The sequence below is a fragment of the Cupressus sempervirens genome, chromosome 7 (genome assembly GCF_028749045.1).
Source record: "Cupressus sempervirens isolate cs-2001-9-10 chromosome 7, ASM2874904v1, whole genome shotgun sequence".
NCBI lineage: Eukaryota > Viridiplantae > Streptophyta > Pinopsida > Cupressales > Cupressaceae > Cupressus > Cupressus sempervirens.
Window position 1 is genome coordinate 338,732,247 of NC_143124.1, and position 72,089 is coordinate 338,804,335.

Genomic DNA, 72,089 nt, shown 5'->3' on the forward strand with positions numbered 1-72,089 from the left:
AGTGTCCATTCCCTCTTTCAATATTTCAAATCATAACATATATATTGACACATTTTATAAATGAGAGTTTAGACATCTCTATTTAATTTAGGAGCATCTTGGGTGTAAGAGCAATCTTGCATCACCCAAAAATATTTTATTTTCAATCTTTTATATTTTAATAAGGACTAGTAGATAGGGTGGTTACTATTTATAGTAACTTACTATTTTTAGTAAGTTTTTCATATGAGCTTAGAATGTTCTCATTTTCTATAGGAAGGTTCATTTTAGAGTTGTACGCATTAGTATCAGAGAATTTATTACGGATTTTTGGTGAAAAATTTTGTAGAAAAAACTTTAGGATCACCATCGGAGGCCTTAGAGTGCTTGGATGAGGTCCAAAAACTTGAAAAAAGGGCACTCACATGATTCAAAGCCTATAGACTAGGAGTTGGCAATTCTAAAAAGTGGTTATAATAGCCAATTAAAGCAATGACTTATGAGTTATAGCCTTTGGAGGTTGGGCTACAAAAATTTATAAAATAATTTATCAAAGATGTATTTTTTTGACTCTATGTGTATTGTTAGGGTCTATTAGCCCTAGGTATTAAGTTTGAGCATCTAGAACCTTCCTGGGTGGCATAAAACTACCTATTTAAGAAAGGCCCAAACATTGTCTAGGACAACTCTAGGTGATAGTTCATAGCTTGTCTTGTAGATTATTGTAATGAAGGGGCCTCTTTGGAAAACCATGTAATATCACCACTTCTCTAAAAAATAGCTCTGCTACATGAACAACATCACTAGTCTTCTTGCAAGGAATAAAATGTGTCATCTTTGAAAACCTGTCAAGCACCACAAAAATAGAATCATACCCATACTATGTCCTAGGTAATCCAAGAACAAAATCCATGTTAATATTCTCCCATGATTTCTCTGGTATATGGAATGGCTGATACAACCTTGTATTCTACTTCACTCCTTTTGCCATCTGACATACTCAACAACTTTGTACAAATTTTGTTGCATCTCACTATAACTATGGCCAGTAATAATTTTCATCAACCAAGGCTATAGTTTTATCTCTAAAAAAATATCTAGCCAATCCTCCATTATGTTTCTCCTTGATGTGATTCTCTCTCATTGAACTTTTGGGAATGCACAATTGACTTCCTTTGAACAATACATCATCCCAGATCATATAAGAAGTTATTGTATATTTTCGGTGGAAAAAATTGCAGAAAATTCTTCAGGCTCACTGTTGGAGGCCTTAGAGTGCCAATATGAGGTTCAAAAACTTGACAAAAGGGCCCTAGCACAGTTTTGAGCATGTAGATCAAGAGTTGGCATTTCTAAAAAGTTGTTATGATAGTTAATTGGAGCAACAGTTCATGAGTTATGGCCTTCGAAAGTTGGGCTACTAAAATCTCTAAAATAATTTGTCAAAGATGTGTTTGACTGACTCTATGAGCATTGTTAGGGTATGCCATCCCTAGGTATTAAGTCTGAGCATCTAAAACCTTCTCAGGCAGCATATAATTGCTTATTTAAGAAAGGCAGGAGCATTGTCAAGGACAACTCTGAGTGATATTTCATAGCTTGTCTTGCAGATTATTGTAATGAAGGTGCCCATGTGGGTTAGTGTATTGTACTTGAGAATTTTTTAATTTTGCATTTTTGGTGCAAATAAGAAGTCCATATTTTGTTCTTGCATTGGCTATTATTTCTTTGTTTCTATTTTGAGTTTATGATTTTAAGGGGAACACCCTACATCAAGTGGTATCAGAGCTAGAGTTCCTGAGTGTGTGGATAGATCACTGACTATGAGGCAGTTTCCACCAAGACCATGATTTGGGCTGTGTGTAGACAAATCACTGATTGTGAGGTAGTTTGCACTAGGGTTTTAGCAGAAGCATGAAAATGCCTCCACAAAAAAAAAAAAGGCAGAAGATCTATAGGTGTTACACCTAAGGGTTTTCAAGCCCTCCAAATACAGATACAAGCGTTGGAAGAAAAAAGGCACAGAGGAATAAATTTTCCCATAATAGATGAAAGTGAGGATGAGGATGAAGTAGAAGAAAATGTCAAAGAAAAGGCAGATCTAAATCTAGAGGAAGAGAGGCTTTTTAGGGCCATCTCCAAGATTGGAAAAAGACCTAAGTTTGAGAATCCAACATTTTTCAGGAAATCTTAACCCAGAGGAGCTAATCAATTGGATCAATGAACTAGAGGAGTACTTTGAGTATGAAGATACTAAGGATCTAGATAGGGTCAATTTTACAAAGGAAAAATTGAAGGGACATGCAAAGATCTAGTGGCAAGAGGTTTAGTTGGAGAAAAATAGAAAGGGAAAGGATAAAATTACTAGATGGGATCAGATGATAGCTAAAATGAAGCGATAATTCATTCCTATGGATTATGAGCTTGATCTATTGAAGAAGATGCAAGGAATGAAGTAAGAAGGAAAATCTATTCAAGAGTATACTGAAGAGTTCTACCGAGTTCTCATTAGAACTAGCCATGCAGAAGCTGATAAGAAGAAAGTGGCCCTTTATCTTAATGGGTTAAGGTCAAGCATTCAAGTTGAGTTGAGTCTAGTTTGAATCAATAGTATTGAGGAGGCATACCAATTTACCCTAAGAGTTGAGGAGAAACTGAGCAAGAAGTTGTACAATAAGGATAGTGGAAGAGGTCATGGTGGAAGATCTAGTGGACAATCTTATGGAGGCCATAATGATGATCAGAAGAACAAGGATGAGTCTAGAAGTGGAAATCTAAACCAAAGGGGAAACAATTCCAATCATTTCCATGATCAGATTAATAAAGATTAGAGAGGAAGAGGCCGAGGACAAGGATCTAGAAGAGGATGCTTCCATGGAAAATGTTTTCACTACGAAGAAGAAGGGCATAGAACATTTGAATGTAACTAGTGCCAAGGAAGGATAGATTGAAGAATAGAAGGTCAGGCAAGAGTTTCACTTGCTGATGAAGATGTCAGATCCTCACATTCTAAAGATGCTGAAAGAGGAGAAGTCCTACTTAACATAAGAGTCCTACTGAGTAGTGAGAATGAACCTGATCAATGAAGAAGTTCATTTTGCACGAGGGGAAGATGTGAAGATAAGTGTTGTGATCTGATCATTGATGGTGGAAGTACTAACAATATGCTATAAAAAAATTATGGTCACCAAGTTGAAGTTGAAGAGACAGAAACACCTATGACCATACTGTATTGCTTAGGTGCAATATGACCACAAGGTTATGGTCAATGAGTAGTGCTCAAAGAAGTTCAAGATTGGAAGCTACTAGGATGAGGTACTATGTGATATCATACCTATGGACAAATGTCATATGTTTTTGGGTAGGTTGTGGTAGTTTAACAGGCATGTTGTACATGATGGGCAAGAAAATACCTACACTCTAACTAAGGATGGATTGAAACATAAGCTAAAGTCATTGAAGGATAAAGAAGAAAAGGTATGTAGTGCTGCCATAATATGTTTTTTTGATGGAAAAGAGTTTCTTAAAGGTATGAAACATGAGCATATGTGTTTTTCTATAATTTCTAGAGATAATAAATAATAAGTAGAGGAGGTACTTGCAGAAGTTGTAGATATGTTGGAAGATTTTTTTGATATTGTATTAGATAATGTACTTGATAGATTGCCCCAAATGAGGAAGATTAGTCACCAGATGAATTTGGTTCTAGAAGCCAAATTTTCAAACAAGGCAGGGTGTAGAATGACACCAACAGAAAGTGAAGAGATGAACATGCAAGTTCATGATTTTTTGCAGAAGGGGTTCATTCGAGAGATTCTGAGTCCATGTGTTGCACTAGTAGTATTAGCAGCAAAGAAAAATGGAGAATGGTAGATGTGCATAGATTCTCATTCTATCAACAAGATCATAATAAAGTATAGATTTCCATTGTCAAGGATGGATGATATTATGGACTATTTGAGTGGAGCTAAGTATTTCAAAAAGATAGATCTGAAGAGTGGGTACCATCAAATTTGTATTGAGAAGGTGATGAGTGGAAGACTGCTTTCAAGACAAGGGAAGGACTATATAAGTGGTTCATCATGCCTTTTGGGCTAACCAATGCACCAAGAACTTTCATGAGACTCATGAACGAGGTATTGAAGGAGTTTCTAGGTAAGCTTGTCATTGTTTACCTAGATGACATTGATCTTAAGTAAGAAATTGGAGGAGCATTTGATTCATATTCACAAGGTGTTTGATAAGTAGAGGGAAGAAAAGTTGTTGATAACCCTAAAGAAGTGCAATTTATTAAAGAAAGAGTTATTGTATCTAAGATTTGTTGTCTCAAGAGAAGGTTTGAAAATGGACCCAAAGAAAGTGAAGGCTATCCTCGAATGGCCTACTCCAAGGAGTGCGACAGAGGTAAGATCTTGTCATTGACTGGCTAGATTTTACAAAATTTCATAAGATGTTTTAGCAACATTTGTGGACCCTTGACTGAAACAATGAGAGGAGATAGGAAAGAGTTTAAGTGGACTATAGGACTAGATAAGATTTTTAATTTTTTGCAAAAAAATATTATTGAACAACCTATTTTGGCACTTCTTGATTTTAACAAGGTGTTTCAAGTAGACTGTGATGCTAGTGGTACTACAATAGGAGTTTTTTTGAGCCAGGAAGGTAGATCCGTTGTTTATTTCAGTTTGAAGTTGAATGATGCAAAAAGAAAATATTTTGTTTATGATTAGGAATTTTATGCTATAGTTCAAGCATTGCAGAATTGGAGACTCTATCTTCTTCCTAAGGTGTTTGTTTTGTATACTAATCATCAAGCTTTGCAATATTTGAGTAGTCAAGAAAAATTAAACCAAAGGCATTTAAAGTGGGATGAGTTTTTGTAGAGTTATACATTTGTTTTGAAACACAAGAGTGGCAAGTCTAACAAAGTTGTAGATGCTCTTAGTAGAAGACAACTTTTGCTGACAAAAATGCAAATAGAGGTGGTTGGGTTCAAGGAATTTAGTACATTGTATTCAGATGATCCTAATTTTGGTGAGTGTGGAAGGCTTGTACAGAACTTGTTATACTTGACAAGACAAAGTGATTGGATTTAAAGATCCAGGATGATATGTTGTTCAAAGCAAGCTAGTTGTTCATTCCCAAAAGTTCAATGAGAGAGAATCTCATCAAGGAGAAGCATAGTGGAGGATTGGCTGGACATTTTGGTAGAGGTAAAACTATAGCCTTGGTCAATGAAAATTATTACTGGCCACAGTTACAACAAGATGTGATGAAGTTTGTACAAATTTTTCAAGTATGTCAGATGGCGAAAGGAGTGAAGTAGAATATAGGGTTGTATCAGCCATTACCTATACTAGAGAAGTCATGGAGGATATCAGCATGGATTTTGTTCTTAGCTTGTCGAGGACACACTGTGGGCATGATCCTATTTTTGTGGTGGTTGATAGGTTTTGAAAGATGGCACATTTAATTCCTTGCAAGAAGACTAGTGATGTTGTTCATGTAGTAGAGTTGTTTTTCAGAGAAGTGTTGAGATTACATGGTTTTCCATAGAGTATAGTTTTAGATCAAGATACCAAATTTTTTGGGTATTTCTGGCATACATTGTGGAAGAAGTTGAAGACAAATTTGAAGTTTAGTTCATCACATCATCCACAAACTGATGGACAAATAGAAGTTGTGAATCACAGTTTGCAAAATTTGCTGAGATGCTTGGTTGGAGATAAACCAAAAAGATGGGATATGATTTTACCATAGGTGGAATTTGCATATAATAATTCTATCAATAGGAATACTAAAAATCATCATTCTAGATTGTATATGGGAGTAGTCCCAAAAATGCTTCTAAATTGAGGCAGTTGGATAAAGGAGAGATAAGTAGTGCTGAAGTAGAAGATTTTGCTTAACATTTGAAGAAAATGCATGAGGAGGTGAGGAAGCTTATTGTAAAGATGAAAACATAGTATAAGGCTAAGGCAGATGTGAAAAGGAGATATAATAGATTTTAGATTGGAGATGAAGTCATGGCTCATATGAGAAAGGAGTGTTTTCCAATGGGTACACATAATAAGTAGAAGATGAACAAGTTTGGACCATGCAAGATAGTGAAAAGTCATGATTTTGGAAATGCATATGAAGTGGAGTTTCTTGTTGAATTGAATATTTCACTAGTATTTAATATTTAAGATTTGATAGAGTATTATGAAGGAGGTGATAGAGATGAAGTTGCAGAAGCACAATGGAGCATTCCAACAGCTAGTTTGGCTACAAAGGAGACTGAGGAGATACTAGATAGTTGTGTTGGAAAAAGTACTAGAAATAAAACTTATGAGGGATATCTAGTCAAATGAAAAGGGAGACTGATTGAGGATTCATCATGACTAGAAAAGGAGGAGGTTAACCATCTTGGTTTTCCTTTGAACACCTAAGACGTGATAGGGTCACTTCTCAAATTACCCCAGGTGTCTGATGTAGGAGCATCCTAAGTGTAAGAAGAATCTTGGATCACCCAAAAATATTTTATTTTTAGTCTTTTATATTTTAATAAGGACTAGTAGATAGGGTGGTTACTATTTATGGGAACTTCCTATTTTTAGTAAGTTTTTCATACAATCTCAAGTTTTTCTCATTTTCTAAAGGACGGTTCATTTTAGAGTTTTAAGCCCAGCATAAAAATCTCATTACTCAAGCATTAGTATCAGAGAAGTTATTGCAGATTTTTTATGGAAAAAACTATAGAAAAATCTTCAAGCTCACCATTGGAGGCCTTAGATTGCCTAGATGAGGTCTAAAAACTCGACAAAAGGGTCCTAGTGTAGTTCCAAGCCTATAGATTAGGAGTTGACATTTCAAAAAAGTGGTTATAATAGCCAATCAGAGCAACGATTCACTAGTTATGGCCTTTGGAAGTTGGGCTACTAAAGTTTCTAAAATAATTTGTCAAAGATGTATTTTGCTGACCCTATGTGTATTGTTAGGGCTTGTCAGCCCTACATATTAAGTTTGAGCATCTAGAACCTTCTCGGGTAGCATAAAATTACCTATTTGAAAAAGGCCTAAACATTGTCTAGGATAGCTCGGGGTGATAGTTTGCAGCTTGTCTTGCAAATTATTATAGTGAAGGCAACCGTGTGGGTTAGCATATTGTGCTTGAGAATTTTGTAATTCCACATTTGCAGTGCAAATAAGAAGTCCATAATTTTTTCTCACATTGGTTTTTGTTTCTTTATTTCTATTTTGAGTTTATGTTTTTAAGGGGAGCACCCTGTATCACTATTTTATGTAATCTTTATGTAAAGGAAGTTTCTCAAGGGACAATTTCTATATCAATCCTACTTTCTGAGATAAGACCAATGAAGCATGATATTTAGTTTCATGATAGTTTAATAGAACTCTAAATCATTTAATAGAGACTCATATGTGCTTCAATTAATTACTAATATTTTCCATTTTGAAAAAGGTCTTATAGAAATAGTTTCAAAATATTTAAAAACTCCACACTATAATAGCTCACATCCTATTTATACATAAAATTGATAACTATGTAATTTTCTCATCCAAGTGGGAGGTTGTGCTACTAATATGTTGGTGTGTTGTTAGGTGTATGAAGAGCGAACAATAATATTGTGCATATACCATATAGATTTGAAATACCTAATATGAATTCATGAATTTGCATGCCTAAAGACAATGGAATTTGAAATGCAATTAATATTCATTGATCTCAAACTTAAGGTTACATAGGCATTTAGACATATCTAGCACATAATGAGATATCTAAGAAATACATCCAACAACTAAATTGGGTAGCATATAAAGTGAAATCAAATCCAATCCATAATGATGATAATGTCATCGATCTCCTTATAAATGTCTCTTAGAAGCATTCAGAAATTTAAAAGTACTTGTTGACAATATCACTTATTTCATTAATTTATTAATTTGGGTCCCATATTATTAATTAATTATAGGTTCTTATTATTTTATTTTATTTTGGGGACCAATTAATTAAATAATTAATAGATTAAAATTGGGAACATCACAAATCCTTGTCACCCAAAGATTGATTGCCCTTAAGAAATATGTTATTGAATGAACCACCATTTAGCATCCCAAACAAATCGTGTGGGCAGATTGAGAGTAATGACATTCAACTATCATTCTCTCACATTGTCGACAAGATTCCATTGTGCCAATTTGATATAAACATTGTCTAGTCCATAGTCTTCAATATCCCAAACATGCTAGACTTGAAATTCATTGATGTAACACTTCTTGATCGCCATTTGCAGAGGATAGACTTCATACTAAAGTGACGGTAAAATTTTTTACTTTCATTGATTTTCAGTAATTCCTATACTTTTAGGTTTGTTACTACTTTTATGTGAATCTAGATCATTACCCATACACTCTAGAACATTTTTAGTCATGGTTTTCTCACATAGAGTTACAAATTTACAAAAATCCACTTCAACATTGGTTCAGTAGTCATCATGTTTTAAATCTTTGATTTTTTCTTGTTCCTTGAACTCAAATATTTCTCTGTCATCAATTTTGTTTGAATCATTAATCTTTTTGCATCTTCAATCTTCTGATTGTCTTGAGGTTGTTGTTGTTTTCTATCTGGAGGAGAAATAAGAGTATTGTTCTTGTCCTTGTCCTTTGATGTTTGTATGACTTCATCTTTTAGCCACTTATCAATCTCCTACTTTAGACCATTATTGAAGGGTCTATTATGCTAAGGTGACAGATACATCATTCACAATTCTATATAATCCTTCAAATATATCTCTCCCTCCCACTCACCAATCACCCAATCTTGCTTGATTTTCTTCAATGTCTCAACCAATCTAGGAGTTTTCATTTCCTATGGCTCCACCCTAGGAATGAATGTTATCATTGATGGCCTTTTGCATGTCAAGAGGTTGAGTGCATCTCAACCAATCAACCCATTACTTGGCACCATAATTTGAATTCAATGCCCAACACACTAGCAAGATCAGTAGCTCAGATACCACTGTAATGTTCCCATTTAGGTGGTGAGGTTGGCATATAGATATGTTGGCATGTTTCTAGGTGTGTGAAGAGTGAACAATAGTATTGTACATATACCATATAGATGTGAAAATACCTAATATGAACTCATAAATTCACACATCTAAATACAATTGAATTCCAAGTGTAAGTAATATTTGTAAATCACACACTTATGGTTAAATACACAATTATACAAGATCTAACCAAATATAGAGCAATCGCTAGTTGACAATGACCTTGGCAACTCTAGCACATAGTGCAATATCTAAGAAATACCTTCAATGATAGAATAGGGTGGCACTGAACCATCAAAACTGCAAGGAAAAAATAGGGAGGATCCTCAACATCTAGAAATTTACAAGGACATACTAACAATATCAATTAATTTATTAATTTGAGTCCTAGATTTATTAATTAATTAAAGACTGTTATTATTTTATTTTATTTCAGAAACCAATTAATTAATTTATTATTACATTAAAATCGAAGACATCACAAAGTAAACTAAAAATTAAAGTCCCACATAGACTAGGTGTGCTATGGATACTCTTTGATGCATAAGCATATATGAACATAGAAAAATACTTTAATTTTAATAAAAACATATACATGAAGTGATTTCTATCTTCTACAAGAACTATCATCATAGTACTACATCAAGAAGGTTGACTAGTACTCTAATTAGTATCTTGAAAAAGACTACTAAATCAAGTTCAAAGTATGATTTTTATGTTTCTAATAGTTTTAAAATAGTGTCAATTCTCTATCTTTTCTCATATGATTGCATGTTAACACTAAGAACATGATTTATTAGAAACTTCACCACTTATGATGTAAGCTTACTCCTCTGATCCATCTTAGATGCACTCTTGCTTTTTATGGCTTCAGCATCATATATCTAATAATTATCTAATAGATTTATGTTATTTTTCTATCTTATTCTCCCTTGGTTAGAGCATTAGACTTTTATTATTTTCTATATTCCTAATGGTTTAGGAGAAAAATAGTTTTTGTTTAGAATTCATAAACTATCCGAAATATTGGAATAATTAGATTGACCATGCCGTTCAATAATGCATCCGATTGCCACTCAATAATGCATCCGATTTCGAGTTCGGGCATTTGACATCTGTCTAATTTTTGTTAGACTATTATATTTCTCATTCAACATTAAATTAAGATTTTTTTATTTTTTATTTTAAATGAAATTCTTCACATACCTCTTCTTGTATCATAATTTTATTTCCACTAATAATCATATTCTTGAATGCATCATGTCATTTATTTCTTTATCTTATATCAGTTCTCCCATAGAGGTTGGTTTTTATCATGTTCATCATAATCAAGATATAGTCTATTAGATTATTTTATTCCTATTATTATGAGTGATTACAAGATATCATAAATAACTTTATCAGACTTTATAATTATTAAATACTTGTGTTAAGTATATTAATTTATTAAGAAATTGAATTTATGAGATAATTTGAGATGTATCATACATGAATCTAATAATGAGTAAATACAATTAAAATTTATAACTTCAAAATTTATAATGAATAAATTTTTCGAATGAATATTTCATTTAAATATTCATTTTATATTGATAGTATAAAAATGTTAGCTTAAATTATTTTAAAATAATACAAAAAATATTAATCACCAATGAAATATTAATTGCTAGAATTTAAAACATAATACAAATCTTATTCAAAAGATTAAGATAGGGGGTATTACATAATTTAAAACTAACATTTACAATTAAATAGGATACTTATAATATAATGCGCATTGGTCAAATATAGGGATTGCATACAAACTCATAATGCATAAAGAATGAATGAAGCTTAATTAAGTGTTTTGGGGATCTAATGTATAAGTTCAAAAATGAAGCACAAACTTAAAAAGAAGATACAATATTGTTTTTTTACATTAAATTTTGATTTGACTATGTCAAATATTGACAATTAATTTTCTAACATAGAAAATGTTTTAATCTTAATAGATTGCTACTATTCCATTACGAATATATTATCATTCTACCAAGATTTTTTATGACACTATCAATCTTGATTCATTTTGTACCAATGGTATTAATCTAGCATGTTGCTTCTTTTTGAAGAATATAGATAGAAACTAAAAGAGGTGGGATGCTGACCCCAGAGTATAAAAAGGTTGAAAGATCAGCCGGAGGTTACCTCCCTATCATCTAACCAATACCATTTTTATACTTCAAAAAACTAAAATAATCCATAATATCCTTAACAACATCAGTCCTATTATGACCAAGCATATAAATAGGAAAAGTATTCCAGCAATAAAACACCATACTACTACTATCAATCCACCAATTAAACTTCTAAAAATTAAAAAACACCCCATAGGGTATCAAGTTCAAATTAAACAATATCATTATAGAAAAAATTAAAAATAGCCAACTAGGCTAACTGCCCTCCTTCTTATCTGGTTCCTCAGCATCCTTCACCTCAAGTCCATCCATGTCCACAGTCACCCCCTCCTCCTTGAAAGGTTTGTTCAGGAGGATCTTTATCCAGTGCTCTGCGAAGAAGCGATATATGGAGCAAGAAGTCTCTCTCTCCTTGCCCAAATCCTTCACATCCTTGTTCACCTCTACAAAGTAAAGGGTGGTAGACATGGAATGCATCACTTTAAGTAAGAACTCATCCAAGTTCTTAAATCTTTGGCAGATGCTTGTATGACTATTTTCCAAATCCTTCATTGATTGTTCAATCCTATCAAGTCAATCCTTATAGTGACTTTGATCATCGCCATGCTTTCATTTTTTCCCCTTGCTTTTGGAGTGTCCTTCATGGGGCATGTATTGTCCTCACTGCTGCTTCTAGTTGGTAAAGGGTTAGCCTCCAGGGTATTAGAAATATGGGAGGGGTTGGGAGGATGAGCAAGACTTCTTTCCAATGTCCTCATGAGGTTTCTTCCTCTTAGGGGATTTAATGTCACTTTCAGTAGACTCCAAGTTGAAGACCTATTTGGGAAGGGAGTTAAACTTCTCCAATTGGAGCCATTTGTTGGACATACAAGCACTCTCTTTTCTCTTCCTAGTATCCATGTTAGAGCTGGGGTTTTCTTGATTTTTTTATAGCTAGGGCCAGGGCCAAGGTTAATAGAAACTTGGGGAGTAGTAGTAGCTAGAGGGTTAACCAAGAGTGGTAGGTTTTTGGCAAGGTGATGGCTTTAAAACTTATTCATGAAACCCTGGTGAATGAGGTAAAAGGTTATTCCCTCCTTCTTTCTCCTTTCCTTGAAAATACTATCTTCTAAAGAATTCAGCAAAAGGAATGGAAAAGAGATTTGATTAAGATTTCTAAAAAGGTTGAGGATGGGGAAATGGTAAAAATAGAGTACCTTAAAATTGATCCTCTATGGTAATGTATCACATAATAGCATAGAAAATGTCATCCTAGGTCTTAGGATGGTGTTCCCTAGAAAACTTACCTCACATATGAACCAGTTCCTCATTAAACTTGAAGAATTTCCATAGGCTGGTTTCATCATTCATGTGAGCTTGTTTGTGTCAGTTCTTTCCACCCATGGGAAACCCATCAACCCTAGCTATAAGATCCTTAGTGATTTCAAAACTCATCCAATTGACAACCACCCTTCTTTCATTCCATGAATTGGAAGTACTGCATACAAATTTTTTCCTCATGTTTTATCATCCCTTCCATAAAGGGTAATAGGTTGCCTCCCGTAGATAAACAATTACTACTTCACTCTTGTGAATGTACTCCTCCACTCCCACAAGTTCAATATGATCATACTAGTCCCCATACTTTCACCCAACTCAACAACCAACTCTTTAGATTTTTCCACTAACCCCTCTAAATTTTCTAACATTGTCATGTTGCAGGTAAGGTAGTTTTCAAAAGTTAAATAAAATGTAATCATGAAGCAGATGTAGAGGTAGTAGAAAGCCATCATAAGGGTATAAGGTTTCTAGAAGCCCAAAAATCTTGTTCCATAGCACATGCTAATTTTCCCTTTCTTTCCATAATCACCCGTCACCAGATGTACATGTAGCGGGGTATGAGCAAGTTGTCATTATTATCTTTTTCAATTAGATTTCTAAATCTAAAAAAATCCATTACCTTCGTCCTTTTGCAAAAATACATACCATTTTCAGCAAGGAGATCATAAAAATGTATCCACATATAATCTTTCTAAACTTAAACTTTATGAGACCATTTGTTTTCCCATCTCCAAAAAAAATTGAAGATGTTCCACTTGGTGTAATGATTCAGAAAATAGTGTTATAAGTACATTCACCCTCCATCAATAGTTTATTTGATGATGGAATTAGGATGATATCCTCCCATTTAGTTAGCCTCATGACATAGTGTCTAAATTTAGCCAACTCATCTACCATGCCATTACATTTCCAGAATAAGGCATAACCATTTTCCCTGAAGAATTGCATAAAACACACCCAACAAAAAACTTCGCATCATGGTCAAGCCATCAAAATTAAGCTTGAACCATATCTTATGGGGCGAGTTCCACACTATATTATTCCTACACAAGGATTTGGAGTTATCAAACTATTTCACCATTTGACCCACTCCCCAGATAGAATCTTTCAAACCATGGAGTCCTCAACCATAATGAGGGGAATCCTATAATGTTTTAGTAGGTTTTGAAGTTCTAGACCAAGAACCACCCCTGCAGGAGCCTAGTGTTGGATCCCAATCCATTCACGATCTTGGGTGATATAGTTTTGGGTCATGTATCCATAAGCTTTAGTGCATATCTCATATAACAAAAGGAAATTAGTGTGCTTGTGAGTTATCATGGAGCCATTGAACTTTCCCAAAATCAATGGCGTCGCCACTCCCAACAATCTAATTGCACCCAATCTTCAAAAAAAAATTGGTCTGCATCATATTATTCCAAATTTTAGAGCCTTGGTGGAGAGCCTGGGTTCATAGGGAATGATGAGATGATTCTCCTCCAATGCACTTAGCCCTCATAATGTTGCACCAATTACTCATTGAATTCATCAACCTTTAGCCAATTTTGGTTAGAAGGGCCTTATTCATAGGTCCAATCCTTCTTATATTTAAACCTCTAAGGTCCTTATTATGATATATTTTTTCCTAGCTAACCAAACTCATTCTAGTTCATTCTTTAGTGTTGAACCACAAGAAGTTTTGCTATTTTTTTTGAAGGATATCTTTGAATCTACCAAGTGGTTTAAAAATCAAAAGGAAGTAATTTAGGATGCCCTATAGAGACGTAGAGAGAAGTTGGAGTTTCCTAGTGCTGCTCAAAATCTTGCCTTTTCAACTTGCCAATTCTATCTAGAAGCATTCAACAAGACCATTCTAAAACTGATTTTTAACTTCTTTAATTGTGAGCAGGACCCCAAGATAAGTGTCCAGGAGAAATGCCTCCCAACATTTCAAAATTTGAGTAACCTTACCTCTGAGGTTGTTAAGTGTGTTGAAGAAATACACATTGCTTTTTTGATAATTTATGCATTGTCCAAAGACCTCTACATACTGATCTAGGACAACTTTCCACTCCCTAGCTTCATGGATAGGGGAGATACCAAAAAAGAAGGTATAATTTACAAAGTGTTGAATATTTTTAGAAAGACACAAGGATGTAGGTCTAAGACCTCTTAACCTGCCGTCATTATTCATGGAAACCAAATTTCTATCAAGGACATCTGCCACATTAATGAAAAGATATAGGTATAGCTCAAGTCACCTTTGCATAGCCCTTCGGATGAAGAAAAAAATCCTCGAGGAATCCCGTTAACAAGCACCAAGAAGGTGATAGTATTAACCACATTTTTGATAATTTTGATAACATTTTCATTAAAACGAAGTTTAGAGAGAATAGAAATGACTAATTCCCTCCTAACCTTATCATAAGTTTTGAAAATATCCAGTTTAAGAGCCATACCTAGGTTATTTCTCCTAAGCATAGAGTATATAACCTTACGTGTATTTATGACCATATCAAAAATTTGCCTCCCAAGGATGACACCATTCTAGTAGGGACCAATGAACTTATCAAGGAGGGGCTTAATTCGGTTTAGTGTAATCTTGGCAAGGATTTTAGAAATTGTATTACACAGACTAATAGGTCAAAAGTCTTCTAGACGACTAGGGTTATAAGTCTTAAGGACAAGAACAATGAAGGTCTCATCGAGTTCCTTCAATAAATTAAATGTTATGACAAATTCTCTTGTGGAATAGATCAAATCATACTTGATAATATCCCAAAATTCCTAAAAAAAAGTCAAGGGAAAACCATCAATACCAGGGGCTTTGTATTGAATCATCCTAAATATGTTTTTTTGACTTCCTCCTCCTTGACTTGAGTAGTCATGTCCTCTATCATCTGGTTATTCACAATTGGGTAAAAAGATCTCAAAATATGATTTTGCATGTTACTCTTGACCTACATAGCAGGGGGTTATAGAGCTCCTTGAAATAGAGATTGGCATTACCTTCTATCTCATCCATATAATTAATCACCAAACCATTATTTTCCACCAACATGTTTGTGGTGTTACGATTTTTTCCTTCTTGACTCTAATCTATAGAAAAAGGTTGTATTAAAGGGTCACCATCCTCCAACCACTGAACTCTTGATCTCTATTTCCAAAAACTTTCTCCTGATTTAGGAGTGCCTTCCATAAGTTTCAACACTCCCTCTCCTCCTGATGCTGTTCAAAATTAGTATTTCCTAGAATAAGTTGGTTTTGGAGGGATTTCAACTTCTTCTCAGTAGATTCCTTCTCTTTGGAAATGTTCCCAAATGAGGATTTGCTCCATCCCCACACTTCTTTTCCTATTCATTCATGTTTTTTGACAATATGGAACATGGTCATTCCCTCAACAGGATCCTTCCACCACCACACAATACAATCTCTAAACTTGGTGTATAAGTGCCACATGATTTCATACCTAAAAGGCCTCCATCTGGTAGGTTGATTCTCCAACCAAGAAAACACTAGCATAGAGTGATCCAAAATGGTCCTCAACTCTATATTTAAGGAACAATGTTGAAGAATATCCCAACTAGAAGAAATAAGAGCTCTATCAAGTCTAACCTAAATCAAAATTTTCCCCAATCTATTATTTGACCAAGTGAATGCAAGACCCTGAAGAATAATATCAATCAATTCATTCCTTCTAAGAAAGCCCTCCAAATCTTTCATGTTATCAAAAAATTCTTCCAAACTGCCTAGTTTCTTCAACATATATAGAGGGGTGTTAAAATCCCCCATGCAGACAATTATTTCTTATCTCATAGTCTAAACCACTTTAGTAGCCTCATACCAGACAACTAGTCTACCATTCTTAGTGTTGACGGTATAGCTGTTGAAAAGATTCCAACTAACAACAAACGAGGTGAAACTTGCGACCAAAAAAATAGGATTAATATAGATGACCATTCACACCACCATGTCCAGGCTCCACATCATGGCAATGCCACTAGAGGTGCCATTAGCCTCACTATAGGGAAATTCATCCCCTAGCCAAATGTAAATAGCAACTCTAAAGAAAGCTTGCTCAGTCATTTAAACTTCCTACAAAATGATCATGTCAGCCTTAACTTCTATGAATTTTTTATTTTTTTCATATATTACTTCTTGGGGCTATTCAACCCTCTCACATTCCAAGATATGAGCTTCATCTTTTCTGATATTGAGTTTCCTTCAGGGTTTTTTGTTACCTTTATGTTAAATCCTTCTCTATTTACTTTTGACATACATTCCTAGTCAAAGGTTTCCCAATCCTTGTGGATGACCCTACATCTGCCTTATATCTTCCGCTAGGCTTCTACTTTAGGATTTTCCATTCAATATCATTGTTGAGAAGGTTAGCATTTGGTAGCTCAGTTGTGGGGGAAAGCATTTCAATAATACCTGGAAGTGAGACCAACAATGTTAACATCAACAAGTGATGATCCATTCCCAAAGAGAAGGGATGAACAACATGGAGTAGCACCTTTATCCGATTCAATCACTTTATTCATCTATCCTTCCCTAGGTTGAAATAGTTGTAGAGGGAGCGTGTTAAAAATCTCACCCTCTTCATGGTCAACTACATCATTTGTAACAATTTAGACTTCTCCACCCTATATAATGGTGTCCACCTTCATAGGGGTTCTTCCCTTCTCACCATTTTTGATAGGGGTTTCAAATAGGTACTGAGAGCCCACCTCAAAATTTTCCCTTAGCCCTATTGGTTCCTTATTTATTGGGCATTTTTCCTTTTCAACTATCTCAACAATTTTTGAGCTTTCAACCACCACCACTCTAGGTGAGGACACTTTGTCTTTGAGTTTCTCACCCTTCAAGAAATGCACAACCAAATGACCAAACATGTTGTACATCTAGAAAAAGGGAGCTGCATCCTCATTGATTATCAATTGGGACCAATTACCCATTTAGATTTTAAGTCAACCATTGTGAGAAAGGGTTTATTCATTCAAACATTAATACACAATCTAGCAAAACCTAGTTTAGTTTTAGAGCTAATAATATTGTCCATTTTGATGAACTAACCAAAGGAGTTTCCAATCCATCTAAACACCTGCTCATACCATAAATCTAAAGGGGGACCGGGCAACCTTATCTAGACCAGAGCATACATATATGGATCCCTTTCTTGGTTGAATCTTGGTTTCGATTTTGCCATCAGAAAGGGGTGTATGCAAAAATTTCAAGGACCCACAATGACCGAGTCATCATCCTTTTCCATAGTGAATTTGAATAGGAAGAGGGGCCCAATCATTGCAGAGATTGGCAATGATCCCAAGATTTTCCACATCATATAACCCCACTTCCTTACGATATCAATTGTGCATCAGAATGAGACAAACTTTCCAACAAGACAAAGGGTAAAGCTCGAGGTGATTGAATCGGCCACTGACAATGTTGATTGCTTCTGAACTATACTTTTGTTGGTATTTGAATTCATAAGAAATGGCTTGTGACTTTTTCGCACACCTTTGGAGCTTTCTATGTAATGAATTTCATTTAGTTAGACCCTCTTGATCTAATATAATAAATAATAGACAAATAGTGCTTGAAGATATATTGAGGAAAACTATATGGCTAGAGTTTTTTGAGTGTAAATGTCATGCTTATGTGATAGTGGTATTGCTATGATTTGAGAAATATTTAGTGATAACTAGGATATTTTTTCCATATTAATTGTTTTTCCTTTTAGTTAAAATCATTGACCCATGCTTCATGAGTAGTGGTTCACATGAACTCATCTATCATCGGAATTAATGGAAAACTTAGAACTCATTGGATCTAGGTGATGCTCATGGAGGCAAAGCATTGAAACTTTCCAAGAGGTCTCTCATCCTATTACTTTTTAAACTCATGTGCACTTAACTATGAATTTCTATCTATGGTTAAAACCACTTTTCTAAACCTCATTTCTAAAACCTTTTGCAAGTATTGTGCCTTATAAACAATTTATTAGAAATCCCCTTAAGCTAGTTAATTGATAAGTGGGCAATTTTTTAGCTAACCAAATCAAATTTTTATAATGCTATCAATATTCAACTATCTATATTTCAAGTCAAACTCATTGACCAATGTTTCGTTAGCTATGATTTGCATGAAATCATATCATATGAGAATGAATTAAATAATTATCACTCATTGGATCTACGTGATGTTCATAGAGGTAAAGCACTAGGACTTCTGAGGAGGTTTTCCATTTGAATATTACTCCACCTCAAACATTCTTAACTAGGAAGTTTCCTCCATGGTTAAACCTAAGTTTCTTTCAACCCCATTTGAAAAACCTTAAAAATGTGTTTTTCCTTATGAACAATCTATTAGAAAACCTTTTAATCTCATCAATTAATGAGTACGTGATTTTTTTCAACAAGAATCCAAATTGTGATTGTGCTATCAAGATTAAACTTTGTATTTTTTGAGGAAAACTAATTGATCCATGTCTCATGAGTAGTGGTTCACATGAAACTATCTCTCATGAGAATGATTGAAACATGTAGCACTTGTTGGATCTAGTGATTCTCATAGAGGTGAAGTGTGCCAGAGATGAAGTAACTTACTAAGATGGGAGACCTCCTGGGAAGACCCCGTACTTTACCTCTATGAGAATCAACTAGATCCAATGAGTGATAAGTATTACATTCATTATTATGAAAGATGGGTTCCTACAAACTAGTACTAATGAAACAATGATAAATTAGTTTGACTTGAAAAATACATAGTTGGATCCTAGTAGTAATATAACAATTTGAGTTATTGTGGGAAAAAAATTGTACTTATCAATTGATGAGTTTAATAGGCTTTATAATTAATTCTTTGGTTGATCACGCTCCTTAATGATGAACCTAGTTTAACACTTCCATGTCTTATTTAACACATCCTAAATTATTTTTTATTTATCCTTTTATCATTTGCTGATTATTATATTTCTTTCTTAACATAATCTTTATATTTCTTGTTGACCGTGAAATTATTCATGTACCTTGTCATGTATCATAATTCTCTTATCAATGCAAATCATATTCTTCCTATGAACAATATTTTATTTTTTCATCTTTTATTTATTCTTATTCTAGTGTCCCTAGGAAATTAGTTATCATTGTTATCATCATAATCAAGATATGTTCTATTATATTATTTGCTATTCTTATTATTATTATGACTGACTACTTGATAGCAATAAAAACTTTGTGAAACATGTTACCTCCTTTTTTTCTTGGTATTATCAATTTCTAGATGTTGCGTAGATTTATTCATCAAGAAATTGAATTCATTTAAAATTTAAAATTATAATAAAACAATAGCATTCAAATTAAAAATGTATTAGTCTTTATCATGGACTACTTGTAAAACCTAATACAAATCATATTCAAAACAATTTCGTAACAAAAATAAAATATTATACTTAAAATACAATGCAAGAATAATGAATGGAACATGTAATAAAATGGTGTGTGGGTACAAATAATATATATAAATTTAATAATGAAGTGCAAGATCAAATAAAAATATGATAATTATATATTTTTAATGTTGATTTGACTATGTCAAATATAAGCACTTGATTTTCTATCATAGAAAATTATTTCATCTTAATAGAAAACTTTTTTTATCATTACTAATATATTTTTATTCTATGAAGGTTTTTTACACACTTTCAAGTTTGGACATTATGAATCTTGACTCATTTTGTACCTATGGTGCCTATCTAGCATGTTGTTTACTTGTATTAGTGCTTGAATTCATAATGAATCAATTGCTCCTATCTTTTTAATATACACATTTGGATATTTCTATGCAAATAGTTATATTAAGATAGAACCCCTTGATCCAAGATAATAATTTACAATCAATGATTGATAGTATATATCTGGAGTAACCATATATGGCTAAAGTGTTGTCATTGTTAATGTCATGTTGATGCTCTATTAGTGTTGCTACCCATGTGAAAAATGTTTAATGATTCAATCACAATGTTTAATGCTTCAATTTCATAGAATTATATGATCATAATGAATTATGAATTTTTCTTTTTTAGACAACACTTTAACATGTAATCTAGATAAGCTAAAATGAGTCAATGTCCATGTAATTTGTAACACTTGGAACAAAAAGCTAGTAATTGTTAATGGGATCTCATTTGAGATCATTGAAAAAGTCATTGCAAAAGTTGGCAGCCTTTCTTCACATGGCTAGAAATGGTGAAAGCATACAAGGGTTTTAGATGAAGGCAATTTCTACCTTGGTGAGAGTCTAAGCCATGACCATGGTGGATTTGTGAGAATGACCCTTCTAGTTCCCCAGAAAGAGGTATGTTATGCCATCAGTTACATCAATTTAGAAGGTAGGTTCCAATTTTTTACCACTATCACATCCCTCTTTTGAACCATTTTAGGAACCATGATCTCATTTTGTTCCCCTATCTTATTATGGACTATATAGAGGCTAATATCTTCGAGGTTAAGAAAAAGGTGAAAGACGGTATACCCTGCAATATCCTTCTTCAGGCCTTTATATTTAAACTATACAATTTCCACAAAGGCCTTTGCCCTCCCCAACCTATGAATGTCCAGGTTATTCTCCTTAATCCTTTTATTTCCACCTTGACACCTCAAGTTTCTTTTGAGGTTATGTCTAATATGGATAGTAAAATCTCGAAGATCTCATCGAACCATATTCCTAAAAAAATTAAAATGGACAAGGATGTTTAGATTGTAGATTCTAATGTGGAAATGGAGGTCCCTTAGGGACAAGAGTAAACTTGTGAAAATAGATCCGAAGGAAAAGCATGAGCATCCTCTTAGTTTTGAAGAAAAACCCCACAGAAAAGATAGAAAAAGAAGGATTGTAGGAAAAAAATACATTTAGTTTGAACTCTACCATTAGTCACTTAAGCCCTATTCCATCCCATGTTTCAGAAACCTTGAGAAATGATACTCTTGATAATTCCAAATAGGTGTATGAAAAGGGAAAATCCTTCACTTCCCCTCCCTATCAACATGAGAAACACAAGGAAAGCTAGGTCAAGGACCCCCAGGTCACCCCTAGAGGTGAAAACTAGAAACCAGATGAGAATTATCAAGCCATAAAGAAAAGCCTTTCAAAAATGAAGGAGAGGCAAGAGATTATTGAACATACATTTGATGGCATGGCCAGGTTTGAGGTTAGGGTTATGCACTTGGTGGCTTCGATTGGTCATCTTCTTCATGCTGAAAAGGAATGCCTAACTGATGTGGTGGCGGTGAACACCATTGGTTGTCTATAGAGGTTCTTGGTCGATGATTGATTGCAACTGCTATTGGACAAGATAGAGGGAAAGGAGAAGTAAAGAAGAGCTAGCTTTCCTATTTGTCTTAGGTTTTTTTTATGTTTTTTTACCCTAGCACACAACCCATGTGGACTTTGTTCATGCTGCTTTTTTGGACTTACTATATTTACTATCTCTATATATTATGTTTATGACTACTCATAGTTTATTTATTTTTCATAGATGTTGGGATACTCTGATGTAGGCTTGGAATTTGATTGTTGTATTGCCCAGTTTTGCACTTTTGAACCATATATGATAGGCTAAAAATTTGTTGGACCATACAAATTTACATGCTAATTTTTTACAAAGCAGTAAATATGATAGTAAAAATTATTAACGAATCATCAAATTTTATCATAGGAAATATAACATTTCTATGTATAATATATATTTATGATAGATATATATTATTTTATAATACAAATGTTTTTTATTTTATGTAATTTACTATTATCTATAACATTACATTTATATTAAGCTAGAATATTTTACAAAATAAAAAACAAATCAAATATTCAAATTAGACTGAGGCACGAAGCTTGCGAGGTACCAACCAATTAAGTCAACTACATTGACATTTTAGGGGCCTTATACAGGCCCACTTGTGCTTGAAACTTCTTTGGCTTAGAGCCGAGGACCAAGGGGCATCCACGCCATCAAAATCTCAGCCTCCTCCCTTATGGTGCCAGAGCCTTGCACTCAACAAGTCTTGATCCCTTGTGGACTCTTTTTGAACCATTCAGCTTCACCAATAGACCAAGGGCCCATTGACAATTTGATGTTTTTATAAATTTTACCAATTTATAATTATTTAACAAGTTTCTAATATGTGTATCATTATTAATTTAGAATCTTTTTAAATAACACAACTGAATTTAGAAACCTATAAGTTATATGTATTTTATATTTTAATATTTATCACATGATATTTAATTATATATTATTAAAATAATTAATTATATATTAACAAAAATTTGGGAATCTTATTTGAAATTAGAATTTTTTTAGTAATTTCATTTTTTTTAAATATTACTAATTTGGCTTTAATTTATTTAAAATATTTAATAATAAAAAAAGTATTATATATAGATAGGTAGGGGTGATCATCAAATTCTAGGCCTACTCTAATGTATGGGTTCTTGAAATTAAGAAAGGGGGTAGCTTAGTATGTGTTGTATTTGACTACTAGCTATTTTACAACGTTTTGTTTCCTATGTCATCCCCCATAATGCTTGTTAATTTCAAAAACATGCAATCTATATATTTTTCATAGTTCAACTAATACTCAATGACTTAGTAAAATAGTTCCCTTAAATCCATTTGAAGTTAAATTTAAATTTATAAAATTATTACACCCACAAATTATAATAACAAATAAAATTACTAAAAATCAAATTCGTACTATTATTTATCAACATACAGACATAAAAATATACTACTCAATAATACTTAGATTAAAGATAAACCAATACAAACAAGAGCTATGTTACAGCAAGAGTCCAGCCTAATAGTTAATTATTAAAGAGTAAATCAAGTAAATTAATTTTATAAGTTTTAAAATAAAATTTAATTCTTTTATAATATAAGAACATAGAATAATGAAATAGAAAATTAGAGAAAATTAGAGGAAAGTATTGTTTGAACATATATTTTTTATTTTAAATCAATAGGTACAATATTATTTTAAATCAATTGACTTAAATAATTTCATTTATATGATAATTTCAAATTTTCTTCATAATTTATGAATTTATTTAAATAATATGTATTTCATTACTATCTACTAAAATAAAAAATTACTCAAACTTTTTTTTCAATATAAACATTAAATGGGTAAATATTGTGGTGCTTATCTGTAAATGCAATTCTATTATTGACCCTAACGTAATAGTAAATCTAATCTTAATTGAATTCCCATACTAAACTCTAACTTTACTTGTAAAACTAATTTCAATGCTAAACTTAAATCTCATTTTAAAATTATAATAATGAAGGAGATTAGGGATTATATATATATATATATATATATATATATATATATATATATATATATATATATATTTCAAAAAAATTATTATATAAAATAAAGTATATAATAAAATTTAATAACATTTATTAAATTTAATTTAGTCCTTTCCTTTCTCCATACTACTAGTTATATATATTATATATAGTATAATATATAAAGAGAAAGTCTAGAGATATGGAGACTTAAATTTACTTTTGAAAAAAAAACTTTTAGTTGATTAGACAATTTTTTTTAATTTTCAGAATGAAAAAAAATAGGGTCAACTAATAAGAAAAAAGAAATAAAATTAAAAAAAAAAAAAAAAAAGACACTTCAAATATTTTGCAAAGGCACAGCTTTTAAGGCAAACTAATAGCTAAAATCAGGTGAAAACATAAGTCTCAGCCTATAAATAGGCTGGATTAATAAATAAGACGAAAACAAATGATGGTTAGACTTTATAACATCCTAAATTACTAATGCTTTCCTAACATTCCAATAACCACACTAAGAAATTTCCTTACCGCTGAACAACGAATCAAACTTTAAATGTTATTTTTAGGGCAGAAAGAAGGAGAATTCGAGAATGAAGCCACCAAAGAAAGGTCAAATTAGTGATACACCGAACGGTGTACGTATACTCCGATGTCTCTGGAGTAAATCTACACCATGTATTCCTCAGTTTTTTGAGTTCCTTCAGCGATCACCTTCTGAGGAGGGTAATAATATAAAAACCAACGAGATTCTATAGTAAAAGGGAAAAAAAAGCAGTATGTTAACAACTTCAGACACATAGTTACAGAGTTACTGTTTTTTTCTTTTTAAAATCAGTATACTGGGCATTATTTTACAGTATAATCAATGTCCGGTCACGTAGTTTAGCTATGAACGCGACATGTATGATGTGTTTCCATTGATAAATGTTGGAAATATTTCGTTTCAGGTGTAGACTAGTAGTTAGCGACTCCCAATCCATCACATCATTGATGCAAGTAGCTAATAATTGAGCGCAAAAGAAATAGCAATGATTCACAACAGGTGGCTTCATCTTGGCTTTCAAACCCCACAGGAGAGGTAGCTCTCAAGGTTCAAATAAGCCCCTTGTTTGTGGTTTGGTGCACACAGAAATCCTCAGTTAGTTTTTGGTTTACATAGGGAACATGTGTGGGCGAACCGCAAAATCAACTATTACATTCGGCAATACAACGGCTGGAGATTCGTTGATAAGCTTTGACAAATTTTCAGAGTACCATCTTGGTAAAGCCCTTGCTAAGTCAAATGAAGCAGCAGATCTTCATTGGCAGAAAAAAGAGGAAAGCGTGGCAAGAAAAGGAAAAGAGAAGAAAAGGAAAGCACATCACAAATACGTAGGGCTGAGGAAGCGGCCGTCTGGCAAATGGGCTGCAGAGATCAGAGACCCAATCAAGGGAATTAGGGTTTGGCTTGGAACTTACAACTCAGCAGAGGAGGCCGGGATCGCCTATGATCGTGAAGCTAAAAAAATTAGAGGGAAAAGGGCCAAGCTCAACTTTCCAGAACAAGTCAATGTCCCAGATGAATCTATGAACAAGGTGAATGTTTCTCTTCAATCTCTGTCAAGTATAACTGAATCTTCTAGTTATTACCCTAAAAATAACGAGGAGGAATATGGGGTGAGCAAATCTTCGAGTTATTACCCTCGTAATAACAAGGATTCCTATGGGGTATTCTCTATTCCAAATCAACGGATGGAAAGAGAGTGTCTAAACCCTAATGTGCCTGAAGCAGTAGTTCATGAATACATGGAACAATTGGAGAGGGCACTGAAAATGACTCATCAGCACGCCACTCCGCATTATTTATCACTGGGTTTTGGTTTCAATAATGGCGTATTACAATCTTACGAGTCACAAGTCATAAGTCCGTGTCTTACTGAGAGGAAGAAACACAAGGAGTTATTGTATGAACCGTCTGTCTCTTTGGATAGTAGTTTTGAAGACATAGATGAACACAGTACTCAAATGGAATGTCTGAAATCATTTGAAATCGTTGATGGGCTTTTCCAATTAGAGAAGGGTTTGTACGAGTTCCCTTGTTTGTGGGAGGCCTGCACAGGGGAGCTGCCTTTTCTGACGACGGAAAATCTTCCCGATCAGACGTGGATCGAAAATGGGGAGAGCCAACTGACGGAAATTTACTGAAATCAGGTTTTCTATATTCATATCTTAGCTCTACTCTTTTGATGTCCGAAAATAAGGTGATTTAGATTTTATGTTTTTTTCTTACTACAAAGCAGAGCATGTAGTAATGTAAAGTCATATGGTAGAGGATGCAATCTAAAATAGTTTGTTCCAATGTCCGTTGTAGTGTGAGTTATGCAGTATAAAGTCACAATAAACATATAGGCATTACTAATCTCTCTTGCACCTAATGTCTAATAGTAGACTAATTTTGATCATAGCTCATATTTTTTTGCTTGAAATATAAGTGACAAAAATAGTAAACTAAGATCTAGGGACGACCTGTACTGATATGATCAAGATTTGAAATATTTGGATGTAAAATAGGGCAGGAGAAAGTGGAATGTACGTTTTGAAATTGTAAGTGCTATTTGAAAACATTTTACACAATGGGGCTAATGACAAGTTACAACCTGGTGAGTTAGGAGTTGGAAGACAAGTGAAAGAGACATTACATTCTTTGGAATGCAAAAAATCTTCCCTTCTTTCTCATAGGATTTTAAATATGTTTGTTATGTAAAGAGTTTTCATACCCTTTTTCATACACAGCTTTTATTTTGTTATTTATTATGCTGTTTTTCAGAAGCTGTCAAATCTGTGAAGAAGGAGGTTCAAATATGTGAAGAAGGATGTTCAAGAATGAGATGTTTGAAGATTTCCAGGTGAACTGAAGATTTTAGCTAAAGTTTCACATGTAGTAGTTTTATTAATGCAATGTCTGAGTGTTTTGATAATAATTTGTTGGGTTTGTGGAAAGTTTATTTTTTTGGATTTGACTGTGTTTGAGAATAGTATAATGTTTGTTCATTAACTGATATTCTATGTTTTAAATAATTACTACTTCATCTCCAACTATCATTAATCTATGCTTATATTTATTCCTTGGCCATCTCCAAATGTTATTATAAATTGGGTTATTGTTTTTCTTTAAACTATGTACTTGGATTGTACCTACAGGGAATGTTTAGTCAGTTTTAAATCATTTATTCGAGGAGTTGCATTAGAATTTATTTCTTGTTTAAGTTTATTGGAAAAAAATTATGGTGCAACTCTGATTATATCATTGTATCTCAGTTTGTTTTAATTTGAGTGACATTTTCTGAGTGAATATGTGAGCGATTCCTTAAAAATCTTTGATATTGTAGATTTTCACAAGAATAAATTCTAAAAATATAACTTTTCTTGCAGCACCACTAAAGAAATATTACAAAGGCTTGAATATAAATAATTCATAGCTAGAAGGAAAAATGAGCCAAAAACTATATACACACATACCTAAACAAGTTTTAATTGCTAAGGAATAAAACCAAAACCAAATAAAACTAAATCTAAACTATATGCATATTTCAGCACATTCTTTATTTGCGTAAAAGCTAAAAAACTAACTAAAAGTATTCTTCACAAAACTCTATTTTTTCAATAGCATCGATTATCAATATAGTCCCCCTTAATGTTGAGTGATCTAACAATTTGATCAGTTCCTCTCAAAGTGTAACTCTTCATCACTAGAGTCTTATAGACTCACATAGTACTTCTAATAGAAGTCAACTAACTGTTTATCAATTTCTCTCTTTCATGAGATATCACAACGCTCAATTTTCTCCTCCTTTCTCTAATATAGAGAAAACCAATGACACTTCATCTGCCAATCAAAACAAGCAGTTATCACTCAAACATTGAGTGATTTGACTTGGGAAAATTGATCTTTGTCATTTTCTATCAACAAGATCCATTGATCCATCCATAGTCAACCTATATACAACTTTTTGTAGATTTGTTATCAAAATCTCTATTTTAACAAGTCTTTTCCCTATGACTCTTCAGTGTGCAAATGTACAAGGGTGAAGATCCCAAAATTTATTTGCTCTATTTATTTCTCTTTGACAATGAGAACATGTAGTACATTCCATAATTCGAACTAATTTGTTTGAACCTATCAGTAGGATCATATCTCTTGTTCCTACAAAATGATAGGCCTTTAGATTGCAGCCTCCAAATAGGCTTGATGGGGTCTTTCATGCCTTTCTCATGTTTTCCTAATCCACTTCCTTGACATCCAATTTATGCATAATCTTAAAACTAATATTAGTTTTAAAATATTTATTTTAATCATCATAATCATTTATATCTATATATGTACATTTGTTTTTACCTTCATCTATGCACTCTTTCCTTGAAGAAACTTTGACTGCATCATCCACATTAAATGATATAGATCACTTGTATCACATGCAACATCGAAAACTGATTTTGTTGACATCAAATTTTCTTTCTCTAACATTTTTACATTCTCTTCTATATCTTTATTTGTCTTATTAGCTTTTTCCAATTCCTCCTCAATGTTATCATTTTCACAAACTTTTTGATAAACATTCTTTTTGAACTCCCTGATAGTTTCTAAAAACTTTGAATTTTTTTTTCCAAACTTATCAATTTATCTTTCAAACCATCCTCAAAAATTAACATTTTATCTTCTTTCTTTACTTTTTTCCATATCTCCCCCATTGAAATAAATGAATCTCTTACACAAATGAATTACCTCTTTTGTTTTTCTTGGACTACACAAAAAAGATTCCCTTTTAATAGATATTAATTTTCAAGCTTCTTTTGACATTAATCTTCAATTTTCCTTTTCCGCCATACTACTCATGATCATTACTATTTTTAAACACTTTCATAAATCATTTACAACACACTTATTTTCTCTAATGCAATATGATTCAAATCAACATCTCATATTTTCATGCTCTGATCTTCTTATACATCCTAGATAATTGCATCAACACTCTTCACACCTTAATGTCTTCATCTTCTCTAATACCAAATGTATATTTTACATGAGAATAAATTCTAAAAATATAACTTTTATAACAACACCACTCAAAAAGATTACAAAGGCTTGAATTCATACACAAAGGAAAAAATGAGTAAATAACTAGATACACATGTATATATATTTTGTTTGCATAAAAACTAAAAAAGCTAACTAAAATTATATCCAAAAACTCTTTTTTTCAAGAGTATCAATTATGAACAAATATATGTTAATATGTTGAGAATTTTTTTTAATTTCTTAATATGATTTTGAAAAAATGATGATTATGACACATAGTAAAGTGAAGTACTAAATTTTGTTAAGAATTTCATCTTCAATAAAATCAAATGTAGCAATAAATTCATAATCAAGACCTTCATTTGTAACAATGGAAATAATTAACCATGAACCTTATTCTCAATAATAAGATGCAAAAGAACTGAGTTTGACTTAAAAATTTAGAATGTTATGAATGATAAGTTTTTCTTAATTGAAATCATCTCAATGCATCCTCCTTTAGAAATAGAGAATATTAAGAGACATAAACATACATAGGTTAAAAAATTCTTCATCAATTAGGCTATTTTCTTCTCTTTATCACTCCTATTGGTTTAGTTTCTATTGACTTAATTACTCTATATAATAGTTATATCTTAAGATGGATTTCTATTCAATTTTTTCACCCATGATGTGGTTCAAGAGGCAATAAAAATAATGGATAAAAACAATGGTTAATGGATGATGTATATATAAATATAGAAGATAAGTTTTAAAATAAAAATTTCAATAAAGGAATTTTATTTTTTTTGGTTCACAATCAAGTGAAAAGTAATTTTTCTATAAAAACAAACTAGGCCACTAGATAGAGCTCAAAACCATTTATCCACAACCTATTCATTTTCCAAATTGGAACATTATATCTCAAACTATTCCACATTGTTTTATTGGTAACTAGTCCTATAGAGAAGCAAAAATGAAAGTCTCAAAAATGTATTCACAACTTAGAAAAACTATTCACTGGGTAAGGAATATTACTTATATTTAAAATATTGTTCACAAGTATTATCTATTTCTAAAACATAGATCATGACATGAAATATTATTTATAGCCTAATCCAATGTGTTGTATATAGATTATATATTTTCCTATTTCTTAAACTAGAGTGCTAGTAAACTCGTAAAAGGGCTAGAAAAAAAATGTAGATCTTTATGATTATAAAATGATTCAAAACTAAAGAACATGTCTAAAATATTGTTTACTTGCAACTAAGACAAGAAAGGACTTACACACCTTAAAATGTTGGAGAAGATGGCACAAAATTTTATGTAAATACAAATATTTTTGTTGAAGTAATTTTTTTTGGAGACCAAAACAATTAGGTACACACTAACAAAATTGATTGAAGAAGAATAAAATCCCTATGGTGAAATGAAGTAGACACTAAAAGTTAATGTAAATTTTAAATTCAGATGCAATTTAATCACATTTCATTATTTTGAAATCAAGGTATAACCATGATCAAGGTAATCTAGAACATATTCTTTGAATGTTTAAAATTATGAAAGAAAAATACCACACTAGTTTTGAACATTTCTCTAGAAGGGTAATATGACTAGGCAACATGTATTAGTTTTTCTCAATGTGTCATGGCTAAGATTGATAAACCAATGTACTTTATTAAAATATTCAATGCATTTAATCACCAAATAAATTATAGCTAATGTATTAGTGCTTGAGATACCAAAATTTATAAGAAATTTTATTTTTTGTTGAAAACTCAAATTACTCACTATTTTCTCTTTATCATTTTTTATTAAATCATGTTTTCTCGAAGTAGCTATGATAATAATCAATTGTAGTCCTTATACATTTTTTCTCTTTCCATTTCATCTTGAAAAGAAAGAATATTAAAATACTCTAACTTGTCCAATTTGATAGTTCCTTGACAAGATTTTAATGATGTCCATAGACGCCTTCTAGACCATTAACCTTTAACATTTTTTATGTTTATCCTTTTCTTACATTGATTGTGTGGGGAAAATTCACAATAATAAAGTTCCTAATTATGAACTCATATGTGTCAATCCATCTGAATCTCTAGTTTCTCTATTGAGGATGTATTCTCTTTATGTACTAGTAGACCACTGTGTACATCCCCTTGGACACCAATCTCTAAAGGGGCCCACTAATACATATCAAGGAAACTTTCTTCAACATAAGGATCTTAAAAGTAAAAAAATTCTATACAACTATTATCTTTACACAATATACTTTTTATGCTTACCCCAACACTTGACAATTTTAGGTTAAAGTTTCTATTTCTGGATCTACCATTTTCTTGTTATCTGCACTCAATTTTTTTTGGATCAATAATAGTTTTGTGCCTTTAGTATCTTATAGCTCTATAAATTTACTTTATATCCCCATTCATAGTAGTGTCACTAAGGAGAAAATGATGGGGAAGAATACCTCCAGTAGAGCCTAGGACAAATCAAGTTGTTTACTACCTAACTATTAAATTTCCCCAATTTTAAGAGGGTCTTTGAGAATGCATTCCTTCTCATACATATATAAATTTAATATATAAATTTTTATCTCTTGTTATAAGGCTAATGGAGCAATGAGGGAACTTAATAAAAATGATCCTAATGATTGGAAATTGATATACAAAATAGAAAAAGATTGTTGTGTAAGATGCTTGTAGAATGTTGAATATGCAGCTCCCTCCTATTAATCCTTATGAAAGCTTAAATTTTTTTATCAATGATAAAATACAAACTATTTTGGTTTCACAACGCACCCCCCATTTCACCTAGAAATGGAGATCTCATACTTTATTTATTGGCTTTTTGGATCCCTAGTCAAAGGTTTGAGTCTTTTTAGGTTTTTATCTGGCACTTCTGGTCAAAACTAGGTCCTGACTAGAAATCCCAGTCTCCAAAAATCAAATTTTTGAAAGGGGAGATTTTTTTTCTTTCAAAAAGGGGCACACCAACACACCTCCTCAGGTGTGCTAGTTCACCAAATCACAAGGAAAAAAGCATCACCCTTGGTGATGCGTAGAACCATAGCACCAAGGATGTGTTTGGTCCCTAGATCTATAAAACTTGGGACCTCCCACCCTTCTCCTCAATTAGCATTTTGTCTTCTTCTAGCTTCACCTCGCACCTGCACACCTTACTAGGTACACAACTCTGCACCTCCGACTCTTTCACTCATCTTGATCAAACAAAATATGAACCCATTAAAACCTAAATATAGGTGCACAGGTGTGCACCTTATTTTTTCTTTTAAAACCTTTAAAAACTAGAAGACATAATTTTTTTTTGTAAAAACCTGAAAACTTATGCAAAATTTAACATATAAAGGCACAGATCCGTGCACCTAATTAGATACACTATTGTCCACCCTTAAAAATGCAAAAAATCTTTGTGTATACTAAGTGTAATATAGGGTGAGCATCAACACACCCCATGACGTGTGCTACTGCACACCCCATATTGTAAACTTTTCTAATGCTAAGAAAGCACACCAGGCACACCTCATAGGTGTGGCTAGTACACCCTCTTTTGCACATAAGGGTCATAAAATTAGGTTTTTTGGTGCTTCTATCTATTAGGTCTTGTAGTGTTTTGTTCTTGTCAGTGTTAGCAATTGAATTGGTCAATATTTCTTCGACTTTGGACTAATAGACATGGTTATTTTGTAAATTCAATGGCTTTTTGGTCATCTTCCTTTGCAGAAAAGATGGCCCCAAAGCCCATAGTATTTAAGTTTCAAGTTGTTCTGACAAAATCACGATTTGAGGATGATCATTCAGAGATCTCAGACACCGAATTATGTCACACAGATTTGGGCACATTCCTAACACTATGTAACAAACCAATAGAAAGGTCTCTGATGATATCTGCATTGATCTGATTAGGGCTTGTCAGTGCAACATCACATCGAGTTTCAGCGCAATCCTAAGACCTTATTATGACACTCATGGAAAACTATGTTCCTAAAGAAAGGATAGTGAAGAGCATTACTAGAGGGATCATCCTGGATCTTTGACCCAAGAATAGTGAGAAGGTGTTCCATCTCCCAAGGGTGGATCAATTCATTAGATTAACCTATCAACAATCATAGAGATGGTATAGGAAACATATCGATGAAGCTTCTAAGATCATCTAGTGTTCATAGCTTATTGAGAAGACTCCTCTAGGGAAGAAAGCAAGAAAAGTGGATATGACAAGAGGCTATATGAAGGAAGATATTGGACATTCAATCATACTCTTGAGTAGATTTATGGGTTTTCCAAGAATAGGACACTTGAACATTTTTATGGTGCATTTTATTGAGATGCTCAAAACAACAGAGATGCGCATTGATTGGTCTTCTATTCTTAGTGAGAACTTGGATATAGAATAACTAAAAATTCTATATGACATTATATTTGGTCTACTTGTTAGCTACTAGGGCAATGGATTATCTAGGGTTGCATAAAACGGTCTATATGCAAGATGCGAATGCATGACCATACATAGTATATCCTTAGCTAGTAAAAAAGAAGCTTCAAGAGCATAGCAAGGAGTATAGGATAGTAAATGATGCTTCCACATTCAAAATAATATAGTTCATCAAGGGAGATTATGTGAAGAGGATGTCAGAAGAGGCAATAGCTAAGATATTAGAAGTTGGAGCCTACTACATCCAATACCAAACATTTACATATTTGAGGGTAGTTGGTACAACTGTTAATCCTAAGAAGTTCCCTAGGTATCCTAGTAACAAGCTTATATTTTTGGAGATTGCTCAACAACTCTTGTCTACATATGACAAAGTACAAAGAAAACATAAAACAACTTGGGTGTGGCCTATTGCTAGAGGAGCATTCGTTGTAGATCAAAGACAAGAGATTCCATCTTTTGAGTCTGAATGGGGTCAATATCCATTGGATGAATATAATTCTCCAAGGCCCTATTTTGATAACATTAGAAGAGTTGAGCATCTAGCTCGAAAGACATTTCAGCATGAGGATGTGGTTGAAGATCACTGAATGGAAGTAGTAGATGACTATGATATCCATATTTGAGATATTGTAGGATGACTCTTTATTTTTTAGGAAGTGTTTTAAAGATAAAGATTCATTTGAAGGTAGTACAAGAGGATATAGATGATCTTCTCGATCCATTTTTTAATAGGGATAAGATTGGTGATCAACCTATCATGAATGTCGAGATTGACAAAGAAGAAAACATAGACATCAATCGTAGATCAAGACATGTCATCAAATTGACAAAGTATTGGATCAAGAGACCTTTGAAACTTGATCCAATTCCTCAAATGGTGGTCTTCCACACTCAAGCCTACCCTGCTAAAGGTTGAGGAGCTAAGGTCACAATATCTACATTTATAACCCAGTCACTAGTAAGACCAGAGATAGTACAACAACTTGATAGCCCAGTTGGATATTATAGGTCCTAGAAAGGTAAAGGTAAAGGAAAGAGGAAGATGAATTCTCCTCAACAATCTAACCCAAAATATGAAGCAACTCAGGAACCTCCATAGCAAGGAGAAGAAAATGCACAAGGCCCAGAGAATGTAGAAGTTGCACAAGCTCAAGATGATCCTCAAGTGCCACTAGTTGAACAATGCCAAGGAGAAGTTGAAATTGAAAAACAAGAAGTGTCTTCACAAGAGGTACAAGCCTCCCCTTTTTCTCCTAAGAAAATAAAGATTAGGACTACTACTAAGAGAAGACAAAAGGTTCTCAAGAGGGTAATTCCTTTCCCATCAGTCCCTAAACCTATCTATTAAGAAGTAGAAGAATAGGATGACAAGGACGAAGAGGATAATCTACCTTTAAACTAGAGGATTCATCTTGCAAGATCCATGGAATTAGAATAGAGAAGAAGCTCCACAATCACATTACCACTTATTCTTGAGCAACCCATTCAGACTACAACCTTTGAGAATGAAATGCAACAATGGATAGATGAGTGGGATGTTGAAGGGACAGATGTCTTTAAGATGTTAGATTTTGATTTCATGCCAGTTCGTATTGAATTGGTGGGAGACAAAATCAGAGATACTCCAACTAATCAATCTCAAAAGGAGGATTGGAGTTAGTTACCACTTAAGCCACAAAGTCATCAAGTAGCTCCACCATCCCTAGTGCAAGTCATTTTTTGTGTGGATAAAGGTTATCTTACTCCTCTAACTCCAAAAAATGAGGAAGAACAAGTATGAGTAGAACAAGAGAAAGAGCAACAACAAGTAGACACTAATGAAGTGTTGGAAGAAGGAAAAAAAGTGACTATCTTTAGCAAGCTTCCCAAGAAATAGAGGTGAGGACTGTAGATTCCTTTGTCCTCAAAAGGAAAATCTTTGATAAAACATATCAATCCAAAGATGGATAAGAAAAGAGGTGATAAGAAATAAGACAAAAATTCACCATTGAAGAGGAGGATACACTAGAATTGATTGAAGTTCTAAGAAAACCTAAGTCACCACCAAAGGATGCATGGGCATTAGCCTTCATCATGAGTGATCAGAACCATTAATTATTTTCACACATGGCTATCCCTCTTCAAGATATAGATGTTGAAGAATTGACTCCAACGGATTATTAGATCAAGGAGGTCATGCTTGGGAAGGCTACCTTGGATACTACTAAGTTCATGGTTACAATGAGAATTAAAGAAGTGTTTAGGAGCTTGGAATAGGATGAGGTAGAATTGATAACACTTCAAAGATAGAACAAAATCCTAAAGGGATATCTGAGCCAAGTGGTTGATCCCTTAGATCTAGAACATCTAGAGGAGACTTTGAACATAGCACTGGAGAGGAGAGATAAGGGTGTGGTACAATTACACTCATTTTTTAGAGCTTGTCAGTAGTGGAGAGAGAGTTTTGAGGAAAAGAGTGTATAAATTATATAGAGAAATCTAAAATTTTTACATGATATGCAGCATAATGTCGATAGGCTAGTAGCCATTTTGAATCAACATTTTGGTCTGATGGATGAAGTACAAACCTAGGGTATAGATTTACATGCATTATAGTCTATTAAAGGACAATGGTATTAGATGTTGATGGATGTATATACAATAGAGGAATTAGATAAAATCGATGATTGGATAGAGAAAATTATGGATGGTAATAAACTAATGGAAACATTACATGCATAAATTCATAGCTTAAGGATCAAAGCCAAGAGAAAATTTTGGAAGCTAAGAAACATTATAGTGATGTGTGTTTAGAAATTTTTGAGGATGATGCAAAGGGTAAATTAATAAAGGTAGAAGCAGTAGTTGAGGAATTCTAGAAGAATTTTGAAGAAGATTCTAATTATTAGGAAACTAGGCAAGCATTTAGAATGGAAGAAGCCTTATTAGAGCTAGATGTAAAACTCAGAGATTTTGCATAGAATCATATCAGTGGGCAACTATAGGTAGAAAGTGAAAGACAAATATGAGGCCTTAGATTTGCTATATGTAGCTCAAGTCACTAAGATCATTGAGAAATTCAAGGGAAAATAACCAAACATCTGTCTGGTATAAAGGGGAACAAAACCCAGAAGCCAGAATTTCAATTTTGACACTTAGTTAAATTTTGCATTTTTTTGGAACTTGCTTCTGAGGTGCACTAGTGCATTGGTGTTCTAGGTTGGTAGTTGATCTTTATTAGAGGTTTGCCACAATTTTTAAGAATTCAAAGGTGTGCCAACAGTTAACTGCTTGTTCTAAATTTAGAGCTTTCCATGTATTAGAAACATATTCTAATATTAGTTTAACTCCTGCAGATGCCTAGTGAAGGAGCTCCTTTTTTTGCACTTCCAGATAGTTCTACATGATCTGAATGCTTTCTATTTATTATTTTCTCATGATTTATTTGTTTTATGGTAGGTAAAGGCTCATGCATCCAATTAATGATATAAATATAGATGGAGTCCTACTTAGCAATAGTTAGATAGTTGGTTTGTACATAAATGGATTTGTTTTATCAATTTAGAAGCATGTGATTGCATTAAGATATCTCTCACTCTCAACACAAATTGATGAGAAGATTTCTTATAAATTCAAGAATGTAACATGTATTCCAAGCCTTCATTATTTTAATGTAATAATATATGTGTTTTGTGCTTGCATTTGGAGTGTAGTGATTCTTGCCTGAATGTGTTATATTTTGTGGATGTATGTTCATGGAATGTAATTGAGCCAATAGTTTTATTGTGTTATTTTGATTGTGTGATCTTTTAATTCTAGTGGTTTCTACAATTTTACAAATTCTACTCATGTACTTAGTTCCAAAAGAGATCGTCCATCTTGTTCCCGCATAGCTTTCTATCTCACATCAGCGCACTTTCCATTGCTTTGTGATCTAATGAAAAGTGAAACATCTTATGGTAGCTAATTTCTCCATCGATGATTGCATCAATTTAATTAAGGAAGTGCTACTCCTATTTTCATTGGTTATCTATCGATCTTTTCAAAATGTTAACTCAGAGACACATTGTTTCCATGGTTTAAGTTGGTTAGGATTTACTTTTCATGTTATTTTCTTAAAATTCATGTCACCCTATGTTTGTTATTTCCTTTTTCAAAAACTTGGTTAATTTAGGAATTCATATAGTTGCATTGTTAGATTGCATTCATTAAAAAATAGAAAAATATATTTCTTTTGTGTGCATTTTTTTTCTTTTGAAACAACAAGCAGATTCAACATCTTATCTGAATTGTTCAAACCAGCAAAGGGCTCCTCGTGAACATTCATATTTATCTTCAACTAAGCAGATTCTAGTAGGTCACAAGACTGCCCAAAACCTTGGTGCCAATCTTTGGATTATCTTTTCAAGATAGGAGTTTGAAAGGATTCCTCTCATTAAGCATCATGCAAAATGATAGCTCAATAGAAGTGGCACTATAGGGAGGGCCACTTAACATTTGGAATAGAAGAAATATTTACAAGCTACAAAATTGTTCATTTTTTTACAAGTTTAGAAAATTTTCTATTTTTCCAAGCTTTTGAGGTTTGCAGGTGCACTAGGTGCACAAGTGTGCCTTATTTTGTGAGAAGGTTTACTTTTGGAGAGGTGCAATTTCTTTAGAATTATTGCAAACTAGAAGGACCTAACCTAGAATCCCTATTTCAGTGAGATTTAATATCTTCACCAAGTGCACATGAGCTCGTTGAGCTTAGCCATTTCTACAAACCTCATAGTGACAAAGGAATCCCATGAATTCTACCAATTCCATTTAACATTTCATCATCTTCTTCAGCTCTACCTCCACAACAACTACCTGGTGGACCATCGAATCCTCTAATAGTTCCACCTCTACAACAGCCACCCCTTGGTCCACCAAATCCTTTGATGGTCTTTTCTACAAATGCTATAGGCTCACCAATCAACTTGACAAGTGTACTCAATGATCTTCCTAAGAATATTGATAAGTTTTTCCCAAGGTTCATCTGTGGAGAGACACAAACTACCGAAGATCACATCAAGGTATTCAAGAAAATTTAAAAATGAAAGCAAATTGCTAATGAGAATATGGTTCTTTTTTTATTCCCCTACTCTTTGGGGGAAGTTTCCTTTAATTGGTATGTTAATCTGCCACCTAGATGTATTGAAGACTAGGCTACTTTCAAAAAATTATTTTTTGAAAAATTCAAAACTTTCATTAACCTAGCTATGATACATCAATAATTCATATCAATCAAAAAGGACCCAACTGAGATAGTTTTGCACTTCAACCATCACTTTAATATGGGATACCACAAGTTGGAAACACCATACACTATACCAATTGAAGCTAGTATTCAAATTTATTTGAATGCTATGGATCATCTTATTGATATCTCTCTAAGAAGACTTCCTATGAAAAATATCGATACATTGGATAAAGTCTTCATAGAAACAATTACCTTCACTAACGAAACCAATCCTAATGGAGGAGGATTGATGCATTTAGCTCAAGCTATTACAACATATCTTGTCAGAGCACCAGTGATGCCTAGCTAGTTCATACCTATGAATCCAATTCTAGTACAATAGGTATCTACTATATGGAACCCCACTTTGACATATCAAGGGTATTGTTGGGCATTCATTTTGCACAAGGTCAATGGTAGGAATCCATAGTGTAATTCCTCTCTTGAAAAACAAATCTTTGCAAGGATCCACTCCAAGGTTTAGTGTTTTTCTTGCAACGTACGAAAATTTGCTGAGTAGAAGATTAATGTGAGTGTTCACAAGGAGGTTTTTGCTGGTTCTAAAACCCTTTTATGTTGGAATTGAAGTAAAATCTGTTTGCTCTCTCAAAATATCACACCAAAAGAACAATACTTTTGTATTTTCAATTTTTCAATGAATGCAACTCTAACAATGCAGAGACTATGAGTTCCTATTCTAACAGGGGGTTAGCAAAGCAAATAACGAAACTAAAAGCAAATAACATAAAATCAAATGACTTGAAATTGAAATTCCTAAATAGACATAAGCTACATAACACAACACACTACGAGTTAAACCTTCGAAGAAATTGGCAGGAAACCAATGAAAATAGGAGCAATGCTTCCTAGAATCCACTGATGCAATCGTCAGTGAGAATCTTTAAAAAATTGAATGATGTTTCACTCTTCATCAAATCACAAGGCCACGAAAAGTGCACTCATGTGAGACAAAAATCTATGTAGACACAATAGGGTGATCTCTTCTCAAGCTCGTTATGTCAACAAAATTCATATATCTGTAGCAAACACCAGAACTAAAAGATCGCACAACTAGAAACAACGCAATAAACCTTTGGCTCAATCACAATCTCATGAATAAAATTCACAAAACAATGACACATTCAGGCAAGAATAACTACACTCCAAATGCTAGCACCAAAAGCATAACTTTATTGCATAATAATGGTGGCCCTTCTTACATTTTACAATGGGGTATTTATAAGAAATCATCTCCTCAATTTGTGTTGAGAGTGAGAGATATCTTAATGCAATAAAATACTTTTAAAACATTTAAAAAAAAATAAAAATATACAAACTGATAATCTAATTGGTGCATAGAGGGACTCCATCCATATTTTTTTCATTAATTGAATGCATGAGCCCTTTACGTGTTGAAAATAGAGAAAACATGAGAGAGAAAGTAGGAGGAAGCCATCAGTCGAAGTAGAAGTGCATGGAGACACCAAAAAGAGAAGCTGGCCCTTCACTTGATGTGTGTTGGAGTTAACTTACCGTAAAAATGCACTCTCAATGCATGGAAAGTGTTATTTTTGGAACTAGTAGTCAACTATCAGCGCACCTCAGAATTGTGGACCTACATGAAAATGCAGAGCTATGGACCTACGGAGCTCAATTCGCCAAAAAATCAAACTACTCAATTTTGAAAACGAATTTTGGGTTTTGCTCAAATGAGGTTTTAGATCAATTTTTGTATACGCTTCATGCCCATTTTTAATGATTTACACCCTCTTTATAGCCAATTACTTTCATAAACTTGCACTCCCTCTGCTTCTTCAATCAAAAATCTCAATACACCTATGTTGAATCTTGTCCTCAATAGCTGCATAAGATGAGGAACCTAATTTTCTTTATGTTTCCAACCTTTGTATCTTTGACTTTTGTCTTCTCTCCACCTATCCAATCCTTCCTGATGAGAAACCAAGTGATCTAGATTATCCAAGATGATCAAATGTTTGCAAATTTTTCATATTTTTTCACAAATTTTCTAGGCATTTTTTAATGACCTTTTTCGAGGTCTTTTGCTCAATATTTCAAGTCGAAACCTTCGTCGGTCCCTAAAAGTAGATAATCAAAGGCTCACTATTTTAGGGACTGAAATTAGATCTTCAGTTCTTCTTTCCAATGGTGTAAGCGGTTCTAAATTCTGAGGCCCAAGTCAAAAGTTATGACCTCAACAAGTTGATAATGCCATTTTTACCTACAAAAGAAGCAAACATTAGTTCGTAGAGTTAACAATGCATAGTAAAGACACACTAGCTACTCAAACAAAATTGGAGGTTAATCCTAAAATCTGGCTAAGTCTGAAATCCTGAAGCCCTAAAATTTGGCTAAGTATGGATTCCTAAAGCCCTAAAATTTGGCTAAGTCTAGATTTCTGAAGTCCTAAAATTTCATAGAATCTTTACCTTATCTCACGAAGGTCTGAAACCTATCTCAAAAGATTCATCGCATATATTAAAATATATCTTAAGTATAATGATTTAATAAAAAAATATACATCAACTTATACTTAAACGATATATTTTAAACCCCTCTTATGGCTACTCAGACAAAACTAGAGGTGAAAGGGTGTCTTGGGAAGCGCACAGAGTGCCTCGAGAGGGTGATGGTACGAACGTGCATGGGGTGCCTTTATCATGCGTGCATGCACACACATGAATCCACTCAGTAGAAGATAAATGTGAGTGTTCATGAGGAGGCCTTTGCTGGTTCTAAAACCCTTTTATCTTGGAATTGAAGTAAAATATGTTTGCTATCTCAAAATATCACACAAAAAGAACAACTCTTTTTTATTTTATGTTTTTCAATGAATCCAACTCTAACAATGCAGCTATTATGAGGTCCTATTCTAATAGGGGGCTAGCAAAGAAAATAAAAAAATTGAAAGCAAATAACATGAAATCAAACAACTTCAAATTGAAATTCCTAAACGGGCATAAGCTACAGAATACAACACGCTACGAGTTAAACCTTCGAAGAAATTAGTTGGAAATCAATGAAAATAGGAACTGCGCTTCTTAGAATCCACTGATGCAATTTTCGGTGAGAAACTGTAACAAATCGAATGATGTTTCACTCTTCATCAAATCGCAAGGCCACAAAAAGTGTGCTCATGCAAGACAAAAAGCTATGTAGACACAATCAGGTGATCTCTTCTCAAGCTTGTTACGTGAACGAAATTCATATATCTGTAGCAAACACTAGAACTAAAAGATCACACAACTAGAAAAAACACAATAAACCTTTGGATCAATCACAATCTCATGAATAAAATTCACAAAATAATGACACATTCAGGCAAGAATAACTACTCTCCAAATCCTAGCACCAAAAGCATAACTTTATTGCATAATAATGGCGGCCCTTCTTACATTTTACAATGGGGTATTTATAAGAAATCTTCTCCTAAATTTGTGTTGAGAGTGAGAGATATCTTAATGCAATAAAATGCTTTTAAAACATTTAAAAAAAACTAAATATATACAAACTGATAATCTAACTGGTGCTTAGAAGGACTTCATCCATATTTTATTTATTAATTGAATGCATGAGCCCTTTAGATGTCAAAAATAGAGAAAACATGAAAGAGAAATTAGGAGGAAGCCATTAGTCAAAGTAGAAGTGCACAGAGACACCAAAAATAGAAGTTGGCCCTTCACTTGATGTGTGTTGGAGTTAACTTGCTGTCAGAATGCGCTCTCAATGCATGGAAAGTCTTATTTTTGGAACTGTTAGTCAACTGAATTGTGGATCTACATGAAAATGTGGAGCTACATACCTATAGACCTATAGAGATGCATACCTACAGAGCTATAGAACTGCAGACCTGTGTACCTGCAGAGCTGCGGAGCTCAATTCTCCAAAAAATCAAAGTTCTCAATTTTGAAAATGGATTTTGGGTTTTGCTCAAATGAGGTTTTAGATCACTTTTTGTATATGCTCCATGCCCCTTTCTGATGATTTATACCCTCTTTATAGCCAATTACTTTCATAAACTTGTACTCCCTCCACTTCTTCAATCAAAAATCTCAAGGCACCTGTATTGAATCTTGTCCCCAATAGCTGCATAAGATGAGGAACCTAATTTTCTTTATTTGTCCAACCTCTGTATCTTTGACCTTTGTCTTCTCTCCACTTGTCCAATCCTTCTCGACGAGAAACTAAGTGATCCAGATTATCCAAGATGATCAAATGTTTGCAACTTTTTCATATTTTTTCAGAAATGTTTTAGGCATTTTTGAATGACCTTTTTGGAGGTCTTTTGCTCAAAATTTGAAGCCAGAACCTTCGTCGGTCCCTAAAACTAGACAACTAAAGACTCATTGTTTGAGGGACTAAAATTAGATCTTCCGTTCTTCTTTCCAATGGTGTAAGCAATTCTGAATTATGAGGCCCGAGTCAAAAGTTATGACCTCGACAAGTTGATAATGTGATTTTTACCTACAAAAGAAGCAAACATTAGTCCATAGAGTTAACAATGCATAGTAAAGACACACTAGCTACTCAAACAAAACTGGAGGTGAATCCTAAAATTTGGCTAATTCTGAAATCCTGAAGCCCTGAAATTTGGCTATGTCTGGATTCTTGAAGCTCTGAAATTTGGCTAAGTTTGGATTTCTGAAGCCCTAAAATTTCCTAGAATCTTTACCTTATCTTGGGGAGGTCTGAAACCTAGCTCAAAAGATTTTTCGCATATATTAAAATGTATCTTAAGTATAAGGAATTAAATATCCTTATACTTAAATGATATCTTTTAAACCCCTCTTATGGCTACTCAAACAAAATTGGAGGTGAAAGGGGGGCTTGGCAAGTGCACACGGTGCCTTGGGAGCGCGACGGTGTGAACATGCACAGGGTGCCTTTATCATGCACACGCGCACACAAACAAACCATGGCAGTGGAAATGCGCATTCTTGACACGAGCTACGCTAGCACACGTGCGGTGTGATACACGGTGACATGAATGCACACTAGACACGACAACATGTGTGCGGCTCGAGTTGTGGCGGAAAACATGCACATGTCGCACGAGCCACGACAGTATGCGCATGGCGCGAACATGCGCCATAGCATGCATAATGCAAGCCATGCCAGTGTGCGCACCAGCGACGCGAGCCATGCCATTGCGCACGAGCGCGCGACAACACGAACGCGCTTGGTGGCGCAAATGTGTTCAACACTTTTTAAAGTTTTTTCTTTTTCTTTTTTTTTTTTTGGGATCAATTTTTTGATTTTTTTGTTACTTTTTTGAATATTTGACTCTAAAATCCTAAGGTCTAAAAAAACTCTTCTTCTCCCAACTCTTAAACTATGAGTCCAGGAGTCGAGAAAATTAGGGGGTCTCCATTCCCAATGACGAATGGGGCGTGTTTTGTGGACACCACAATAGGTATGAATCTCCCACAAATGCTTTCTTTGAGCAAAAGGTAGCAACTTCTACTAAGACAGATATTAGTTCTGCCTCTAAGTTTAGCTAGATGAAGAAGACCATGTCACAAATGAACAATGAGTTGACCTGCTTAAGATTGTTGCAAGAACCAATGTCTAGAGAAACAATGCTGGTCCTTACAACAACAAAAATTACAATTAGAATTACAATAGGAATTTTAGTGGAGACAACAATACTAGAAACAACAATGTAGGAAACAATATTTGAGGAAATAACTTCCAAAGGCAGAGTCAACAATGGCACACTTGTCCAAATAATGGAAGCATTCTTGCAAATGACAATAACATCAACGTTTAGTATGTAGATATCAATAAATATGATGATGGTCAAAATACATCTAACAATGATGGTTCATACTATAACAAAAATTAATACATGACTCTGAATTTACAAGAGAATGACAATGTCCCTCTTGTATATTTTAATGCCAATGAAGAATTTTCTTTTTCATTTAGTCAGGAACCATGCATTCATCATAAAGAGATGTTTACTTTTTGAAATGACAATCAAAATACTTACAATCTATGAGGTAGAGAAGAACCCATTATAAATGGAATTTCTCTAGCATTACAACCAACTCCTCCTGATCTAAGAGTGAGAAATAATCCAGTACCAATTAGGCACTCATATGCAAGACAAAAAAATCAAAATCAAGGAATTGTGCCAACAATCTTGAAAAGTCCAACTTGGTCTACTGAAAAGTATAGCGCAGTGGAAGATTTGAAATGAACAAAGCCCAACATGTCCATATTTGACATGTTGCAAAACTATCCTTATCAATAAGAAGCACTAATAAATATTCTAAATTATACAAAGGTACCCCATAATATGATTATTGTTCCTCAACAAATAGTATCTCAACAAATCAATGCTTTAGAGGCAATGCCAACTATGTTTAAAGACAGGGTTGAGGTGCCCCCATTTTTCTTAGCATCAAGATATATGTGAAGAATATTCATAATTTCCTAATTTATTTAGGAGTCTCTTGTAATGTTATGCCACTATCGATAGTACAAAGGTTAGGAGTTACTCCTCAGCCTTCTAATTGGATAGTGATATAGTTGGATAAGATAGAGGTGAAAATCATTGGTGTGTTGAAAGATGTTTATATACAGTTGATAGTTGACCCTCAAATTCAAGACATCATTGATATAGATGTGGTTGATATACCTTAAACATATGGATTACTACTAAGTAAAGAATGGACCAAATGCCTAAGAGGATGGTTTTCTATAGATTTTACCTAGTTATGGTTACCATGGAAAATGTTGAATAATCAAATCAAGATAGATATAGAGACAAAGTTCAAAATAATGATTATAGAATACAATGTTCCAAATTAAGTGGCATTCTTTGAATCAGATTTCGGCTCTTACAAAGTGATTCCTTTTGATACAATTTCAACCAAAATATTAGATGATCAAGGTGAAAAGTCCATGATTTCAATCCCAAAGTAGGAGATCGTAGCACAGTTCATAGACAACATGGTGGATAATTTACAATGTCTAGAAGAAGAAGCTAACCCCAACATCCTACTTCTCCTAGGATTTTTTTGATTACATAAAGTTAGTCATTCAGAGTTCAAATGTTCATTGTGCCAAGAAGCAATCACTAAGGTATTAACACAAATGATGGAAGTAAGGGGTGATAACATTCCAAAAGATGAACCTATAGAGAATTAAAGTCCTATAAACATATTTAAATCTATGGAAAAAGGTTGAAGAGGACATTGAATATCTAAATGCATCATATATTGGTACCTCTTCAAATGGTGGAGGTTTGTCTTCTCCTCCACTAGGAATGATGAAAATTCAAAGAAGAAGATAGTATGTAAAAGTTCAATCATGGATTTTAGTAGTCATCCATCATAAGCCCAAAGTAGATGAAATTACAAAATTGATAGGGGAAAATTGGGATAAACAAGAAAAACATACAATTCTGGTATCAAGGATTAACAATGGAAAATCATCAAGTCCACCCCGCAAAAGATTACAATGGATTCCCAAAAAAAATCCTTTTAGGGCCAAGTGAAAGAGAAGCTAAGGATGAATAAGCATAAGGTTAGGAAGCCCAAAGAAGATCCAATCTAGATGCTTCACTTCGATGGTTCCAAATGCAAATTAGGAATCAGCATAGGTATTGAGTTGATTAACCCAAAAGGTAAGTCTTTCTATGTAGCATATCGACTATAGTTTAGATGTACTAATAATGTTACAGAGTATGAATCATTCCTCCAAGGACTTCTTTTCACATTGGAAAAGGGAGTCACAACTCTCATAGTTGAGGGAGATTCTCAATTTGTTATAAGAGAAGTGAGATAATTATAGTCCTCTAATGATAACAGGTTTCTTGATTACAGGAAAAGAGTATGGGATCTAATGGATAATTTTGAAGCTTTCAACATAAAGTCCATTCCAAGCAAGAAAAATATGGTAGTAGATGCTCTCGCTATTTCATCTAGTGCATTACAACTAGTCAAAAGAACAAAACTAAAAATATTTTTAGTTGAATTGGTTGTTGCCGCATATATCTCAAACAATATTACAAACTTCCAAGTCTTCTAGGATGATCAACATATACTCAAATTTATCATGTGCAATGGCCACTTTAAAGGCTAAGAAAGTGATGACACTCTAGATAAAAAACCTGAAGATGATGAACTTGAAGATGAATACGGGATCCTAAACTTAAAAGCCAACACTATTCCTAAGGGAATGGTTGAGTTGGAACACTTTTTTTTATCTTAATGAATTGATACTCAATAGAATAATGGTCAAAGAAAAGGGGATCAAGAAATGTGACTCATACAACTTAGGTACTAATGAAGATCCTAGAACGGTAAGTATTGGAAAGGTGTACAATACACAAGAAAGAGAAGATATGGTCAAATTACTTATAGAGTATAGGATATCATTTCTTGGAGCTATTAAGAGCTAAAAACATATGATCATGAGATTATTACACATGAAATTCCATTGAAACCAAATGCCAAGCCTTTTCGTCAAAGGAAAAGACCTATTAATCCTATTATTGAACCATTGATAATGAAGGAATTTAAGAAGTTGCTAGATGCCATTTCCCCCATTTTCCATTCTACATGGGTGGCTAATTTGGTTCCTATGCAGAAAAGGGCTAGACAGATTCACCTTTGTGTGGATTTTCGTAACTTGAACCTTGCATCTAGAAAGGACAATTACACCTTGTCTTTACTATATGAGGTCCTACAAATTGTAAATGGTTAAAAGATTATTTCTTTCTTGGATGGATTTTTGGGATATAATCAAGTAATGGTTGATGAAGAAGATAGGCTAAAGATGACCTTCACAGCTAAATGGGAAACTTTTTCTTACAGAAGAATCCCTTTTGGGATGATTAATGCAGGGGCTACATTGCAATGAGCTATGGACAAAGCTTTTAAGGGATTAATAAAGAAGTGTATATTCATCTACATAGATGATTTAATTTTTTTTTTAAAGTATTGAAGCACTCAAATTGCTGATTTAAGACAAGTATTCAATAGATGTCACAAATATGGCATATCCCTCAATCCCAAGAAATGATCATTTGGGGTTACTCAAGGAAAGCTCCTTGGCTATATCATCTCTAAATATGGAATCTCCATTCATCCTGATAGAATTGAAGCTATTCTAAATTTCTCACCTCCTCATAGTTAAAAGGAACTTAAGTCTTTCTTTGGAAAGAAAAATTTTGTATGAAAGTTCATAAGCAGATTTGCAGAGATAGTTTGTCCCCTTAATGATTTACTCAAAAAGGAAGCTAAAATAGAATGGGTTTCAAGATCAAGAAATCATTTTAAGATATCAAAGTGGCCATTTCCATGACCCTAGTATTGGTGAGTCCAAACTATGGACTACCTTTCAAAATATACTCTTTTTCTTCAAAACATTCATGTGCTGAAATTCTTACATAGAAAAAAGAAAAGGAAGTTGAAATACCCATTGCCTTTATGAGTTACCCTCTAGAAAATGCTGATTTAAATTATTCTAACCTCTACAAATAATCTTTTTCTTTAATAAAAATAATAAAGAAGTTCAGTCATTATATACTGAGAAGCAAGGTATATACGATTGTGCTTGATCCAATAGTTAAGACATTGTTCATGCAAAATGAACTTGGTGAAAGATGAGGAAAATAGATGGCAATACTTCAGGTATTTGATTTAGAGATTCAACCCTTGAAGTTAGTAAGAGGCCAAGGATTATCAAAAATGATAGTAGACAACCAAATAGAAGATGAGAATAAATTTTTATTTGATGGTGAAACAAAAGTGGAAGATCAAAAGAAAATTGTAGTATCTCAAGTTGGTATCGACTAGGGTGTAACAACAAATGTCTGGTACCTAGATATTGTTTGCTATCTTCTACAAAATTAGTATTCTAGTTGGATGAATAGTTCATAGCACAGGGGACTCAAAATCAAGTGTGAATCCTACATGTTGCATGATAGAAAGTTATAAAAAATGAGCTATGAAGGAATCTAACTAAAATTCTTGGGATGCAAGGAAGTAAAGGAAGTTTTGGAACAATTTCACGATAAGTATGGTACATGACGTGGTTCAATAGAAGCAACTACACATATGATTTTAAGATCAGGTAATTTTTGGTCCATCATATTCAAAGACACTTTTGAGTATGTACATGCTTGTCATATTGGTCAGACTAGTGCTAACAAAGAAAGACATCTTGCAATGCCATGAAAACTAATGTTCGAGATATGCCCCTTCACAATGTGGGGGCTAAATTTTATTGGTCTAGTCAATCCACTGTCATCAAGTGGACACAACTTTTTTCTCATAACTACTAATTATTTTATTCATTGGATAGAAGTAGAGACATTTAGAAATTGCATAGCTAAGGTGGTTATTGATTTCTTGGAAGAACACATTGTTACTAGATTTGGGATGTTATTCTCCTTAGTGTGCGATAACGGATCAGCTTTTGCATAAGTATTCTTAACTCAATGGGCATTGGAAAATTAGGTCATTATCAATTTCTCCTCAAATTATTATCCATATGAAATGGTGTAGTTGAATCTATGAACAAGACCTTGATCACAGTAATAAGATGTTTGTTGAAGGAGAATCCTAGAGATTGGCATACACAACTCAAATATGCATTATGGACAGACCAAGTTAGGGTCAAGAATGTTTTGGGACATCTCCATATCTTCTTGTCTATGGGCAAGAGCCAGTATTCCCATTTAACCTTAGGATTACTGTTTTAAAATTCATGAGTGGGTATGCTAAAGATGCTGACAAAGTACAAATTAGGTTTATGAATCTTTTAGAGATGGATGAAAAATAGATAGTTGCTTTGGAGCATATGGTGAAACATCAAGTTTTTGTCAAGAGGAAGTTCAATAAGAGGGCCACATTAAAGTCTTTCAGAATATCTGACCTTGTTCTACTCTGGGACAAGGAAAAAGAAAAACTAGATAGTCACACTAAGTTTCAATGCTTTTGGATTGGTCCTTATCAGATTGTGTAAATTTTGGGAAAAAAATATTTTAGGCTGAGTTTTTTACAAGGGGAATTAGTTCCATTGCTAATCAATGGGAAATTTCTAAAGCATTACTTTAAACCCTAAAAGATAGAAAAAGGATTAAAAAAAAGTTGTGTGTTTATTTCTGCAAGTGTCTTTATTTTCGTGAGTGTGTTTCATTTCAATTGTGTATTTTCTTTTAGTTGTGTGTTTGCTTTCAATCATGTGTTTGTTTTCAAAGTTGCATCAGTTCGAGGGGTAGGTGTAGTAAAGATTTAATCTTGATGTATTTTTACTAACCATTCTTTTGGTCCTAATTTCTAGGAAGAGGTATTTCTTTGTCAAAACATTTTTATGATTTTGTTTCTTATACCAACTGAGGAATGGATGTTACTTGCAGTGATAAGGGACTTTCAATCTTGAATTTAGAATTTTAGATCAACAAACTCTCAACACTTTGCAAAATTTAAAGATCAATTATCTTAGGTGTTTTCAAACCAAGGGATAGTCCAAACCCCCCTAGTCCAAATAGAAGGATCTTCTCAAAGGAGTTGCTAAGATTGTTGTTTGGCGTGAGAGTTTCTATAAGTTCTTAAAAGAGGAATGCAAGGGATGTTCACAAAAGATCAAATCCAAGAAACAACACCAATATCTTTGCCACATAGTTTAAGCATGGCTAGGATAGATAAAAAAATTTAAAAAGAAAGAAAGGTGTTAAGAATGAAGGATTCTATAAAGTTTGAGAAAGATATTTTGATTATGGGGATATGCACTCTAAATAAGCTATCTAGTATCAAAACCATTGCATCATTGAAGAATAGAATCATGAAATTATGAGCTATGTGAAGCACAAATTTAAAAGGTTACCTAGGACATCAAATGAAAAGTGACAACCCGCCAAGAGCCCTTAGAACTAATTCTCTCATCTGGTTAGATAAAGGATTTGACAAATAGCTTTCATGAAGATTCCTAACAAACGGATCAGACTGAATGGAAGATTGTTTCCAAGTTGTCATAAATTTCTAATAAACTACATCCTGAGATGTCAAAGGAAATGAATACACTAAATTTGGAGATTCAATATTCTGAGGATTTGACTATAAAGTGATTCAAAATAAGGTTGGAATGTTTAGGATTCAGTTGGTGTTGAACACATGTCAAAGGAATGTTCACTAATGAAGAAATGCCTTTGTCATTTCTTCCTTTTCTTAGGGCTATTTGTCATGGTTTCACAATGTACACCCCATTTGGTCTACAAACAGGGACCCCCTGATTTATTTTTTGGCTTTTCGAATACCTAGTCCAGGGTCTGAGTATTTTTTAGGGTGTTATTTAGTACTTTTGGTCAAAATTGGATCCCAACTAGAAAACCCAGTCTCCAAAAATCAAATTTCTGAAGGAGAGAATATTTTTTGCAAAAAGGGTGCACCTACACACCTCCTTAGGTGCACTAGTGCACTAAATCACAAGGCAAAAAGCATCACCCTTGGTGATGCATAGCACTAGGGATGTGTTGGGTACCTATGTCTATAAATCTTGAGAACCCCCACCTTTCTCCTCACTTAGCATTTTCCCTCCTTCTAGCTTCACATCACACCTACACACCTTAGTAGGTGCGCAACTCCATGCCTCTGACTCTTTCACTTATCTTAAACAAACAGAACATGAACACATTAAAACCTAAATATAAGTTCACAAAAACCCTAAAAAAATAGAAAAAATAAAGAAAACCAAAAACTTATGCAAAATTTAACATTTAAAGGTGTGCATCAGCATACCTAATTAGATGCACTACTGTGCACCCTTAAAAATGCAAAAACTCTTTATGTATACTAAATGTAAAATAGGGTCAGCATTAGTGCACCCCATGAGGTATATTGCTAAACACCCCATATTGTAAAGTTTTTTGATGCTAAAAAAGTGTACAAGGTGCACCTCATAGGTGCAGCTGGTGCACCCTTTTTTGCACATAAGGGTCATAAAATCAAGTTTTTTGGTGCTTCTATATATTAGGTTTTTTAGGGTTTTGTTCTTGTCAGTGTTAGGGATTGAATTGATTTATATTTCTTTAACTTTAGACTAATAGATGTAGTTTTTGTGCAAATTCAATGGCTTCTTCATCATCTTCCTTTGTAGCAAAGACGGCCCCAAAGCTTGTACTATTCAAGTCTCAAGTTGTTCCAACCAAATCATAATTTTAGGATGATCATTCAGAGATTCGAGACACTGAATTAGGTCACATAGGTTTGGGTGCATTCCTTACACTATGTAACAAATTGATAGAACAATTTTTGATGATATCTACACTAATTTGATCAGGGCTTGTCAGTGAAACATTACACCCAGCTTCAGTGCAATCCTTAGAACTCATTATGACACTCATAGAAAACTATCCCTAAAGAAAGGATAGTGAAGAACACTACTGGAGAGATCGTCTTGGATATTTGACCCAAGAACATTGAGAAGGTGTTCCATCTCCTAAGGGTAGATCAATTCATTAGATTAACCTATTAGTAAGTGGAGTGATGGTATAAGGAACATATTGATGAAGCTTCTAAGATCATCTAGTCTTCAAAACTTATTGAGAAGACTCCTCTAGGGAGAAAAGTAGGCAAAGAGGATATGAAAAGAGGCTATATGAAGGAAGCTATTGGATATTCAATCATACTGGAGTAGAGTTATGGTTTTCCTAGCAATAAGACACTTGAACATTTTTATGGTGCATTTTATTGAGACGATCAATACAATAGAGATGCCAATTGATTGTTCTTTTGTTCTTAGTAAGAACTTGGGTGAACAACTTGTGGCTATTAAGAATAACCAAAAATTATATATGAAATCATATTTGGTCTACTTGTTAGCTGCTAGGGTGATAGATTATCCAGGGTTGTATAAAAGGGGTAGTATGGAAGATGCCAATGCATGGTCATACATAGTATATTCTTAGCTAGTAAAAAAGAAGCTTCAAGAGCATAGTAAGGAGTATAGAATAGTAAGCTATGCTGTCATATTCACAATAATATGGTTCATCAAGGGAGATTATGTGAAGAGAATGTTAGAAGAGGCAGTGGCTAAGATAACCGAAGTTGGAGCCTACTACATCCAATACCAAACATTTACATATTTGAGGGTAGCAAGTACAACTATTAATATGAAGAAGCTCCCTAGGTATCCTAGTGACATGCTTATACTATTGGAGATTGCTCGACAACTCTTGTCTACATATGATCGATTACAAAGACAATATAAAATAACTTGGCTGTGTCCTATTTCTATAAGATCATTCAATGTGGATTGGAGACAAGATATTCCATCTTTTGAATCTTAATGGGATCACTATCCATTTGATGAATATAATTCTCCACGGCCTTATTTTGATACAATTCTAGCTGGCAAGACATTTTAGCATGAGGATGTAGTTGAAGATCATTGGATGAATGTAGTAGATGACTATGATATCCTTATTTGAGATTATTGTAGGATGACTCTCTATTTGGTAGGAAGTGACTTAAAGATAAAGATTCCTTTGAAGGTAGTACGAGAGGATACAAAAGATCTTCTTGATCCATTGTTTACTAGGGATAAAATTGGTGACCAACCTATCACGAATGCCCAATTTGAAAAAGAAGAAAATGCATACATCAATCATAGAGCAAGGCATGTCATCAAATTGACAAATGATTGGATCAAGAGACATTTCAAACTTGATCCAATTCCTCAAATAGTGGTCTTCCATGTGCAAGCCTTCCCAGCTAAAGGTTGATGAGCTAAGGTCAGAATGCCTACATTTACAACCCAGTCTCTAGTAACAATGGACATAGTACATCAACTTGATAGGCTAGTTGGATATTATAGGGCTCAAAAAGGTAAAGGAAAAGGAAAGAGGAAGAGGAATTCTCCTCAACAAGCCAAGCCATAACATGAAGCAACTCATGCACCTCCATACTAGGGAGAAGAAAATGTACAAGGGATGGAGAATGTGGAAGCCACACAACCTCAAGATGATCCTCAAGTGCCACTAGCTAAACAAGGCCAAGGAGAAGTTGAAATTGAAGTAAAAGAAGTGCCTTCACAAGAGGTACAAGCCTCCCCTTCTACTCCTAAGAAAAGAAAGATTAAGAATCCTTTTAAGAGAAGACAAAAGGTTATCAAGAGAGTGATTCCTTTCCCATCAATCCATGAACCTATCCCAAAAGAAGTGGATGATGAGAATGAAGAGGACAATCTACCTTTGAACTGAAGGATTCATCTTGTAAGAGCCAAAAAATCAAAATGGAGAAGAAGCTCCAAAATCACACCGCCACTTATTCCTGAGCAACCCATTCAGACTGCAACCTCTAAGGATGAAATAAAATAATGGATAGATGAGCAGAATGTTGAAGTTATTGATTTTTTGAGATGTCAAATTTCAATTTCATGCTAGTTGGTACTGAATTGGCTAGAGAAAAAATTAGAGATACTCCAGCTAATCAACCTCAATAGGAGGATTGGAATTAGTTTCCACCTGAGCCACAAGGTCCTAAAGTATCTCTAGCATACCTAGTGTAGGTCACATTTTGTGTGGATAAAGATTTTGTTACTCCTCTGCCTCCAATCAATGAAGAAGAACAAGTCCAAGTAGGACATGAGGAAGAGCTACAACAAGTATACACTAATGAAGTGTTTGAAGAAGGAATAATAAGTGATTATCCTTAGCAAGCTTCCCAAGACATAAAGGTGAGGACCATAGATTCCATAGATATAGAGACTCCTAAATTAGATCTCTCACAAAAGGAGAGGACTCCAGAGAGGACTAATAAAGGGAGGAGTATAGCTTATAAAACCCCTTCATCTGCAAAAAGAAAATCCCCATTAGAACATATCCAAAGACGGCTAAGAAAAGAGGTGATAAGAAACAAGAAACAAAAATTCACCACTTAAGAGGAGGATAGACTAGAATTGATTGAACTTCTGAGGAAACTTGAGTCACCAACAAATGATGCACAAGCATTAGCCTTCATCATGAGTGATTAGAACTATGACTTATTTGCACATGTGGATATCACTCCTCCATATAAAGATGTTGAAGAATTGACTCCAAGGGATTATCAAATTAGGGAGGTCATGCTTGGGAAGCCAACCTTGGATACTGCTAAGTTGATGGTTATGTAACAAGAATTAATGAAGAGTTTAGGAGCTTAGAATAGGATGAGGAAAAATCAATAACACTTCAAAGATAGAATGAAATCCTAGAGGGATATCTAAGTGAAGTTTTTGGTCCCTTAGATCTTGAACATCCAAAGAGACTTCAAACACAACACTAGAGAGGAGAGATAAGTGTTTGGTATAATTAGACCCATTTTGAGAGCTTATGAATAGTGGAGAGAGAGTTTTGAGGAAAAGGGTGTAAAGATTATACAAAGAATTCTGAAGCTATTACACATTATGCAAGAGATTGCAAAAGGCTAGTAGCCATTTTAAATCAAGATTTTGGTCGGATGGATGAAATACATACATGGGGAAAAGATTTGTAGGCATTATAGTCTATTAAAGGACAACGGTAGCAGATTTTGATGGATGTATATAAAGAAAAGAAATTAGATAAAATCAATGATTGGATAGAAAAAATTATGGATGGCAATAAATGAATGGAAACATTAAATGCAAGAATTTGTAGGCTCAAGGATCAAACCCAAGAGAAAGTTTTGGAAGTTGAGAAACATTATAGTAATGTGTGTTTAAACATTTTTTACGATGATGCAAAGGATAAATTAATAAGGGTAGAACTAGTAGTGGAGCAATTCTAGAAGACTTTTGAAGAAGCTTCTAATGACTAGGACATCAGACAAGCATTTAGAATGGAAGAAGCCTTATTAAAGCTAGATGTAAAACTCAGAGATTTTGCAAAGACTTGTATCGAGGTGGAAAGCTATAGAAAGAAAGTGAAAGACAAATATGAGGCCTTAGATTTTCAAAATAAGGCTTAAGTCACTGAGATCATTAAGAAATTCAAGGGCAATTACCCAGACAAAAAAAAGAAACCAAAATTTCAATTTTGACACTTAATGAAATTTTATATTTTTTGGAACTTTCTTCTAAGGTGCACTGATGGGTTGAGGTTTTCCACAAGTTTCATGAATTCAAAGTTGTGCTGACAATTAACTTCCATTTCTAAATTTAGAGCTTTTCATGCATCAGAAACAAATTCTGATAGTAGTTTAACTCCTACATATGCCTAGTGAAGAAGGAGCTCTCATTTTTGGCACTCCCAGACACTTCTAAATCATCTAAAGGCTTTCTCTTTCTTATTTTCTCATGATTTCTTTGTTTTATGACATGTGAAGGTTCATGCATCCAATTAATGATATAAATATGGATGGAGTCTTACTTATAATTGGTTAGATAGTCAGTTTGTACATACATAGATTTGTTTTATTAGTTTAGAAGCATATGATTGCATAAAGATATCTTGCACTCTCAACACAAATTGAAGATAAGATTTCATATAAATTTAGGAATGTAACATGTATTCTAGGCCTTTGTTATTTTGATGCAATAATATATACTTTTAGTGCTCACATTTGGAGTGCAGTGATTCTTACCTGAATGCGTTATATTTTGTGGATGTATGTTCATGGAATGTAATTGAGCCAATAGTTTTATTGCATTATTTCAATTCTGGGATCTTTTAATTCTAGTGTTTGCTATAGGTTTACAAATTCTGCTAATGTATTTTTTTCAAGAAGAGATCACCCATCTTGTTCCTAGATAGTGTTTTGTCTCACATTAGCACAATTTCTATGGCCTTGCGATCTAACGAAAAGTGAAACATCTTACAATTGTTGAATTCCCCATTGATGATTACATCAGTGAAATTAAGGAAGCATTGCTCCTATTTTCATTAGTTATCTACCAATATTTCTAAAAGCTTAACTCACAGACACATTTTTTCCATGGTTTATGTCCATTAGGATTTACTTTTCATGTTATTTGCTTAAACTTCTTGTCACCCTATCTTCATTATTTTTTTTTACAAACACTTGGTTAATTTAGGAATTCATATAGTTGCATTGTTAGATTGTATTCATTAAATAATGGAAAAATAGAAAAATATATTTCTTTTGTGCGTGTTTTTATTCTTTTGAAATAGTAAGAAAATTCTACATCTTATCTGAATTGTTCAAACTAGTAAAGGCCTCCTCATGAACATTCACATTTATCTTCAATTGAGTGGATTCCAGCAGGTCACAGGATGGCCTTGAACCTTGCAGTTGATCTTTGGATTAGCTTTTCAAGAGAGGAGTTCAAAAGGATTTCTATCATTAACCATCATGTAAAATGACAACTCAACACAAACCAAATCTAAAACCTCTCTTGGGATAAGATTTGAGTCAGTTTGCTAAAGAAGAGTCATTAACACATAAGTTTCCCACAATAAATCTTGATATATCATAAATGCCTTGTTATTCAAATCAAGGAGAATCTAAATATTCTCATACAAATGCTATAGTGTTATTTGATAGAAACAACATATATGAAATATTTACTCAAGCAATGTACATTAGATTATGAAAAAATGATAGAGGATATATTTTCTCCTTATACCTAAGAATGTTGTTCATAATAACCATATTTGAGAATTTGGAAGCAATAGTATCAAGGATTGCATCTAACTTCAATAAAACAAATTTGTAAAGAAAACTTAGTCTAGGTCTATATGTATAACCACAAGAGTTAGTGAGCTAGGGGTGTAACAATATACCCATCCTTGTAGCTATAGATCTCATATGTTGGATAAAATTGTTCAATTGTGTGTTGTCTTTGATGTCACACAAATTTCATATCAGTCATCAGATAGAGTCTACAGAGCTTAGAAGGTCACCAAGGAAAAGGATAGAGTCTATCAAGCTTAGAAGGTCAACAAGGAAAAATATAGAGTCTACAGAGCTCAAAAAGTCAACAAGGCAAAGGATAGAGTCTACTGAGCTCAAATGGTCAGCAAGGCAAAGGACAATGTCTACCGAGCTTACTCGGTCATCAAAGGAAATGTGGGAGAAATAGTTCTTACCAAGCTCACTTGGTCATCAAAGGAAATGTGGCAGAAATAGTTCTTACCGAGTTCACTCGGTCATTAAAGGAAATGTGGTAGAAGTAGTTCTTACAAAGCTTTCATGAAGGAATTTAGTTCTTACCAAGTAAACTCAGAAGCCAAAGGATTTTACAGATATTGCAATGTTAACCGAGTCAAGAAGGTTAAATTAGGAAACTTTTGGAGGCAATATTTACTGAGTAGGGTAACCAAAGGATTTCATTGTTTTATAAAATAATGTTTATTTGTTTAGAAAAATATTTGTAGCCAAATTTTGTATGGTTTATTGGTAAACGTAACATGTAAATGGGCTGAGTTGACAATCTAAATGGTATAAGTAAGAGGTCAAGTTGCGAATTCTAAGTGTGTGGAAGAGTGTGGGATTAATGTGATATGAAGACTAATTATTGTGGAAGAAAATTTGAAGGATGATCAGAGATCATTGAGGAGTAGCAGAGCCATATTTAATCAAGGAGGATCTAATGATGCTAAACAGAGACCTATAGCCAGCAAACTCAGTTGCATCTTGTTTAGGTCAATTCATTGTTGCTTTCTAACCATTGTAGCAATGATTTCAAATCTCTTAACTGAGTTGGTTTAATAGCCATTTTGTAAATCCTCTAAAAAGGTCACAGTTCAGTTGAATTTTTCTAAAAACATCTAGCAAGGCCACTCCTAACAGGGTGACTAAATCCTCTAACAGGGTCACACATAACAGTGTGTATTGTAACCTTTAACAGGGTTGGCTCCTAATAGGGCTTACTTTAGAAGAGTGAAAAATTGGAGACTAGTTACTTGGTGGTTTTTCCCATATCAGGTTTCCACATTAAATCTAGTGTCTCTTGTGTTCATCTTGTTTTCAATTGGATGCATGTTTGCTTGAAGATAAGTAACAGTTTAATTTATCGAGTTACAACATTTTTGTTATGTTTACCAACTATTAGCAGTAACTAGATCATTAAGACATCTAAGGGATCTATGGATTAGTTTTTTTAAGTAACTGATTCACCCCCTCTCTCAGTTACTCTACCTTAAATTCCAACACTCATATAACCTGGACTTGATTATATTAGAGTTCTATTGTTAAAATATGAAGTCTTGAATATTATCCCTGTAATACCCCTCATTTACTATCGTTGTAGACTTCATTTTTAAATTTCTATTTGAATCTTCTATGGAAAAAGAGGGGAAAAATTTTATTATGACATAAAGGATTACAACAAGGAGAGCTCAACAAGGAACTCTATCTTGATCAACAAGCTCATCAAATTCTCATAATAGATCAAGGGGTACTTGCCTCTATCCATAATATTCCAGCCTGGTGCATGAACAAAAGCCCATTTTGCAAAACAATTAGTAGCTTTGTTCCATTCATGAGGAATCAATATAAACCTGATGAACTCAAGAGAGGTACAAGAGAGAAGAGTTTGATTAACAAAAATAGCTAGTTGTCAACTAACAACTTCAAGCTCACGCAAATTAAGAAAGTTCACCACCACTTGGAATTAGACTCGAGGATAATATTGTGCCATTGTAATGCCCCACCAAGGGATCCAAAGAATTAACCCAGAATTTCACTAAGTTAGGTAGAATTTTTTTTTAAAACATGAAAGAAAATCACACATATAACTTATACACAATAACGGAAGCAATAGCAATGTCCATCTGAAAGTAAACATAACATACATAACAGATTACATTCTTTAAGGATCCATTAATGTTGAACTACGTCTTAATCAACTAACATTATTGAGTCCATCAAGTATAACAACCACATGAAATAATAATGATAAGTCCAATATTTATACATTACACTTCAAATGCTCAATCATCCACTGTACATGTCACAGGGTATGAAAAGCTTAAAAGAATATACATATGTAAAATAAGATACATCCTCCTATTCTAATCCATGATACATCAAGTAAAGATAATCACATGATACACATGATACATCATCATAGAAGATCAAACACAATAAACTAAGTGCACGGTTCCTCCCAACCATTAATAGCATCATTAGACCATCGTGGGCCCTAGCCATCCCTTCGTGCATAACATTCCAAAGCACCAAAGAGATCATTGGTATTAACATAGTAGGAATGCCACTCCTAACATATACTATATCATATGCAGAAAGTAATCTAACATGCAAATATAAGCATAAGATAACATCATCTAACATATGCTAATCATCAATGAAAGGATACATATCCACCATCATGAAGGGCGCATCAGCCATGATGTCTCAATGAATCTCAAATGATAAGAGTGGAAAAAACACTACCACCCGACTGCGTGGTACCTAAGTGGTCCAATCACACCATGCCGAGGAGATAATCTCAAGTCCCAAACAGGCTATCCAAAACACATAGCATACATCTTTGCAAGTCCAAGAATCTTAAAAGTATACTAACTCAAAGGTTCCATCACAAAACTAACATCTAATCCCCAGAGGCACACAATGACATGTAGGAACCTACTATGGAAGCGGGAAAGTGTCATCGCATTTATCACATACAAGTTACTCTGACAGTTAGCTAAACTCCATGGGTCCATATTGATCTCATGCGGCCGCTAGTATCCTCTCATACTGATGAGGCATACTATGGAATGCAAGGTCACAACCATGTGTTCTCTCTACTCCCATCCTAGTCTGTACAAGAACTCAAGGCATGGGCGAGAACAACACACTTATCTTTTTAGGTTCATTCAGTTAGTATTAGGTGTGAATGTTTTCACTTATTAACCCAACTTACAATGAGTTACCCTGGCAGCCACTTAGGGCCCTGGCCCCCATTGCAAGCCACTTCTTGAAACTACATGTAGATATCCTACCCTAAGCTCATGGAACCATAAATCTCAAAATCACAAAAGATAATCCGTAATAAAATCATCAAATATGCATAAAAGTATGAAATCTCCATGAGCAAGCATCCATAGAAAATCATGATCACAATAGCTCTCTATTGGCAACTAAAGTATCACTGATAATCAAAAGTATCCATTGGTTCTCAATAACCAAAATATATCTCAATCATACTGATCGAAGACTCCAAAATGGTTGAGTCAAACATGTCACAACATGACATCATCGAGAATAAATCCACATTTCAGTCCCATCATGGCGACTAGAAAATAACCAAGGATAACTGATCGATGAACCAAAAAATGGTTAAGTCAAGTGTCTCATTCATAAGAATGTCAACTATAACAATCAGTAATTACAAACATTACATAGAGCATTCCATCACATAACCATGGTTGGGTTTATAAAGATCAAGATTAAAACATCATCATGACATCACAATCACATAACCCCCAAGCTTGTGATAGACGTCCTATAACTGGTCAACACTAGTCAACCCAAAACCCAAAACAATAGCATAAATAATACACAATGTAAAAACATGTTTTGGTTTTGCTAAATTTACAAACTTAAATTTAAATGTAGAGGTCTCAGCTTATGTTTCCAATTTTGGAGAATGAATGGAGGAACATTTTGTACGTTTTTCTTAACACATGTATTGTTTTGGATGGATAAAAATTTTCCTTAATAGGCCTAAAACCCATTTTCCAATTATAATATTTGTTTGAAAACGTCCCACACCAAACTATCAATTAAATTTCATATACTTTATTTAATAATTTAAAACAACTAATTAAATCTTAATAGTTGAATATTATACAAGAGTTCACCATTATAAAAATGAACCTTTGATATAAATCATTTATCAATTATATAATAATTCAAATTTACTAATAACATATATACATATATACATACATACATAGATACATACATACATATATATATACATACATACATACATACATACATACATACATACATACATACATACATACATACATACACATATATATATATATATATAAAATTATTAATTTTGCATTTTATAAAGATCGAATTACAATAATTTTGATTGATACAATATTACATATGAAAATTTAATAACAATGAAAATCAATTTTATATGAAATGACTGTTATACCAACACACATATATAAGTATGTACCACCGGCGATACGTAGGACCCTGCGGTCATAGGGCCTGCGACGTCAATGGGTACTATGTACCCGTTCCATCACAGTACCTGTGATAGCAGGTACACTGTGACCACAGTGGGTACGGGGGCGTAGGTCTCGTCCCCTCCCCACTTTTGCATATTATTATTATTTTTTAAATCACATAAGCGATTCATTTGACATTTAATATATGTGAATTCAATTTTCATCAAGTTTTTCTTGAATAACGTTTTAAAACTGTATTCAATCAATCATGGTACAATATCATTTGATTTTTAATTCAATAAATATATATATGTATGTATGTATGTGTATGAAAATTCAAAAATAAATAAGAAATTCTAATTTTCAGAATTTTCCTATAAAGCTTTGATCTCAGATTTATTCAATAATTTATCTAATGGCTTGGCTACAATTTAAACCCTAGCCCCATGTTCTTTTCAGATCTATGAATATAAGATTCTCAAACAAATTTAACCACCCATATTGAGAATGCATACAATTAAAATAGAAAAATCCTCAGAAGACATATGGAAGACACGAAGAAGATAGGGAATGCAAGATGTGGAAAATGCATAAGTAAAATCACAAGAATCTACTCGGATTCTGATGCTAATTCGCTCTTCCTCAGAAAACCCATAGAGCAAGCTCCTCCCTTTTTCAGAGTTCTCGAGTTCTCCAATGCTCCATATGCTCTCCAAACACTATGTCTATGCTTCTAGGAATGCTTGAATATAAAGAGCTCTTAGGAAACACCTAGAATGTCTCTAGAAACAGCTAGAAGGTGTCACCAACTAAGCATGTGTCTTTTCCAGCCTTCTAGATGAGTTATAGGGTTGTAGACACCATGTGCTTGATTGATGAACTAACCCCCATGTTGTTGACATATGAGAAATGAAAAAGTGCGTTAGCTCCTAGGCAAGCTTATAACTCTAATTTACTTTTTATATAATTTCTATTTAAATTTTTATAACTTTTATTATTATTTTATAATTATTATTAATTTTAATTTCTAATTTTCTTTTATTTAATTCTTTTTCCTCAATTAATTCACATTTAATTAATTATAATCAAAATATCAAAGATCATGATATTTTATATTAATTTTCTCAAATAATTAATTTATTAATTAAATCTATTTATTAAGACTTAATTAATAGAAAATTCACCATAGACCTCCAAGATAAAATATGAAAACCCATCATAGAGAAATTCACACAAAATCAGTCTAAACGGTTAAAAATCATGAAATATGTCATCCGACGCATTTGGTGGGTAACATATCCAGATACTTGTCCTACCTCACTAGGACAATTGGTTTAAGGGATTGGGATTTGGACTTGAGAATTTATCTCCCTTCTCTTATGATTGAGATAGTATAATAGGGTATGTTCATTGTGGCAATTCAGGGAAGTCGATACTTGGTACCTGCAACTTGCAAAAAAACCATGCATGTGCATACAATATATATAATGCTAAGCTAAACAAGCAATGGCAGAAAGTGGTGCATCATGTAGATCCTGACTAAGCAGGTGACTATGAATCCCTTCCTTAACCATATCAGAAATGCCATACAATAAGAAAACACCCACACCATACACATGCAAGTATGGGGTAAGTATCCATAATAAAGCACATGAGATAATAAACCATCTAACTAATCATCAACAATAACTGAAAGCAATGTAATGATCATCATGCATACATAAAAAGTAAAGTCTAAATGATCTCATGATATAACCACTGAATCCATAACATAATGTCTGATAGTCTCAAAACAATACCTCTAATCCATCAACCATAAAACTAGTCTAACATAGTCTGATAATAACAACAATAATGTCCATAAAACATGTGAACGAGGGTAGCCACTACAACCATCCCCACAGAAAAAATTGTTCCACATCATGTATAATGGCCAGAGCCTTCATGAGATTTTTGGTATGGAAACCCTTATACAGTGAGAAAAAGAATTTAACTTCACCAAAGCTATGATGAGCCACTCCCCTAATAGCAACAGGTATTGCATTCCCTTGGAAGAACCATCAGTGTTAATTTTTAAAAATCCATGAGGAGGACGAGTATAGTTCCCCTCCTAATTCACCCATCCCTTCTACTTTCATTGACACTCTTTGGAAACTCTTTGATACGATTGAGTTACATACCTATCCTAAAGATGAAAATTGAGGTTATTGCATATAGCAAGATCAACGAGATCCATACCCCCTTTTAGCTCACACTTTGGTTGAATAGTTTTGTGAAGAGAATGTGTGATCTTCCTGCAAAGATGCATGACATATATTCAAACATCTTGAAAGACTCATTGATTCCTCTAGCCATATATGCTAAAGAATGAATGATGGACCAACAATCCAAGTAGCATGGACATGAGAAGGCTTGGAGGGAGCACTTCCCAAGTGGGCCCATAACTCAAGCAAAGAGGAAGCATGTCGACAAAAGGAACCCCAAGCACTCCACCAAAGGTTCTATTATTGAGTAGAAAATGAGGAATGGAAGAATAGATAGGAGATATAGTCTTCTATGGAAATGTTATCCCTTAACTAGTATTTGAAAAATGATACTTTGAGGTATAGGGTAATTGATTATAACATATAGTAATGAATACTTACTTACAAGAATGATATTTTTATGTGTCTATTCATTGATAATGATTACCTTTGTAAATTACTCTTAGTTATCAAATGTATTTTCTTCCATAATGATGTCATATAATATGCCTTCAAATAATGATGATGAGATGTTTATATTAGAAGATAATGCTACTTATACAAATGCTTTATTGCTTACAATCACCCCATACCTTGATGTATATTCGGGATCTACATTGTTTACCACTCTTCACCATATCAACATGCACATGTTCATCTTTTATTTAGGTTTATAGGAACCAAACATCAACATCCCTAAATTACTAGGATGAGAATGCTTTATCTCAATAATTCAATGGTAAGGATGGAGATTTAATGTTCATGTCCAATCCCAACCATAGCTTGATTACTCATCCTAAGGAGGACATCTATTTGACTTCCTACTCTTTTTAAACCCATGAGTTTATCTTTGCATCTGTTGTTTGGGTTTGATTTTGGTTAGTCATGCTTATGTTGCCTTTATGTTATTTGGGGTATGTAATTTACTTGGTAAATAATTTAACTATGACTTGTAGATTAATCTTATGATATTTTAATTTTTAAATATTATTATATTAAAAAGAAAAATAAATAAATGTGATGATAGTTAATTAATTATAAATTAATTAAAACGTGCTCTAATTTAAAAGATTTAATATAAAACTCTAATTTCAGAATTTGAATTTAAAATGAATTCAAATATTGAAGTTTAAATATTGATTTATTTTAATTATTTAATTAATAATGATTAGATTAGAGTTTCATTTAAATAATGGTCTTTAATTATTATTATTAATTAAAACAATAAACTATGCTTTTAAAAGTGCTTTCAATAAATAATTAAGTGGATAAAAGAAAAAGTATAAGAATATTCATAAACTAAGAAGGTATTGAAGTGTGCATCAAAGAATCAAAAAATTAAAAAATTAAAATTTTAATAAAACAAATGAAATTTAGAAAGTTAGGAGTTAGAAAGCCTAGTTATGATTATGACTCTTTAGTAGAGGCTTTGTAGTTCATGTTTTGACACACGGGTTTTGGGAGAGCAATTTGGGAATTGAAGTTAAAGAATTGTTGAAAGATTAAGATTGTTAGGATTCTATGTATTCACCACATTATCCATAGTTTCTTCTATCAAGTTGAGGAATGGTTTGTGAACTCCTTTATAAAAATTATATTGGAATACCTATCCACCTTTTGTCTACCATGTTGCATTTGTTTATTTGTTGAAATTTATGTAATGAAATATGTAGAATAATTTTTATTTCCAATTAGGAAATAGAATTTGATTCATGCATTATTTGACAATAGCTACCAGATGTAACATCTACGATCATGCTATTGAAAATTAATTTTGACTCAAATCTAAGTAATCAGTGAAAATTCAACATTAAATTTTAGAGTAAAATGATTGTAGCCCGAGTCTCCTCCATGGATTTTATTTTTTCCTTTCATGATGTACTTGTTGGATGTATTTACTATGAATTGATACTCATTGTTAGATATTAATTATTGTTGGTGGTGGACATTTATGTTACAATGTATTTGGGAAACAAGATACTGAGAGGGGCAAGGGGGAGCAAGGGTGAATTAGGATCTAAAAAATTTTGATACTAAAATCAATCCCATTAAAACATACCCAATTTATCATTAAAACTATAATGTTGAAACAAAAAATAAGTTCATCATATCCATAATATTTCAACACATTACATAATGATTTGGTTCCCCAAAAACACTTCAGGATGAAGGTAAAACTAGGGTGGGGGTGAAACCACGAATCTCCATTATTTCAACAATAAAGTTAAAGTGTTTAGCAGAGGAGAATCAGAGAACCTATGAAGTGGCAAAAGACTATCAAGGACCTCAAAGGAAGGTAGTGGAGTAAACGAAGAATTTTTCAAGTTCTATCCTTGATTTTTATAGTCTCTATAGGTCTTTGTCTTTCTTTTTTTTGCCTTTTTTTTTGTTCTAGCCTTTCTATTAGTCATCTTTCTATTGTTGGGCTTGTTTTACTAATTTGTAGGCCTTTTTTATGTAAGAAATTTTGGGTTTCAAGATCCCTATAAAACCTATTTTTCTTAATAAAAAATAATAAAGTTAATGTGTTAAGGTTACAATGTTTGTTCATAAAATATGATCTAACTAGTAAGAGGCTTTTCGTGTTAAATATTAAATGACTATTAGGTCTTTCCTTGTTAGAAGGCTTCACACTTACAATAAAATAAGGAATCTATTAGGATATTTACAAAGACCTATTAGGACCATTGTATTAAGATATTTTTCATGTCTTAATTTAAAAATAATTGATTTAGTACCTAACCCTTGGTATGCTCTATAAGTTGATCTTGGGTCTCCTCTTTCCTTTGTCTCTTATCTAATTTTCCTAATTTGATAAATCTATTTAGTCATTCACTACTCTAATTGCTCTCTCTGTTGGATTTGACTTATGACTCATTCACATGTGTATCCCTTTCACTTTTCATACTCTCTATGATTCTTGGGTTAGAATCCCCCTTTAATATACTTCATGTGAGGCTTCTAGATCCTAATGAATGGTTTAAACTTCATCATCTTTTTCCATTTATGTCCCAACTTCTGATTGGTTAAATTGTTTGTCTAGATATCATAACCTTCTGCTAATGATGTGTAAAAAGAATCTGATCTGGCTTTAAAGACATAAAATGTCATAGAAATCTCAGCCAAAATAATTCACATATAATTTTGTGCCAATAAAAAATCACACAACAAAACTGTATTACTCGATACATTAGTGCTTCTGACTTTCGGTCATGTATGTTGTTGCTTGACTTCTTTAAGTTTATGTACTTAACACTTGATAACTTTTCAATATGCTTGGTCATCATTAAATTAATCATCTCATATTATATTCCTTGTCTCATATATCTACTTGATCTCTACTGAATACTCTAAAATCATCAATATGCTTAGTGTAAGTGTATCTTTCTTGGCCTTTACTAGATAACTTGGTTGCAGTGATGATCTTGTAAACTTGCCTAGTAAATTATTTGCAAACATGACTAAGTATTTGGTCACTAATTGGAAACATTGGCTTAGAGATCAATATTTTATCGATGATGATTATTTATTTTTTGGTTATTATTCTTTTGGTACTTGGCATTTGATTTGGAAGTGGTTTCCTTTTAGTTTTGTATTTCTCTGATTTCAATACATGATTTATAATTTCTACATTTTTTTGACTTTGGTATCTAGTGTTAGAATCACTTGAGTGCTTATTTGGCTTTGGTTATCTTTCCTTAACAATATTTTATGTACCCTTGTGGAATATTTTGGTGTTAGGATTCCTTTCTTAATATTTATTTATATGATTTGATGTATGTATGTGGATCATACATTATCTCCTCTGCACAATGAGAATGTGAGGTTGATTAGGTGAAAGTTCAAATAGGAGGTAGTGAATTCTTACCATTTGGGTCCCCCTTAGATTGGCATATGGTGAGTGTTCATTGACGCAATTGTATCATTATTATTCTTATCTTATCATGGATATTTCTATTCTAATTTTGTATCTATATATTTATGTACCTTGTATTTTGAGATCCTATGGATTGATGTATTATATTTGACATATTTGTATATATTATTACATACCATATGACATCTATAGTGGATGATGCTCTATGAATTTCCCTGATTATATTAGTTCTTTTTTTTTTGTATTTTATTATGACTTTAACTTATTCTTATTAATTAATGATTATGGAGATTGTTCTTAAGATTAAAAAAAATTAATAATAATTTCTTAAATTAGACTCAATGTAAAGGAACCCTTGAGTTATTAACACTATATTTGTAATTGCTTATCTATACTTGATGTGTGTGTGTGTGTGTGTGTGTGTGTGTGTGTGTGTGTGTGTGTGTGTGTGTGTGTGTGTGTGTGTGTGTGTGTGTGTGTGTGTGTGTGTGTGTGTTTCTTTTGAATTATTATCTTATGTTATACCAACTTTAGATAAAAGATGTTGGATAAAATATTGTAACATAGTGGGCTAATTTCTCTTGGGTTTCTGAGCTTAGCGTCACATTTGGTATTAGAACTTGAGTTTTGTCACTGGAAAGTCTAGGCATATTATATGCCACTAGATTAAAAGTAGTAAAAATTGAAATAAGATTAAGTAACAAAACTTATCATTAGAAAAATTAGACAACACATTTTGGAAAATAAAATTGGGAAACAATAGAAATTTAAATAAAAAAGGAAACTTGAATTCATAACACTTGGCATTTGTGACACTTGTTTTCTGACTGTAAATTTTATCTTTGTTATCTTATAGCTTATCTCAACTTCTTCTTGATTAATTTAGAATAATATATGTTATTTATTATGTATGTGGTTATGTAACATTGATTTCTAGTTGATGTTGAGACTCGTGCATATTGATTAGATCTTATTGTGCATTGCATACTATTTTTATGTGAGTGTAATAATAAAAAATGAAAATATATAGTTAATTGTGGAATTAAAAGTTAATTAAAATTATTTTAATTTATGTAAAATGCATCATACAAAATTTGAATAGTACGTTACTTATCATGAGTTACACATTTAGGTGATTGAGAGCGGGAGGGGGTGAATCAGGAACCAATAAAACTTGTACTTTGATTCAACAATTAAAGCTTCACAATATAATCTGATATAATTGCATGCATGAATGAATAGAAGAAATAAAATGTTCATAACACTTGACACATATTTGGTAATGTAGAAACCTTCCAAATAGAAAGTAAAACTGGGGTGGGGATGATACCCACAAGCTTTATTACTACAGTAAAAAGGTAGCCTTTTAAAGCTTACAATTGATCATTTCTGGTGAGATACCCTATTAGGAGCAATAAGGACTACTAGATCCACCTTGTGAAAGGGTTTACAACACATAATAAAGTAAGCACTTGGTTGGGAGATTTGGAAAAGACTATTAAGTCCACCTTGTTAGAGGATCTGAGTGATGTACCTTTTAGGATGAATCAGTGGCTAATCTCTGATCTACAACTTAGTTTTTTGAATGAGATTCATTTTAAATACAATAATCACCTTGTTTTGATGATAAGACTCTTCATTTCCTTATACTTCTTGTAGCATTCTTCTAATTCATACTCATGATTCTTCTTGATTGTTATAGTTTGATATATTGGATATGATAATATGTACTACATATATACTAATCCAATAAATTAATATCTAGATTCTTATACAATACCTAATTCAAACAATCTTCACTAAGTTGTCTTACTACTATAACTCAAGTTTTGAAGACCACTCTAGTGATATTATGACACTTGGAAACACTGTCAACTTGGCCAACTCTGGCATTCATTTGACATTAGTGCTTAGTCCACATTGATCACTCTAGAGTAGTAGGAACTTGGCTAGAATTGGGTGACTCGCGGAATACTTAAGAACACAGTAGACACTAAAGAGCTTGGTTGATGCTATATCTTGGTCAACACTATCTTCCTTCAGCTTGGTTAACACACTATAGATCAGTAGATAATGATAAACTTGATAGACACTATAGAGGTTGGTTAACACTAAAACCTTCATTGATTACATTTATCATCTTGGTAGAGTCTATGAAGGTCGGTAGTAACTGATATCTACTTTTGGAGCTCGGTAGAGTTTGTTAAACTTGGTTTACACTACATACTACATCTGATGCTCAGTAGAAACTTTGAACAATAGACTAAGTGTTAAGTCGCTAATTAAAAAATTATTTGACCTTAATGTCAACAATCTCCCCCTTTGGCATTAGTGACAAAAACACTTATCATACCAAAATACTGAATACTCAAAAATATAAGTGAAAGCTCCCTCTATCAACATGTCAGGGTCTACAATTCAGCTTTGACCATTGTCTTCATTTTAGTAAAACCTAACTCTATTTTTTTATTTCTTAGAAAAGAAAAAAAATATTCTATTTATATTCATCTCTCGTTCTATACACATATTTCCTTCTTGTATATACACATTCACCTTGATTTTGACATAAATGCCAAAATTGCATAGCTTTAAGGTAACACCAAAATGTGAAAGGAAATCATTGTGTACCTTCAAAAGTATGGACATTGTCTTGTCCCAATTCTCTTGCAAAGCTTCTAAATTGTGCAAAGCTATCTATACCTCTACTGATAGTTTCATCATGTGATCAAAAATTGAGAAATTTTTGTCATGGATCATTGTTTTGGCATGTGAAATATGTTTTTTAATTTCATCCATGTAGGAAGTAGCATGCCCTAAATTTTTTCTAGTGTTTCCCTTATCCTAGCTTGTTCCCTCAACAATTCTTCCTATAGATCTGATAGATATATGATTTTCACAAAATGTGTAGAACTACTACTAGGATCGAGTTACAACTAATGTACACTTGTCTTCATGTTATAATATCTCTTAGATAAGTTATCCCTTATTTTCTCAGTAAAATTCTATGTGTCACTCAATATCACAAATAAAGTAACAACATTATTTATAGATTTTTCAAAAGAGACATGAATGGTGGATAATTCCACTTAATTAGTGGTTATTTTATAAGCCACTTTCTCCAAAAATTTATTTTCAAATTTCCTTTCTTCCCTATCCAAAAGTTTTTCTTGTCCACTCAATTCTTCATTAAACTTATGAACTACTTCAACAAGCTAATTCAAAATTGGTTTCTTTTCATCAGCCTCAATATTTAGAGCATCAACAAATATGCCCTTAATATCTTCAAGAAATTGATTTTTCTTTTTCTTCTCTTCTCCAAGTTTTTATTGTCTGGGCGGCCTTCTCTTCCATATCTCACCAAGGGTATCCACTTGATCAAGGATTAGATTGGATAGATCCCAATCTAGTATTACAATATCTTCCTCTTGATCAATTTCCTTGTTAGAGTCTTCTACCTCTTTACCCTTTATGTACACCAAAAGGAATAATTTTCTTTTCTTTTCTCAAGTCTTCAGTGCTTGGTTAAGGCTTAACCTCAACTATCATTGCACTTGCCATAGTAGAAACAATAGTAGAAACATTATCAGCTATAGGAGAAACATCACTAATAGTATGAATCTTTAAAATAACATGCTAAGACTCAATATAGCCTGTTGCTAAGATGATTGCAGCCTTTTTCTCGGTATATGAAGTGACGGAAACAACACTCATCATTGCACTTAGTAGTAGCCTTCTCTGAATTGAATGACACTAAGGCTTTGCTAGAAAGAGTGAAAGGGAGGCCTTTACATTTGTTGTTAACTTCTCTAGATATGAGTCTTCAATACACTAAATTTCAAGAAGATCTCCTCCTATTGCTTAATCCTCTTCATCCTCATCATCATCTTCTTTTATATTTTCTATCTCTTCATCTTCTATCTCAATATCCTCTTTCTCCTCATCATCCTTATCTATTTGAACAACCTCTTTGGTAGGCTTGTGTAATCCATAGATGTTCTTCCATGCAATGGTGTTTGACTTTATAATTGATTCAATATCTTTTGACAAAATGAGGAATGCATTGAACCTAGCGGTTAGCTTCTATTCATTAATATTTAATGATTCCTTCACTTCCTTGTTAGAAATATTTGTCATAAGTTGTCTCAATGTTTATTCTCTAATGTCCTTGAAAAAATTTAATGTATTATCGAAATGATGTGTAACAACCTTCAGTAGGATATCAAGAACTTTCTTTGTAAGTTCCTCTGGGGATTACTTCGACTTAGCCATTTT

General features: G+C 33.2%; 1 protein-coding gene across 3 annotated transcripts; it reads left to right on the plus strand.

Annotated features, from left to right (window-relative positions):
• Positions 1-24,914: 24,914 nt before the first annotated feature.
• Positions 24,915-26,979, plus strand: LOC149546815 (uncharacterized). 3 transcript variants are annotated; one of them, XR_016354380.1, is made up of 3 exons: positions 24,915-26,057; positions 26,418-26,506; positions 26,674-26,979. XR_016354380.1 is itself a non-coding variant. In XM_089794672.1 (2 exons), the coding sequence occupies exon 1, from the start codon at positions 25,032-25,034 to the stop codon at positions 26,049-26,051; it is 1,020 nt and encodes a 339-aa protein (XP_089650798.1). In that variant the 5' UTR covers positions 24,915-25,031; the 3' UTR covers positions 26,052-26,057; positions 26,418-26,632. The 3 variants fall into 3 exon arrangements, 2 of the variants coding, with proteins under 2 accessions (XP_089650798.1, XP_089650797.1); XM_089794672.1 differs by lacking the exon at positions 26,674-26,979 and having other exon boundaries at positions 26,418-26,632; XM_089794671.1 differs by lacking the exon at positions 26,418-26,506 and having other exon boundaries at positions 24,916-26,057.
• Positions 26,980-72,089: the final 45,110 nt, after the last annotated feature.

Excerpts from the sequence above, each read along its gene's own strand:
- LOC149546815 (XM_089794672.1), top strand. The coding sequence starts at position 25,032 with ATGTGTGGGCGAACCGCAAAATCAACTATTACATTCGGCAATACAACG.